This window comes from Petromyzon marinus, chromosome 54 (genome assembly GCF_048934315.1).
Source record: "Petromyzon marinus isolate PM22_M1 ecotype Great Lakes invasive population chromosome 54, UKy_Petmar_22M1.pri1.0, whole genome shotgun sequence".
NCBI lineage: Eukaryota > Metazoa > Chordata > Hyperoartia > Petromyzontiformes > Petromyzontidae > Petromyzon > Petromyzon marinus.
In genome coordinates this window covers 7,893,376-7,965,464 of record NC_133720.1, presented here as the reverse complement: position 1 = coordinate 7,965,464, position 72,089 = coordinate 7,893,376, and the positions used below count along the sequence as shown (strand labels likewise).

Sequence of the window (72,089 nt, the reverse complement as noted above, 5' to 3'; positions counted from 1 at the left end):
TATTCCCCCCACCGCCACGGCATAGCCTTGGCCAAGGCCGTAATTATATTATCATTCTGGGGGGGGGGGGGGGACATATCCCCCCCAAGATTCAAATATGCTCAAAATATATTGCTATAAAATAGGATTTCTGTTTATGCGATTGTGATTATGGTTGTACTTTATAAATCCCTAATCTCTGCCATTACATACAATGAAACAAGAAAATAAAAAAACACAGCAATGTAATAAATACAATAACACCTTTAGACATTATTGTAAAAATGAAAAGGTCCATCCAATGTGTAAGTGATTTTTTTTGTATTTTAGGCAGGAAATGGCAGGAAATGAGTTTTCAAATTAAGATTTTTTTTCTGGGGGGGGGGGGACCCCCAGACCCCCTGGAAGATTTGGTGCCCCCCACCCCAATGTTGACTCCATGGCTACGGCTTTGGCCTTGACGGAAACGTTTCGCGTGCCGGGGGTGGGTGGCCAGCACCACACCTTCGTCTCCGCGTTTAGAGACGCGCGTGTGGGGTTGGTGAGATTGCTTCGACTGCTGTAGATGTTCCAAAAGGGATGGGCCACTCTGTTGAGCTGCTATCGCTCGTGCTTTGCCACGTCGCTTCTGAACAATAAGCTAACACCTCGGTGCGGCTTTGCCTCGTAGGATGGGGATGGTTTCGTTTAGTATTGCGATTGTGTGATCTGTGCACCTCGCCTGTACTTTGCACTGCTGTTGTTTGTTGTTGTTGATGTTGTTCCGTTCTTACCCACCCCGACTTGGACATTTGTGAGAAAAAACAGAGCTTCATAGCTCCACGGATTCCTCCTGCAGTGGAAATAATTTACTGTGATTAATAATTGTGTCTACACATCGCACCAGGTACTCATTTGTGGCTGTGTCCACCTCAAGCACAAAGACAGAGATCCCACCCCACCCACCCCCCCACCCACCTACCCCCCCACCCACCCACCTTCCCTCCCACCCACCCACCTACCCCCCACCCACCCACCTACCCCCCCCACCCACCTACCCCCCCCACCCACCTACCCCCCCCACCCACCTACCACCCCCCCACCCACCTACCCCCCACCCACCCACCTACCACCTACCCTCCCCCACCCACCTACCGACCTACCCCCCACCCACCCACCTACCACCCCACCCACCCACCTACCCCCCACCTACCCCCCACCCACCCACCTACCCCCCCACCCACCCACCTACCCCCCACCCACCCACTTACCCCCCACTGGTCTCGAGAGAGCTTCGGTGGCGGGACGCCGCCCCCTGCTGGACATTGCCAGGGAGCCCGTGCCGGTGTCACGCGTGCCGGTGTCACGCGTGCCGGTGTCACGCGTGCCGGTGTCACGCGTGCCGGTGTCACGCGTGCCGGTGTCACGCGTGCCGGTGTCACGCGTGCCGGTGTCACGCGTGCCGGTGTCACGCGTGCCGGTGTCACGCGTGCCGGTGTCACGCGTGCCGGTGTCACGCGTGCCGGTGTCACGCGTGCCGGTGTCACGCGTGCCGGTGTCACGCGTGCCGGTGTCACGCGTGCCGGTGTCACGCGTGCCGGTGTCACGCGTGCCGGTGTCACGCGTGCCGGTGTCACGCGTGCCGGTGTCACGGTCAGTGGCGCTCCTCCACGACATCGTCAGCTCAGGGGGGGGGGGGGGGGGAAGCGGGGGGGGGGTTGCGGAAATGGGTTCAGCTAGGGGGGGGAGGGCTCCCCCCTATCCTCACCGCCCGCAAAATATTAAAACAATTTAGATTGAGGCAATGCGCGGGCCCGATGCGCCACGTTGTAACAACGCAGCTAAAGACAAAGCTCCCCCGTGTAGCCTGCAACAGACTGTAGGGGCAAGTGCTGTTAGCGAGCAGCACCTGATGAAGGCCGGCACGGTAGACGAGGGGGTGGGTGGCCAGCACCACGCCCGGCCGCCTTTGTCTCCCCCAGTGGCGATGTCTACCTGGACACGCACGCACGCACCGTCAACATAAAACCAAAGAGGTTAGGGGCCGTCCATAAATGACGTCACGCACCTGGGGTGGGGGTGGTGGGGAGGGTCAGACATTTGTGACGTCGTGTGACGTCGTGTGACGAGGGGGGTGGGGGGGTTGATAAATGTGACGTCACTTCAAGATGCACAACAATTAATAAATATAGACAACACGTTCTACTTCAGTAAATAGACTTTTTAATAAATGTTTTCTCCTACATCAGAGTGCAGCGCCACATTAAACACGCACTACAATGACAATAGTTTTAAGCGATTTGAAGAATGTTTTATTTTCTAAATGGAAATATGGTTTTGGTGGGGAGGGGGGGCAGAGCTTTGTGACGTCATATTTGAGAGGGGTCTGACTTTTTGTGATGTCGTGTGACGAGGGGGGGGGTCAAAAATCGTCCAAAATCGCGTGACGTCATTTATGGACGGCCCCTTATGAAAAGCAGAGGGGGGAGGGATAGAGAAAGATGGGGGGGAGGGGGGGCGCTGAGCCCAAACCCCCCGGGGGGGGGGGAGGGGGAGCTGTGACTCATATCGGCGGTGGGGTAATGGTCCTGACACAGAGTCGGGGGCCGTCCATAAATGACGCCACGCGATTTTGGACGATTTTTTACCCCCCCCTCCCCCATCGTCACACGACGTCACAAAAAGTCAGCCCCCCCCCTCAAGTATGACGTCACAAAGCTCTGCCGGCCCCCCCCCCCCCCCCGCTCTGGTCCAACACCAATGGAGACTAAAGGGCTCTAAGAAAAGCCGTCTCGGGTGTGGACCAATCAAATTCAAGGACAGTGCATATTATTATCAGAGTTGTCTTTTTTGTTTGCATTTTGACTGCTTGTGTTGTGGTTATTGCAAACATGATGCCTTGAATAAAGGTGTCAGTTTTTGTGCCAGTTAAAAGGGTAAAACCTATTCCTATATTCTTCAAATCGTTTTAAACTATTATCATTGTTGTGCGTATTTAGTGTAGCGCTGCACTCTGATGTTGTAGGAGAAAACATTTATTAAAAAGTCTACTTAATTAAGTAGAACGTGTTGTCTATATTTATTTAAAGTTGCGCATTTTGACGTGACGTCACATTTCTCACCCCCCCCCCCCTCGTCACACGACGTCACAATTGTCTGACCCCCCCCCCCCTCCCCAGGTGCGTGACGTCATTTATGGACGGGTACCACCACTCCAACGAGTTCGTCGATGATCATAATGATGATGGCGACGCTCTGTGGTCTTAAGAACACACACGTAAAGAGTGGTATATGATAGGCGACGTTTCGGGCAACGGTGCTTCTTCAACGGCGCGTGTCACCGAATCATTCCATTCTGATGAGACGATTGGACGAGGCATGATGAGCAGCTGGGAGTGAAGTGATCAAAGGTGGCCGCGAGACGGCGGAGGAGCTCCAATCACGCCGAGCGAGTCGCGGTCAGCGGCACCACCAGCGGCCACAACCAAAATCACGAGTCTCAGGTGGGACGCGTCTCATAATCAGGTGTGCGTGTGTGTGTGTACGTGTGTGTGTGTGCGTGTGTGTACGTGTGTGTGTACGTGTGTGTACGTGTGTGTGTGTGCGTGTGTGCGTACGTGTGTGTACGTGTGTGTGCGTGTGTGTGTACGTGTGTGTGTACGTGTGTGTGTGTATGTGTGTGTGTGTGCGTGTGTGTGTACGTGTGTGTGCGTGTGTGTGTGTGCGTGTGTGTGCGTGTACGTGTGTGTGTGTACGTGTGTGTGTGTGCGTGTGTGTGTGTGCGTGTGTGTGCGTGTGTGTACGTGTGTGTGTGTGTGCGTGTGTGTGCGTGTGTGTGTGTGCGCGTGTGTGTGTGCGCGTGTGTGCGTGCGTGTGTGTGCATGTGTGTGTGCGCGTGTGTGTGTGTGCGCGTGTGTGTGTGTGTGTAAACATCGCCTCAACAGTCTATTAAGGTCACGGGACATGTATGCTCGTATCAAAGTGTTGTGTCAGTGATTCGGAGACGAGGTCTGTGGGAGGCAACTTACTTTATTTAGAACATTCACGATCTCGTCCAAGCCACAACATTTACAATCTGAGTGCTCAGATTGTAAATGTTGTGGCGTGGCTCTCTAACACACCGGTGTGCTGGACTAGTACTATACACTATACACTACACACTACTACACTATACACTACACTACTATACACTACACTACTATACACTACACTATACACTACACTACTATAAACTACACTATATACTACACTACTATACACTACACTATACACTATACAATACACTACTCTCCACTACACTATACAATACACTACTCTCCACTACACTGCTATGCACTACACTATACACTACACTATACACTACACGCTAGTGCTATACTAGTGACGAATTAACCACGTTCTGCTTACGTGACAACCCTTACTAGTTGGCTGTGTCGGGTGGTGGCGGGTTTTAACGACACAACAAAAAAAATACCCCTCTATCATGGATGATATTGGTCACGAGAGTCGACCACGTGTTAAACTGTGCACACGTGTTTGAGGAACGCAGGGAGCGACAGAAGTTCGTCATACATATGTAGGGGTGCTATGGGGAATAAACACATGACACGGGAAGGTGTGGTTCACCCACACCTTGGTGGCTACAACAACGTCCGCTAAGGCTCCAGTGGGTATAAAGTGCGGGGAGCCAGGGAGCTCGGGGCAGAGTGTGGGGCCCGAGGCTGAAGCAACCAGTGAAGAAAGAAGGCCAGCTAGGTGAGACCCTGGAACTCCTGTGACCGCTGCCCTTTTCAGGGCCGGCACAGCAAGCCAGTGGTGCGGCCCCAGAGCCCCAGAGTCAGAGTCCTTCTAAGGGCCGGTCTGGTCGGCGGGGTGCCGAGATCTGTGCCTAACCAGGGCCGGATCTGATAGCCTCCCTTAGAGCCCTACCAGGAGGAACTGGGAGCCTAGAGCTTAGGCCAGAGAGCCTGGGGTGTGTTCCTGAGTTATACGGGTGGAGAGGCCGGAAATGGCGCGCGGCACCTCTCAGAGACGAAGCCATCGTTTCAACAACGCCTGCCGGTGTTGAAGGAGTTCGTTTCAGACGGCGGCGACTGGGGGGCCTTTCAACGCCGCTTTCTCGCTCATCAAGAGATGGCCGGCTGGACGGACAACGAGGCGTTGAGTGCGCTACCGGCCATGCTGGACGATGACGCCCTTGCTACGCTCATCACAGCTCCCAGATCAACGCGATCTACGCTACAGTCGGCGCTCCAGGTCCTCACCATAGTCTACGGGCCATCGTCGGACTGCCGCAAACTCTTCCACGAGCGGTGCAGGGGCCAGAAGGAGCCACCGCTGGCGTATCGCACGGCTCTCCTGGCCCTCGCAAAAGCGGCTTTCCCGCGGATGGACGGCGAAGGGGTGGACGCGATGGTGACGGAGAAGCTCCTGGCGTTGGCCCAGGAGCTACAGATCGTCATCGTCGCAGAGGACGACGCGGACATGTGCTCCTTGCGGGCAGCAAGACACATCCACGCGCACCTGATAGCGCAGCGTCGATCACCTCTCGTCCCCAAGGGCGCAGCTGCGGTGTGCGCTGGGACGCCGACCATCCCCCCCTCCGAGGAGGTCTTCGCGGCGGGTCGCCCGGTGGAGTGGAGATCCGGAGGGAGGCCGGCTCGGACCACACCGGATCACCAGGAGCACCCCAAGGCGCTCATCACGTGCTACAACTGTGGCCGCAAGGGCCACGTGGCTGCGGAATGCCGGGCGCCTCGTCAACGACAGCCGGGACGGTCGGACGGCGCTCCAGCCTACAGGCCTCCGCATCGCAACCCGGCAAGTCGCGGCACCCCACATGCTCGGCCTGTGCACACACCTGTCCCCACCTCGCGCGTTTCGGTGTACGGGCCTCGGGGTACGCCCATTGGTTTGTTGGGTGGCGGCGGGGTCGAGAGGGTGCTCGGGCCGGGGCAGTGGACGGAATTGGCCCACCGCATTGTTGCTGCGTCGGCAGGCTCGTCCGTGGTCGCGGGTCACATTGACGGGGTCGAGGTGCGTATCCTCGTCGATACGGGAGCTTCGGCGACCATTGTGTCAGACTTGATTTATAATATTCTTCCCGTTCAAAGCCGCCCCTTGCTCCCAGTCACCGTTCCGTGTTACGCAGCGAACGGGGGTTCGCTGGGTATCATAGGCCAAATTCGAGCACAAATTTGCATTGGCGATATCAAACTCTCCGGGCCGATATTAGTCTCGTCCTCGCTGGCGGTTCCGTGCTTGTTGGGGACGGACTTTTTGGGCAAAATGCCGATTAAAATTCTAATTGATCAGGGTTGCATCGAGCTTCCCTCGGGCCGACGGGTAACATTCCTGCCTTCCCCTGTCACCTCAAGGGCAGCGTGCGCGTCGATACAAGCGTTCGTCACTCGGACGGTGCGTGTACCTCCCGGGGCGCAAATGCTCGTGCCCCTTCGCTTGCGTCGGCCTTTCGTGCCCGGTGTTCTGGACCAGGGAATTCTGTTAGGGCCCTCGAGGGCTGGGGAAAACGGGCTGGATCTGGTGGCCGCTCAAACGCTCGTTAAGGGGAGCGATGACCCGTTTATCCTCGTCCTTAACGTTGGCGTACAGACGGCCGTCGTTCCTCAGGGAACTGTGCTCGCGCACGCGACACCGGTCCCCGTGGTAGACACGGTTATGGGTAATGTGGGGACCGATCCTCTGGCTCAACCGCATTCTGAGGGGGACGATAGTTGGATGGACACACTATGTTCGGGCACGAGTGATCTGTCCGACTCCCAGCGTGCCGGCCTACGCACCCTTCTGACGGAATTTTCCGATGTTTTTAGTAAACACAAATATGACATTGGGTGCACGAAATTGTTGCGTCACCACATTGACACGGGTGACAATGCCCCGGTACGCCAGAATCCTTTTCGGTTAAGTCCGGCCGAAAAAGATCATGTCAAATTGGCAGTGGATGACATGCTGGCTGCAGACATTATAGCCCCTTCCACCAGTCCATGGGGAGCACCCATAGTGCTTGTCAAAAAGCACGATGGGTCCTTGCGATTCTGTGTGGATTTTCGCCGCCTTAATAAGATCTCCGTGGCCGACGCGTATCCACTTCCCCGGATGGACGAATCTCTGGATGCTCTGGCTGGCGCACGTTTTTTTTCTACGTTGGACTTGTTATCCGGATTTTGGCAACTCCCATTGGATGATGAGTCCAAGCCAAAGACTGCGTTTCGCACACCACACGGCCTATTCCAATTTAACCGGTTACCTATGGGATTACACTCCGCTCCGGCGACATTTCAGCGCCTTATGGAACTGGTTTTGGCTGGCTTACAGTGGAACGTCTGTTTGATCTATCTGGATGACGTCATCGTGTTCAGCAAGACATTTGACGAACACCTTTTGCGCTTGCGCGCCGTGTTCCTCAAAATGCGTGCTGCGAATTTGAAATTTAAGCCGCAAAAGTGCCACCTGCTACGGGAATCCGTACGCTATTTGGGGCACATCGTCAGCCGCTCGGGCATATCCACCGATCCCGCAAAGACGCAGTGTGTCAACTCCTGGCCAACCCCCACCTCGGTGGCTGAGGTCAGGAGTTTCATTGGATTTGCGTCTTATTACCGGCGGTTCGTCGCGGATTTCGCGACCATTGCTAAGCCCTTACACGCTCTGACGGCGAAGGGAGTGAAATTTCACTGGGGCCAGGAGGAGGAGGTCGCTTTTTGTTCCCTTCGCGACGCTCTCGTGCGGGCCCCTCCATTGAGCTACCCCGATTTTTCGGAACCCTTCCTGCTCGATACAGACGCCAGCAATACGGGCATTGGGGGTGTGCTCTCACAGGTGATCTGTGGTGTGGAACGCGTCGTGGCTTATGGCAGTAGGGTTTTGTCTCCGGCGGAACAGAGATACTGCGTCACGCGTCGGGAACTCTTGGCTATTGTATTTTTTATGCAACAGTATCGCCCATACCTGTACGGTCGGCATTTCACTGTCCGTACGGACCATGCGGCATTACAATATGCCTTGCGGGTGACACAGCCTTCGGGGCAATTGTCCCGATGGCTCGAAATCCTTCAGGATTATGATTTCACGACCACATATCGGAAGGGTGCTCGGCACACTAATGCGGATGCGCTGTCTCGCCTGCCGCCCGCCTCAGATTGCGCTTGTCTCAGGGGATCGGGGCGTTGTAAGCCGCCAGAGGATAGCCCCCCCTTAGATATCCCGGTTCTCGCTGCTGCCACTGAGGACCCCTTGCCTGAGGGTCCTGTCGGGGAGGGAGGTGCGGACTCCTTGCTGGGGTTGTCCGTTGCTGAATGGGGGCGCCTCCAGATGGAGGACGCATCCCTCCTCGCGTTGCGTCGTCGCGCAGGGGGTTCCGTGCGGGGGGTCGCGGGGATTGATTCATACGGGCTGCTCCAGGGGCTCCTAATGCATTGGGATGGGAGGGCCTGCCGTCACAGGCTGGTGGTGCCATCCGCTTTGCGGGGTAAGGCCGTTTGGGCCGCACACGAGCGACTTTTGCACCTGGGGACCCACAAGACCCTTGCCGTGCTCCAGCTGGATTTCTTCTGGCCAGGTATGGCAAGGGATGTGGATGACCTCCTGGGTGCATGCACTCAGTGCGCCCAACGAAAACCACCAGCGAAAGGCGCCTGCCCACCGCTACAATCTATCACGGTCTCTCGGGTTAACGAACTCGTCGCACTCGATATATTGGGGCCCTTCCCTGCGACCCCTAGGGGTAACAAGTACCTGCTGGTTGGCGTGGAATATTTCACCCGATGGCCTATGGCATGGCCTCTTGCTAACCAGTCAGCAGCAGCCGTTGCCGAGGCCTTTGTCCAGGGCTATGTCCTCGACAAGGGTGCTCCCGAACGGCTGCTGACTGACCAAGGGAAGAACTTCTCTGGCGTCCTTCTGCACGAGGTGTGTGCGCTTCTTGGTACGAAAAAGATTCGCACATCCCCCTATCACCCACAAACCGATGGCATGGTGGAGCGGCTGCATAGGACGCTCACATCTATGTTGTGTCACCAGGTGTGTGACTCCCAGACCGATTGGGACCTTCACATTCCGGGGGTTTTGGCCGCCTATAGAATGGCTCCTCACGCGGCAACCGGCTTCTCGCCGTTCTTTTTGATGTACGGTCGCGACGTTGACCCACCAATTGCGAATCAGCTCCGCGTCTCGGAAACCAGCAGAAAATCGAAATTGGCCGACCACGTTAAATTTAATATCCTGAGGTTGACCGAGGCGCGGGAGGCAGCGGCCCAAAACTCTTCCTCTCGGCAGAAGGCCAACGAGAGGTTGCGATCGCGCCAATCACGCACACATGCGTGGAAGCCAGGCGATCAAGCCTGGCTGCACTGCCCTCAGGTGCCGTTGGCGACCTCGGCGAAATTGTTGCGGCCTTGGAGGGGCCCTGTGGTTATTGTGAAGGTTATGCGGCCGCAGTGCGTTCGTATCCAGTGGGGGAAACGCCGCTGGTACGTACACCCCTTGCGTCTGAAGCCGTTTGTGGCGCCGCGCGTCCCTCCACCACATTACACAGGCCGAGCATGTGATGTCTCCGCTGACTCCCGGACGGCGTCTTCGTCACCTGCCCTTGATGCTTCGCTAACTGTTCCACCTTCAGGCGCCTCAAGAATGACGGCTTCCAGCGCGCCTGCGCCACCCGGTGGGGACGGAGTTTGCCCTTCCGGGGTGACGGAAGACGGTGCACCTGCACAGCCGGTGCCCACTGCCGGGCCGACCGGACCCTCCCCCTACGATGGACCCGCAAATCGGACTCGCGCCAAAATGCGCCGCTTGTTGTAAAAATGGTTCTTGTTACTCTTGTTGTTCACTGTTAAGTTTTCTTGCTGCGTTGATGGGGGGGGCGGGTACAATGTATATGTGTATATAGTGTAATTTTGTATAGGTGGGTTGGGTTATTTATTGGGGTGTTCGTTCTTATGAGGCACGCACGGGTGGGGGTTTGTTGTGTTTATTGTTCGAGTATTGTTGCAGCCGGGACGGCTGCGGGTTACACGGGAGGGGGTGATGTAGGGGTGCTATGGGGAATAAACACATGACACGGGAAGGTGTGGTTCACCCACACCTTGGTGGCTACAACAACGTCCGCTAAGGCTCCAGTGGGTATAAAGTGCGGGGAGCCAGGGAGCTCGGGGCAGAGTGTGGGGCCCGAGGCTGAAGCAACCAGTGAAGAAAGAAGGCCAGCTAGGTGAGACCCTGGAACTCCTGTGACCGCTGCCCTTTTCAGGGCCGGCACAGCAAGCCAGTGGTGCGGCCCCAGAGCCCCAGAGTCAGAGTCCTTCTAAGGGCCGGTCTGGTCGGCGGGGTGCCGAGATCTGTGCCTAACCAGGGCCGGATCTGACAGCCTCCCTTAGAGCCCTACCAGGAGGAACTGGGAGCCTAGAGCTTAGGCCAGAGAGCCTGGGGTGTGTTCCTGAGTTATACGGGTGGAGGGGCCGCTACCCCTTCTAGTGTAACCCTTGTTAAGGTTTAAATAAATAGTGCTGCTTCTATTCTGCCGTCTCCGTGTCCTGGAACCCACTACACATACGCCGTGCTGTACCAGTAGACTGCTGAAGACATTAGTTTAGCACGAAGGCTTTAGCGTCCGATGTTAACCATAATAGAGTCTCTACATCCTTAGACCTCCTTTGCCACTACCAAAATGTAATAATAGGGGTTTTCCCCTTTTATCGATGCTCACCCCGAGCCCTCGTTACTTTGATAGCGGCATTGTCTTTGAGCTGTGTGACGCCTTTTGGCGTCATCTGGTCGAGCAGCAATTGGGTCGAGGCTCAAAAGAAAGCCGTCCCTTGGTGTGGACCAATCAGTTTCAAGGACAATGCATGATATATTATCATAGTATGTTTTTGTTTGCATTTTGACTGCAGTAACATGAATCCTTGTAAAAAAGGTTTCAGTTTTGTTGCCAGAAAAAAGGGGAAAACCCCTATTATTACATAATAGAGTATTTTCTTTTTTTTACGCAATTTAACCAACCCCGCCCCCTCTATTATGGATGATATTGGTCGCGAAAGCCTCCTGCTCGGTGTTAAACTGTAGAAAGTTCTCACTGCAGGCCCTGAGGACAATGCATACGTTAGTATCAAGGCATGCCTTTGTTGTTGTTGTTGCAGCATGTTTTACCACAATCACGTGCGGTTATGAACGCGGCAGACTCCACGCCGTGTATAATAGCTGTTGTCTACTTGGTGTTCGAACATTTTAACAATTTCGCTCGAAAGGGTAGAGCCGATACAACCATTTTTTTAAATCATCATTCTGCGTAATTGTTCAGCGCTTGTCATTGTTTTTCCCTCTCTTCCAAAGGCGCTTCATGAGACGCATTGTGTTGAGACAACAACACAGCCACACAACCACACACACGTGGTGGTGGTGTCTCAACACAACCACACACACGTGGTGGTGGTGGTGGTGGTGTCTCAACACAACCACACAACCACACACACGTGGTGGTGGTGGTCTCAAGACAACCACACACACGTGGTGGTGGTGGTGTTGTCTCAACACAACCACACACACGTGGTGGTGGTGGTGGTGTCTCAACACAACCACACACACGTGGTGGTGGTGGTAGTGTCTCAACACAACCACACACACGTGGTGGTGGTGTCTCAACACAACCACACGCACGTGGTGGTGGTGGTGTTGTCTCAACACAACCACACACACGTGGTGGTGGTGGTGATCTCAACACAACCACACACACGTGGTGGTGGTGTTATTCCAACACAACCACACACACGTGGTGGTGGTGGCGGTGGTGGTGTCTCAACACAACCACACACACGTGGTGGTGGTGGTGGTTGTGTTGAGACAAGAGCGGAGAAGTGCCACGTCCATCAACGCCACGATGCTGCAGAGTCTTCAAGATTGGAGCGGTAAGTACGGTACCGTGAACCCAGCAAGGTGTTTTACAGCTGGCTCTTTATTCGTGTCTCTCTGTCAGTTTATTTACGCCAATTTCACATTGTAAACAAATGTAGAACACGAAAACAAATCGACAAACACCCTCGAAGCATAACGTTATGGAGCAATGTGCCAAAAATAAGCTAAGCATCGTCTTCGAAACTGATTGGTCCACTCCAGAGACAGCTTGCTTGAGAACCTCGTCCAACACCAAAAGGCGTCCCCTGGTCTAACACTGTTTGAGACGAGGCAGTAAAGAAAGCTGTCTCTGGAGTGGACCAATCATTTTTAAAGACAATGCAATCATAGACCACCAGATCATGTTTTTTGTCCATAATAAAGGTTTTTGGGTTAGATCGCGTTATTTCTAAATGTGTCGTAACCCTCCACCACCCGACACGGCCAATCAGCAAAAAAAGTGTCACGTTGACAAAAGACAAATAGTTCACTACTTTAGCCCACCGGTGTGTTGAAGAGTGAATCCACAACATTTACAGTTTGAGTACGACGTTTCGCTGGTAATTGCATCCAGCATCATCGGGCAATTCGCCAGAATGGTGAATGTTCACCACAAGTATATGTGATTAATGCAGGCAGGATTACTTGAAAAAAGTAACATGAAAAAATACTTTTTTAAAAACACGCTTTAATGAAATGTACCGTACTAGTAATGGAAGAAGTCCACGAGTCCAGGAAGTGGCCCCGAAGCTTGCCCACGTGGGACGGGTGGTGATTTACAGCCCAACGTGAGTTGAGCGTGGGACAATAAGACCCAAGCCGAAACATAACATATAAAAAAATAATGTTTAAAAATATTTGTTATATTTTATTTTATGATAGAATATAGTATTGTCATCAATATGACATAAGCATACCAAGTTTGCAGTCGATACCACATTGGGAAGTGGGTAAAAATTGAGTTACAAGATTTGAGGATACGCCAACAACAACAACAACAGACAGAGTGAGTTAAATAAAAGCGTGTAATGATAATTTTAAAAAAAGCTTTAAGTTTGGTGTTTTAACAGCTTAACACAACTGTTGTATTGCCAGAAAGGGTAACACCTATTCTTATATGTTGATACTCGCAAGGGAGGTTCACATAAAAAAAAATATAAGGAACTTTAAATAAGCGATGAGTTTTTTTGTTTGTTTTGTTAATCCACCCCGAAGCCGCCGGATAATTACCGATGATCGACTGAATTTACAGAGGCCTCGCTCGAACGCCTAGCCAATGGTGAATTGTACACTCCACACCTGCAAGGGAAGGTAACCACCCTCTGTGTATGGAACTCCCACGATTTAAGGTGGTGATTGGCAATGCCCAAGGGGGTGACGAGTCCGCGGCTGACTACGTTAGGGTGCGAACAAGTTCAACACAGATAAAGACAAAGATCCCCCGTGTAGCCTTAACAGACTGTAGGGGCAAGTGCTGTTAGCGAGCAGCACCTACGAAGGCCGGCACGGCACACGAGGGGGGGGGGGGGGGTGGGTGGCCAACACCACGCCCGGCCGCCTTTGTCTCTCCCCTGGTGGCGATGGTTACACACCGCACCAGATACTCATTTGAGGCTGAGTCGACTTAGAGGAGGCCCAGGACCGGTTCAGATAATCGTCACCGGTGTTGGCCCGTGAGACGGAAATCGAAGCCGGGTCGCCGGGTTCGTAGCGCGGCGTGGCGCTAACCGCTGCACCACCGCTCCAGGTGCTAGCGAGTCACGTAGGGTGTGGAAGAAGTTCAACACGCACGCACACGCACGCGTACATTAATTGTACCCGCATATCAAAGCGCCTTGCGACTCATCCCAATCGGTTCCAACTCGGTTTTTCATGTGATCGATAATCAATTGTTGATTTTGGGCAATTATTGCTATCGACTTGTGAACGAATGTCAATTGTTGATATGGGGCAATGTTGCTATCGGTTTGTGATCGATATGGGTTTGTGATCGATAGTCAATTGTTGATTTGGGGCAATGTTGCTATCGGTTTGTGATCGATAATTAATTGTTGATATGGGGCAATGTTGCTATCGGTTTGTGATTGATAATCAATTGTGATTTGGGGCAATGTTGCTATCGGTTTGTGATTGATAATCAATTGTTGATTTGGGGCAATGTTGCTATCGGTTTGTGATCGATATCGGTTTGTGATCGATAGTCAATTGTTGATATGGGGCAATGTTGCTATCGGTTTGTGATTGATAATCAATTGTTGATATGGGGCAATGTTGCTATCGGTTTGTGATCGATATCGGTTTGTGATCGATAGTCAATTGTTGATATGGGGCAATGTTGCTATCGGTTTGTGATCGATATCGGTTTGTGATCGATAGTCAATTGTTGATATGGGGCAATGTTGCTATCGGTTTGTGATCGATAATCGATTGTTGATATGGGGCAATGTTGCTATCGGGTTGTGATCGATAGTCAATTGTTGATATGGGGCAATGTTGCTATCGGGTTGTGATTGATAATTGTTGATTTGGGGCAATGTCGTTTTTCGGTTTGTTGTTGATCATCAAATGTTGCTTTGGGGCAATGTTGTCTATCGGTTTGTTGCTGATAATCCAGTAAGGGCGCCACGGTGGCTACAAGATGTTAACTACCTCGCCTGGTATGCAGGAGGTCGTGGGTTCGATCCGGACACTGACGCCTGCTGCTGTATATATTTGGAGTTTGCGGTGTCTCTCTCTCATCATCATCACGGTGGCTATGAGATGTTAACTACCTCGCCTGGTATGCAGGAGGTCGTGGGTTCGATCCGGACACTGACGCCTGCTGCTGTATATATTTGGAGTTTGCGGTGTCTCTTTCCCCACGGTCGCGTGGATTTTTCACCGGCTCCTCCGGGTTTTCTCGCTCACGCATTTAGAATCAGCGTCACGCGTTTAGAGTTTTTGTCTGCTGTACATTTCCACGTGAGGACAAGCCACTTCGTTGCGCTATCATTTGTGATGGCCTGGTCGCTTCTGAAAAAGAGTTACACAGCTCAGTGGGGGCCTTACCTGGTTATTATATTTCACATTTATTTAACCAAGTTACAAAAAAAACCCTTGAGGTTAAAAACCTCTTTGGCGAGGGATGCCTGGCAAGAAATCAGCAAAAAGGAATCACCATTTATACACACAATACGAAACAGAACAATAAAAAAAAACATTAAAAACAATGTCAATGATGAGAACTCTGAAATCGGACAGTGATACCCTCACCTCCAGTTTTAAAACATCTTTTGTAATTCATTCCAAATTGTAATTCATTCCAAATTGTAACTCATTCCAAATTTTGATTTAAAGCTTTCGTGACTGCAGGGATTCATATTCTTGGTTCTTTCGGTAAAGTCACCACGTAGAAGGGAAACAATAAAATAATACAAATATAAAAAATAAAATTCTCACGACGTTTCGACTGCAACACAAGCAATCATCATCAGGTGTGAAGACCACAGCAAGAAATTTAGAAAAAAGTGACGGTTATTTTTTAACGTTAGCACCACGGAGAGCGATTTGACAGTTTATTCAGATGGACGAGTCCATCTATGTTCGGAAAAGAGGAGGGGGGAGACGAAAAATAATGGATGCGGTCTGAAAGCCACCGTAAGCGTGAACAATCAATTAAGACCCGAAATGGTTGATCAAATCCTTCCAATGATTGCTAAGCCAGAATCCATCTTCTCGGTTGAAATTGTCTCTGTGTTTGTATATGTGGATAGCCTCATGAACGAATCTCTCATGGTAGCCAGATGGCTTGCAAATAACCTTTGTCTTGGAGAAGTCAATGTCATGTGAGCCTACTGAATTATAACAGTGATCTGCTACGGCCGAGGTGTTGGTCCTACCGTGTTTTAGGTCTGCTTTGTGTTCACGAATGCGGTCCGAGACATGTCGTTTGGTTTCTCCAATGTAACTACTACAACAGAGGCAACTTAGTTTGTAGACGCCAGGGTACTGTATGTCCGAAATCACATCTTTTACAGACGGAACCATATCACGGATTTTTATGTAATGTGTTGAATCGGACCTGGATCTTGTGTTTATTCAAGATTTTGGAGATCTTTTTTGTGATCCCTGCAATGTAGGGTAAAGTGATGGTTTTGAAAGGCTCCTCAAGAGGGTCCTTCTTCATGATTGGAGTGATAGCTTTGCGGATTGTGTAGTCGGAGTAACCATTAGCCTTAAGAGCTTGGTGTACGTTCTTGAGTTCATTGGCTATGTGTTCCTGGTCGGACATGCATTGGGCTCTATGGTACAGAGTCTTGATGAGGGAATTCTTCTGTGATGGATGGTGGTGGGAATCCGGTTTCAGGTAAGCATCCATATGGGTAGCTTTCCTGTAGACAGAGTGGCTCATTGAACCATCAGGTCTCTTTTTTATTAGGACATCCAAAAAAGGTAATAAAAAACCCTCCACTTTTTTCAAATGTTTCTTGCCGTGGTTTTCACACCTGATGATGATGATGATGATTGCTTGTGTTGCAATCGAAACGTCGCAATAATTTTATTGTTTTATATATTTTTTATCGTTTCCCGTTCAACGTGGTGGTGACTTTACCGAAAGAACCAAGGATATCATTCCAAATTGTAATTCATCCTGGCATGCACGTGGACCTTCCTCTGCCTCGAGTGTCACCCCCCCCCCACCCCCCCCCCCCCCCCCACCGCGGGTATCGTTTAAAGCCCCGCGTGGGAAGCGAGCTGGCGGGTCGTCTTCCGCGCTCATCATCGATCGTTCACGCCGCGGTTTCTCGCTCGGCGTGGGCTGGAAGCCCGCACGCATCGGCGACGAGCGGCGAGATCGTGCCAGCGTTTGGGGCCACATCATCGCCGACGGAGGAGGAATAACAAGAAATGTATAGGTCGAAAAATAAAAGATCACGTGACGTTTCGATCGCAACACGCAAGCAATCGCCATCGGGTGGGACAGCCACAGCGAGAAAAAAACAAATTGCTGTGGTTGTCACACCCGATGATGATTGCTTGTGTGTTGCGATCGAAACGTCACGTGATCTTTTATTTTTCTACCCACGTGACTTTAACGAAAGAACCCACAGAGTATGGATTCCCGCAGTCACGAAAGCTTCAAATCAAGAAATGCATTACAACTGAAACTAAATTGGTATTTTTTTTGTTTATCTCACCAGGTAAGGCCCACTGAGCTCGTTTTGAGAAGCATGGGCGTCGATCGTTCTTCCACGATGTCTCAGCGCTTGGGTTAATTTGTTTAGAGCGGACTATGCCTGGATTTGCATGTTTTTATATATATAAATGGGAAAACGCCACCTTTTTTTTTTAAAGGCAACGTAAGGGGACACTCACGTCTGCGTCTCCGCATATGAGAACAAATAGTTTAAAAATCCATTGGCCGATTGCCTTTCCAGACCAATATTACTCTTTTTAGCCTTTCGGTAAAGTCACGTAGATAGGAAATTAATCGATCGTTGCGATCGCAACACAAGCGACCGCCTTCAGGTGATGGAAACGTCGTGACCTATGAATTCTCTACCCACGTGGACCAAAGAGTATGGATTAATGCAGTCACGAAAGCTTCAAATCATCATCAGACCAATATTATTCGGCAGAATTTGTTCGATCAAGAATACTCTAGATTGGCCACGACGTTATTGTTTTATTTTTTAATTATTAATATTATTAATATAGCTTTTACCAAGTAAGTCCCACTGATCTGTGTAGCTCTTTTTAAGAAGCGACCTGCCCAAAACTGACAGCTTAGCGAAGTGGCTTTATCGCCGTGTGGAATGTACAGCAGCCAAATACTTTGAACGCACTTTGATTCTAAATGTGGAGGGACAACCCGGAGGACCCGGATAAAAACAACGCGACCACGGGTGAGTGGGGGAGAGAGAAACATGCAAAACTTAAAATATACAGCAGCAGCAGGCGTCAGGGTTGGGATTGAACCCACGAACCTCCTGCGTACCAGGCGAGGTAGTTAACATCTCCTAGCCACCGTGATGATGATGAGAGAGAGACACGCAAACTCCAAATATACAGCAGCAGGCATCAGGGTCGGTATCAAACCCACGACCTCCTGTATACCAGGCGAGGTAGTTAACATCTCCTAGCCACCGTGATGATGATGAGAGAGAGACACGCAAACTCCAAATATACAGCAGCAGGCATCAGGGTCGGTATCAAACCCACGACCTCCTGTGTACCAGGCGAGGTAGTTAACATCTCCTAGGCACCGCGGCGCCTCCAGATGAGCAGGAGTGGGGAGGAGGCAGCCTTAAATAGCCCACGGGAGTCGGGCAGACACCACAGATGAAATTCCAGCCGTGATCAATTTTAAATGGTGCAGGGTCACCCTCGCTCCGCAGCTTTGGGGGCGGGGTTGGTGGGTCACGCTGAGATGGGAGTTGTCAAAGCGCGTGCCAGGGTAAGGCACCCGGCCCGCTGGGGTTCGCGCAAAGGCTGCAGGGCCCGTGCCAGTACAGCAAGTAGGTCAGTAGGTTTGTAGGTCAGTAGGTTTGTAGGTCAGTAGGTTTGTAGGTCAGTAGGTTTGTAGGTCAGTAGGTTTGCGAGGGCCGCCCGCCAGCCTGGGGCTAGATAGAGAGAGCGAGGTTGTTACCTGGGAGACACACGGGGATGCAGTGATGGGTGGTTGATGAGTGGTTGTGACAGTGATGGGTGGTTGATGAGTGGTTGTGGCAGTGATGGGTGGTTGATGAGTGGTTGTGGCAGTGATGGGTGGTTGTGGTGGATTGTGGCAGTGATGGGTGGTTGATTAGTGGTTGTGGCAGTGATGGGTGGTTGATGAGTGGTTGTGGCAGTGATGGGTGGTTGATGAGTGGTTGTGGCAGTGATGGGTGGTTGATGAGTGGTTGTGGCAGTGATGGGTGGTTGATGAGTGGTTGTGACAGTGATGGGTGGTTGATGAGTGGTTGTGGCAGTGATGGGTGGTTGATGAGTGGTTGTGGCAGTGATGGGTGGTTGATGAGTGGTTGTGGCAGTGATGGGTGGTTGATGAGTGGTTGTGGCAGTGATGGGTGGTTGATGAGTGGTTGTGGCAGTGATGGGTGGTTGTGGTGGATTGGGGCTAGCGAGTGTGACGGTGTGACGTCGGCGGTGATGGGTGCGCGGTTGGAGGGGAGTGATGGGTGTGAGGTGGGTGGGAGGAGATGGTGGGTGAGTAGTGAGATGCATGCCGTGGTGGGTGGATGGGGGGGAGGAGATGGTGGGTGGGAGTGAGATGTATGCCGTGGTGGGTGTGGGGAGAGGAGATGGTGGGTGGGAGTGAGATGTGTGCCGTGGTGAGTGAGTGGGGGGAGGGGGGGAGGAGATGGTGGGTGGGAGTGAGATGTATGCCGTGGTGGGTGGGTGGGGGGAGGGGGGGAGGAGATGGTGGGTGGGAGTGAGATGTGTGGTGGTGGGTGGGAGGAGGAAGGAGGAGAGAGGCGGTGGTGGGTGGGAGTGAGATGTGTGGTGGTGGGTGGGAGGAGGAGGAGGAGGAGGAGGAGAGAGGCGGTGGTGGGTGGGAGTGAGATGTGTGGTGGTGGGTGGGTGGGAGGAGGAGGAGGAAGGAGGGGTCTGTGTGTTGTCGCTGAGCTCCGCGTGGGGTCGCCATCGCTGCAACGTTCAGTGGCGCTCGCCCGCCCGCTCGCTCGCTCCCTCCATTATTCAAGATGCGCGCCCCCAAAATTTAATCCACACGGCGCGCCCTGGACACCTGCAAGGACAACGAAGCACACACACGCACGTTAACGCGCACGTTCACACGCACGTTCACGCGCACGTTCACACGCACGTTCACACGCACGTTCACGCGCACGTTCACACGCACGTTCACAACACGCGCGCGCGGCGTACAGCAGCACTGGCATTCCATTTTTTTTTAAATCCGTCATATACACACACACAGACGTGTTTGGGTTTAACGAAAATGGCCACCCTCCTGCGCAAAATCGGCTTCAGTCGCTTGCGTCCGCCCGTCGTGACACTCAGTCCGCAGGTGTCCAGGAAAGGCACGGTCAGCCTGGACGTGTTGAGGGCGAGCAGCAGCAGCAGCAGCAGCGGCGGTGGCGGTGGCGGGGCACAGCAGCAGCATCAGCAGCAGCATCTCGCGGGGGTTCTGAACGCTTCGGGTACCAAGGACAGCGCCTCGGACACCAAGAAACAGCAGCAGCAGCAGCAGCAAAATCACGATCAGCGACATCATCAGCAGCAGCAGCAGCATAATCAGCAGCAACAGCATCATCATCATCAGCATCATCATCATCAGCACCATCAGCACCATCATCATCAGCAGCAGCATCCGCCCGCGCCCGCGAGCTCCACGCAGTGCCGCCAGGTGCGCGCGCGCCGCCTCATGAAGGAGCTGTCCGAGCTGAGCCGCCTGGGCCACGAGGTCCTGAGCGTGGAGCTCGTGGGGGAGAGCCTCTTCGAGTGGAACGTCACGCTGCGGCAGATAGACCTCGAGTCGGCGCTCTGGCAGGACATGCGCGAGGCGGGCGCCGACGGCGTCCTCCTCAACCTGACCTTCCCCGAGAACTTCCCCTTCTCGCCGCCCTTCATGCGCGTGCTGAACCCGCGCATCGACAACGGGTTCGTTCTCGACGGAGGCGCCATCTGCATGGAGCTGCTCACCCCCAAGGGGTGGTCGAGCGCCTACACCGTGGAGGCGCTCGTGCGACAGTTCGCCGCCAGCCTCGTGAAGGGCCAGGTGAGGCGGGGGGGTGTGGGTGGGTGGAGGTCGGTGGTGGGTGGTGAGGTGGTTTCGGGTGGAGGTCGTGGGTGGTGGTGGGAGGTGGTGGTGGTGGTGGTGGGAGGTTGGTGGGTGGTTGTGGTGGGTGGTAGTGGTAGTGAGAAGTGGTGGTGGTGGGAGGTGGTGGTGGTGGTGGTGGTGGGAGGTGATGGTGGTAGTGAGAAGTGGTGGTGGTAGGAGGTGGTGGGAGGTTGTGGTGGGTGGTTGTGGGAGCTGGTGGTGGTGGGAGGTGGTGGTGGTGGTGGTGGGAGGTGGTGGTGGGTGGTGGTGGTGGTTCGGGTGGAGGTGGTGGGTGTTGGTGGGTGGTGGTGGTAGTGAGAAGTGGTGGTGGTGGGAGGTGGTGGGGGGTTGTGGTGGGTGGTGGTGGTAGTGAGAAGTGGTGGTAGGTGGTGGTCGTGGTGGGTGGTGGTCGTGGTTGTGGTTCGCGTGGAGGTGGTGCAATTCATCAGCCAGTCATCTCAGTCAGTCGACCGGTGGCACCTGCTGGGTCTGCCCCGTGACCTCCTGCCGACGGGCGTTCGACACTTCGCGTGGCCTCGTGGTGCACCTAGCCTGGCACAGGCGTCACTTAGTGGCGAATGGCGATTGTTGGTGGTGCACTGTGGGTGAGTGTCAGTGTAGCCTCTACGCTGGGAACCTGGCGACCCCAGTTCGATTCCCGCTCACGAACCACGAACACCACCAGTGACGATGATCTGAACCGGTCCCGGGCCTCTCCTAGGTCGACTCAGCTTTAATTGAGTACCTGGTGCGGTGTGCAGACATGACCACTGGGGAGACAAAGGCGGCCGGGCGTGGATGCTGGCCACCCACCCCCTCGTGTGCCACAGTGCCGGCATCCATAGGTGCTCGCTAACAGCACTTGCCCCAACAGTCTGTGACAGGCTATACAGGAGATATTTGTATTTTTATTTTGGTGGCGACGGTGGTGTGGATAAGAGGTGACACTTGAAGGCATCACAGATGTAGTTCTGTGTTATCTTCTTCTGCAGACCGTTCTCTAGCACGGGGAAGGGCAGCACTGCTCTGCGACCGTCCAAATGGACGCCGCGATCCATGACGCAGATCGCACATTTCGAATGATGAAAACCACCAAAACAACAAACGAAAAGGTTTACAGCTGTAAAGGTTTGGTGGTGGGATTTCACGAAGTGGCGGTGGCGCGGTGGTTAGCGCGCTGCGCTAAGATCCAGCGACCCGAGTTAGATTCCTGCCAGGGTCGGATCATCCTCGTAGCAAAGGTATCTACTACTACACATGTAGTGAGTAGCTACACATGTAGTAGTAGCTACACATGTAGTAGCTACATATGTAGTAGCTACACACATGTAGTAACTACTACACATGTAGTAGTTACACATGTAGTAGCTACACATGTAGTAGCTACACACATGTAGTAATTACTACACATGTAGTAGCTACACATGTAGTAGCTACACATGTAGTAGTAGCTACACATGTAGTAGTAGCTACATATGTAGTAGTAGCTACACATGTAGTAGCTACACATGTAGTAGTAGTAGCTACACATGTAGTAGTAGCTACACATGTAGTAGTTACACATGTAGTAGTAGCTACACGTGTAGTAGCTGCATATGTAGTAGTAGCTACACGTGTAGTAGTAGCTACACAAGTAGTAGTAGCTGCACAAGTAGTAGCTACACATGTAGTAGTTACATATGTAGTAGTAGCTACACATGTAGTAGCTACACATGTAGTAGTAGCTACACATGTAGTAGTAGCTACACATGTAGTAGCTACACATGTAGTAGCTACACACATGTAGTAGTAGCTACACATGTAGTAGTAGCTACACATGTAGTAGCTACATATGTAGTAGCTACATAAGTAGTAGCTACACATGTAGTAGCTACACATGTAGCAGTAGCTACATACATGTAGTAGTAGCTACACACATGTAGTAGTAGCTACACATGTAGTAGTTACACATGTAGTAGTAGCTACACATGTAGTAGTTACACATGTAGTAGTAGCTACACATGTAGTAGCTACACATGTGTAGTAGCTACACATGTGTAGTAGCTACATATGTAGTAGCTACACATGTAGTAGTTACACATGTAGTAGTTACACATATGTAGTAGTAGCTACACATGTAGTACTACATATGTAGTAGTAGCTACGGGCCCCGCACTTTCAAGGGCCCCGCGCTAAACGCTTTCAAGCGATCAATTCCGGTTCAGTGATTCCGCACTTGCTCCATCACTATGTTCGAGCCTTTTGCCCGTCCACGGACCTCGACGTGATATTCCTCGCATTAATTCGTGTGGCAAGTGGTAAGGGCGCGGTGACACGGAGCTATTTCATGTAAAGGTTTATAATCCCTCGTTCATCGTGACGTCCTTTTTACTTTGATGTCTCAACAACAGCAGTCACGGAGATCACGTGATGACGTGATGAGGGTTCTGCCTTTGTAGTGAGGGTTGTGAGTTGACGCTGAGGAGGGGGGAGGAGGCGCCTCGACCCCCCCCCCCATGTGGAGTGACGTCACCCGCTAATGAATATTAATGAGGGGGGTGCTGCATGTGTAGTGATATCACCAGCTAATTAATATAAATGGTGGGGGTGTCCACGTGGAGTGACGTCACCTGCTCATGATTATTAATGAGGGGGGGTGCTCCACGTGGAGTGACGTCACCTGTTCATGATTATTAATGAGGGGGGCTGGTCGACGTGGAGTGACGTCACTTGTTCATGATTATTAATGAGGGGGGCTGGTCGACGTGGAGTGACGTCACTTGTTCATGATTATTAGTGAGGGGGGCTGGTCGACGTGGAGTGACGTCACGCGCGAGACACACAGACATTCTTGGCTCATTATAGTCGTCAATACCGCCTTCAACTTTTATGAACGGCTGGGTGTTTAAGGTTAGAGGTTTGTCGTACTATCCGGCTGAATAGCGAATGAAAAAAACACGATTACTTTACAAAATTAAATTAAATTTTTTACGTGTTTTAATATTCATAACATGTGCTACAGGCCACGCACTAGCTTAGTCTGGCACTGATTCCCGCCGCTCACGGCCAACGCCGGTGACAATGACTTGAACCGGTCCTGAGCCTCCCGTAGGTCGACTCGGCCTCAAATGAGCAGCTGGTGCGGTGTCTAAACGTCGTCACTGGGGAGACAAAGGCGGCCGGGCGTGGTGCTGGCCAGCCACCCCCCCGTCGTGTGCCGTTCCGGCCTTCATGGGTAACTACTCGCGAACGGCACTTGCCCCTACAGTCTGTTAACACTATACGGGTGGTCATTATCTCTTTTGTTGGAGGTGATGAAAGAGATGTAGAGGACCTTCATGTATTAAAGATCTTTGTGGGTCATCGGATTCCTCCAGTGGAAATAAACAATCTGAAAACGAGTTAAGAGCCCACTGAACCCGAAGTGGCCACGTGGCTCACAGGTCAGAGACTCCGAAGCTGGCACCGCCGAGAACCTGGGTTCGACTCCAGGCTTCAGCCTGTATCCTCGAGTCGCCTGAGTTGATGGTTTTAGTCTGGTCATCAATGCACAGAGAGAGAGGGAGGGAGAGAGAGAGAAAATAAACATGCCCCCCGACACGTTCAATTGGGTTTCCGTGCTTAATTTGGATAAAATACAAGCTCTTGGGAATTAAAATACCGTATCGGGGTGATTGTCACATTTGCTTAATAAGCCATATCGTGCTGATGAGAACCAGGGCGCTGCGGTGGCTAGGAGATGTTAACTACCTCGCCTGGTGCACAGGAGGTCGTGGGTTCGATCCCGACACTGACGCCTGCTGCTGTATATTTGGAGTCTGTGTGTCTCTCTCATCATCATCACAGTGGCTATGAGATGTTAACTACCTCGCCTGGTACACAGGAGGTCGTGGGTTCGATCCCGACACGGATGCCTGCTGCTGTATATTTGGAGTTTGCGTGTCTCTCGCTCTCACATCATCATCACGGTGGCTATGAGATGTTAACTACCTCGCCTGGTATACAGGAGGTCGTGGGTTCGATCCCGACACTGACGCCTGCTGCTGCTGTATATTTGGGGTTTGCGGTGTCTCGCTCTCATCATCATCATCAGGGTGGCAATGAGATGTTAACTACCTCGCCTGGTATACAGGAGGTCGTGGGTTCGATCCCGACACTGATGCCTGCTGCTGCTGTATATTTGGGGTTTGCGTGTGTCTCGCTCTCTCATCATCATCAGGGTGGCTATGAGATGTTAACTACCTCGCCTGGTACACAGGAGGTCGTGGGTTCGATCCCGACACTGACGATGCCTGCTGCTGTATATTTGGGGTTTGCGGTGTCTCTCTCCACCGTGGTCGCGTGGATTGTTCTCCGGGTCCCTCCGGTGTTTCCACTCCACATTTAGAATCAGCATCGCAAGTTTCCAATATTGGGCTGCTGCTGCTGCTACACACTTCCACACGACGAGACTAAAACCGCTTCGTCGAGTCATCGTTTGTGATGGCCAGGTCGATTTCTGAAGAAGAGCCCACGTGTAGCTCGCTGGGTAACAATCAAAATGTAACGTCCAGAGGAAGGTTGATTGATCAAAATTCTGTCGCATAATATTTTGGCCTGGCGAGGCAATCAGGCCCAATGGACTTGTAAACTGTTCGTACCCTTTTGTGAATACGCATGTGAGTGCGCCTTATGTTGCCTTGAACAAAAAAAAATATTGCATTTATTCCTCTGCTGTACATTACAACGAGCAAACCCCGCAGTCCGTTATGAGCTAAGTCATCTTGTCGCAAGTGCGTGGAGCATCATGGACTGCTTCTAACGACGATTGCACGCGTGTATGTTGAATTTCTTTCGCACCGTACGTAGCAACAACCGTGCCAATCGGAGGTGCGGGGTAAAGACAACAAACTAAACACCCATGAGGCTGTTGTAGTTGTTTCAGGAGATATTGATGATGATAGAGATGGTGGTGGGTGTGGTTCGCATAGTGAGAGTGGTTGAGGAGATGACTATGAAGGATGATGGTGGCATTGATGTGTTTTTTTTTTTTACGAGTCCTCTCTGTCGTGACAATCGGGTCGCAGGGTTCATATCGTTAGTCACTGCGCCTCCACACAAAGACAAAGACAAAGATCCCCCACCCCGTGTAGCCTTAACAGACTGTAGGGGCAAGTGCTGTTAGCGAGCAGCACCTGTGAAGGCCGACACGGCAGCACCACGCCCGACCGCCTTTGTCTCCCCAGTGGCGATGTTTACACACCCCACCAGGTACTCATTTGAGGTTGAGTCGACCTAGGGGAGGCCCCAGGACCGGGGCCGTGAGCGGGAATCGAACCCGGGTCGCCAGGTTCATAGAGCAGCGCGCTAACCGCTACACCACCGCTCCCCACTACACACACACGCACTTACACACAAAAGCTATATTGCTAAATATGCGGATTGTAAATGTAAAAATTATTTACAATTTTCTTTGGGTCTTTCGGTAAAGCCACGTAGATTGAAAGGAATAATACAAATAATAATATCACGTTTCGATCGCAACACAAGCAGTCGTCTTCACCTGAAGACGTATTTCTGATAACTGTTGAAGTCCTATAATGTACATGTTTGTGTCTGTGTTAGATAAATTAATAAGGCACAATTTAAATTTGAATTTAAAGCTTTCGTGACTGCGAGGATTCATATTCTTGGTTCTTTCGGTAAAGTCACGTAGAAGGGAAACAATAAAATAATAAAAAATATATAAAACAATAAAATTCTCACGACGTTTCGACTGCAACACGAGCAATCATCATCAGGTGTGAAAACCACAACAATAATTTCTTCAAAGAAAATGTTCTTGTTGTTTCAAAGAAAATTTCATTGTTGTGGTTTTCACACCTGATGATGATTGCTTGTGTTGCAGTCGAAACGTCGTGAGAATTTTATTGTTTGATATATTTTATTATTTTATTGTTTCCCTTCTACGTGGTGACTTTACCGAAAGAACCAAGAATTTAAGGTACAATTTATTATCACTCACACGCACGTGTACATCAGCACACGCAACTCAACACTCCACACGTTCGTCAGAGATGACGCGCGCGGGCACGCGACATGCCACGTGGCAGCGCCGCCCGTGACGTCGCCGTGGCGAGTGACGTCACCGTGACGAGTGACGTCACCGTGACGCTCCGACCGTTGTCGTGGGAAACGGAAAATTCTCTCCGCGGTGCTGGGGGTCAGGATGAGGTGTGCGCGAGTGCGGTGTGACGAGGAGGATGATGAGGAGCACGGTGTGACGAGGAGGATGAGGAGCACGGTGTGACGAGGAGGATGATGAGGAGCACGGTGTGACGAGGATGATGATGAGGAGCACGGTGTGACGAGGAGGATGATGAGGAGCACGGTGTGACGAGGAGGATGATGAGGAGCACGGTGTGACGAGGAGGATGAGGAGCACGGTGTGATGAGGAGGATGATTAGGAGCACGGTGTGACGAGGATGATGAGGAGCACGGTGTGATGAGGAGGATGAGGAGCACGGTGTGACGAGGAGGATGAGGAGCACGGTGTGATGAGGAGGATGAGGAGCACGGTGTGACGAGGAGGATGAGGAGCACGGTGTGACGAGGATGATGATTAGGAGCACGGTGTGACGAGGATGATGAGGAGCACGGTGTGATGAGGAGGATGAGGAGCACGGTGTGACGAGGAGGATGATGATCACGGTGTGACGAGGATGATGATGAAGAGCACGGTGTGACGAGGAGGATGATGAGCACGGTGTGACGAGGAGGATGATGAGGAGCACGGTGTGACGAGGATGATGAGGAGCACGGTGTGACGAGGAGGATGAGGAGCACGGTGTGACGAGGAGGATGAGGAGCACGGTGTGACGAGGATGATGATGAGGAGCACGGTGTGACGAGGAGGATGATGAGGAGCACGGTGTGACGAGGAGGATGAAGAGCACGGTGTGACGAGGAGGATGATGAGCACGGTGTGACGAGGAGGATGATGAGGAGCACGGTGTGACGAGGATGATGAGGAGCACGGTGTGACGAGGAGGATGAGGAGCACGGTGTGACGAGGAGGATGAGGAGCACGGTGTGACGAGGATGATGATGAGGAGCACGGTGTGACGAGGAGGATGATGAGGAGCACGGTGTGACGAGGAGGATGATGAGGAGCACGGTGTGACGAGGAGGATGAGGAGCACGGTGTGATGAGGAGGATGATTAGGAGCACGGTGTGACGAGGATGATGAGGAGCACGGTGTGATGAGGAGGATGAGGAGCACGGTGTGACGAGGAGGATGAGGAGCACGGTGTGATGAGGAGGATGAGGAGCACGGTGTGACGAGGAGGATGAGGAGCACGGTGTGACGAGGATGATGATTAGGAGCACGGTGTGACGAGGATGATGAGGAGCACGGTGTGATGAGGAGGATGAGGAGCACGGTGTGACGAGGAGGATGATGATCACGGTGTGATGAGGATGATGATGAAGAGCACGGTGTGACGAGGAGGATGATGAGCACGGTGTGACGAGGAGGATGATGAGGAGCACGGTGTGACGAGGAGGATGATGAGGAGCACGGTGTGACGAGGATGATGAAGAGCACGGTGTGACGAGGAGGATGATGAGGAGCACGGTGTGACGAGGATGATGAGGAGCACGGTGTGACGAGGATGATGAAGAGCACGGTGTGACGAGGAGGATGATGAGGAGCACGGTGTGACGAGGATGATGATGATCACGGTGTGACGAGGAGGAGCACGATGTGACGAGGATGAGGAGTGGCGCGGTGTGACGAGGTAGGATTGATCTGTTCAATCGATCAACCACTCGTCGATATTTTACCCGCCGATAATCGCCCCTCAATGCGGTAGAGGCATCGCACAATCAGAATGGAATGAGAATATTCACGTCGACTGCAGAAGGAATCCGATGAGCTATAAAGCTCCTTTTATCTTTCAAGGGTTCCCAGTAGCGCGACTCACGGCGACAGAGCACAGTGAATTACAACCGCGCGCGACGCGAGGAGACATTAAGTGGTAAAGAAAATAACAAATGAGGAAAACTGTACGTCTGTGTGTGTGTGTGCTTTTGTGTGTTTTTTTTAAATAACACGAAAAAAATCTCCTTTAGATTTTACGGGAAGGCAAGTGTGTGGAGATGTAGAGTCTTGCAGAAGTGTTTTATTTTAATGCGTGTGGGAGTTGTTTTTTTGACTTCCTCCAGGTCCTAGGGTTGTTCCCACCACACCACATCTCGAGTGAACGTCACTCGTTTCGAGTGTTTGACTGCTGTAAATCTACACGTGATGACGACAAGCCACTTCGTCGGGGCTGTCGGCTGTGGCCAGGTCGCTTATGGGAAAAAAAAGAGCCGCGTATAGCTCAGTGGGCCTTAGCTCGTAAAATAAAATAAAAACTAAAAACGTATTGAGATCAGTAGTTTAGGTGTGCCGTGCGCGTGCGTGATTGTTCTTCCTTGTTTCGCCACCCACCCCCCCCACCAACCCACCCACCCACCCACCCCCCGCCTCACAGGGGCGAATCAGCCGCAAGAAAAAGGCGTTCACGAGAAAGGAGGCACAGGCGACGTTCCGTAGCCTCGTGAAGACCCACGAGAAGTATGGATGGGTCACTCCGCCATCCTCCGACGGATAGACGCCGCCTTGACCTCTTGACCTCGCTTCTCCTGCCCATCGTCGAGTTGGCTCTGGCTCTCCCCACACTACCACCCACCCACCACCCACCCACCCTCACTTGCTATCGGTCATTGACGAAGCCGCCGCGACACCCGTCGGCGTGGTGAGCGTTGTTGGGACCGTGAGAGAATAGAATTAGAAGTCGAGGAAGTGTCGACCCCCACACACCCCCCCCCCCCATCGACCACCCATCCCAAATCATAATCGGTCTCTGGATTTGAACGTCGGGATGTAATTTGCGAGCGCTCTTCGAGATATCGTTATTGTTGTTATTGTTGTTATTGTGACTACTACCGCTGAATTGTTATTTCACGACGTGCACCGGAGGACGAGCGCTGCGGTGACGGAGCAAATGAGTTCGCCCCCAAGCGCAGGAGGCCCACTGATGTTGGCCGGCAAACGGACCACGAGGCCAGGCGACCGTGTGCGGCGGCGGAGGCCTTCATCCGGCAGTGGATAGATCATGGCTTGTTGACGACGATGATGACGATGACGACGACGATGACTGCTTCGCGTGATGTTGGCGCTATCGCTTGCCGAGCGAGTTCATCGCTTGCCGGAGGAACGTACGCCCATCTCTGCGAGGCAGTATTCACAAGATTGCGTTGAACGTTACCGTAGCCTGCGGGAGTTTATGAGACGCTCCGGACGGTGAGGCGCGCGAACCCGGGCCACGAACTTGCACGCAAATCAGGACACGCACGGACCGAAACACATTGCCTGTAACAGACTGCTTGGGGCGAGTGCTGTTTAGCGGGCACGGCATACGAGGGAGTGGGTGGGTGGCCGAGCAGCACGCCCGGCCGCCTTTGTCTCCCCTCCTTGCCAATGTTTAACGCAGCGCACCAGGAACTCGATCTGAGGCTGAGTCGACCTAGGAGAGGCCCGGCACCGGCTCCAGATAATCGTCACCGGGTGTGTTGGTGGCCGTGAGCGGGAATCGCACCCCGGGTCGCCGGGTTCCTTAACCGCTGCACCACCGCTCCTCACAAGTGCCGCTAGCGTGCGCCCACACGCGCACACACACGCGCACACACCTCACACCTGCCTACCGGATTATAGGGCACGCTCAGAATGTTTGCTTTAATATACGAGGGCCGGCGGGCGCGCAGGGGAAGGGTGCTACGTGTAATCCAGAGCCTGCGGCCATTTCTCTCCAGCGTCATGCTCCAATGAACCCCTCGTGCGGTAGAGTATTTCGCGGTGGACGGGGTGGAATTCCGCCGTCAGACACGTGACGTTAACGAGATGACACCTGCTGAGCGACGTCGCGCGGTACAGACACGACAGTGCCATCACTGGACTCTACTTATGCGCTCCCTTCGCCGACCCGCACGCACCGGCGCGGTGAAGTATGGTCAAATGGGCCCCCCCCCCCGACAGGGGCAGCGTGGGGGCAGGCACGGCGGTTAGCGCGCTCCGCCGCCGATTTGGCAACCCGAGTTTTGATTCCTGGGCTCCAAGCTCACCTTACACCAACCCCCGTGCTGACCGGTGTGGTGAAGTATGGTCAAAGGGCCATCACAAACGACGCGGCGTGGGGAGGCCTTCATCCAGCAGTGGATTGATAATGCCAAAAAAAAATTGATCATCGTTATACTTATTATAATTGTTATTTGACTGGTCAGGTGTCTCAGCGGTAGTGCGAGCCTGAGATGGAGAGTTACGGGGGCTGACCCGGCCCATCAGCCCTCTAGGGTCGATAAAACGAGGTACCGGTTTGGTGGGCGTAAGAAGTAATTTCCCCGTGGAAATGTGGGATTCCCACCACTGGCTTGGGGCTGTAAAACAACAGGAGATGCGCACCACCTGCAAGTGTCCATTTGAGCAAAACAAACAGCATCGATAACCCTTTTAAACGTAATATTTCTTCACTTATATCGGGAATATAAAAAGAGTTAACTACCAAAAAAAACCCATTATCGATTTTAATTTCGTCATGCCATTTGTGTCCACGCACGAGAGCCCAGAATGGGCAAGGCGCTTGAAATATCAAACGTGGTGAACGTGTGGTCGTTCTAACTGTAAACTGGTTTCGCTTGCATTTGGGCTCATCAGTGATCGTGCCGTCCTTCGCAACATGACAACCACGTGGAGTTTCACCATTGTCGAGTATCGTCAGTGTGGCATGGTCCTGTCGGCTTGCGTGGCAATTGGGTACAGGATTCGGAATCACGAGAACTCGTTCGTGATCGTGTAGGCCCTGTTATTCTTCATGGCAATTGGATAAGAAGTCGTCATCATTGGGGATCATCGGTGACAGTGCAGACACACATGACGACTGTGTAATGGTTTCACAATCATTAGGGATCATCGGTGATAATTCAGACACACATGAAGACTGTGTAATGGTTTCACAATAATTGGGGATCATCGGTGATAATTCAGACACGTATGACGACTGTGTAATGGTTTCACAATCATTAGGGATTATCGGTGATAGGGCAGACACACATGAAGACTGTGTAATGGTTTCACAATCATTAGGGATCATCAGTGATAATTCAGCCACTTCTGACGACTGTGTAATGGTTTCACAATCATTAGGGATCATCGGTGATAATTCAGCTACACATGACGACTGTGTAATGGTTTCACAATCATTAGGGATCATCGGTGATAATGCAGCCACACATGACGACTGTGTAATGGTTTCTCAATCATTAGGGATCATCACTGATAATTCAGACACGTATGACGACTGTATAATGGTTTCACAATCATTAGGGATCATCAGTGATAGTGCAGACACGTATGACGACTGTGTAATGGTTTCACAATCATTAGGGATCATCGGTGATAGTGCAGCCACATATGACGACTGTGTAATGGTTTCACAATCATTGGGGATCATCGGTGATAATTCAGCCACACATGATGACTGTTTAATGGTTTCACAATCATTAGGGATCATCAGTGACAGTGTACCCTTGCTGCCACATGGTAACTTTGTAATGGTTTCACAATCATTAGGGATCATCGGTGACAGTGCAGACACACATGACGACTGCTTAATGGTTTCACAATCATTAGGGATCATCGGTGATAATTCAGACACATATGACGACTGTGTAATGGTTTCACAATCATTAGGGATCATCAGTGACAGTGTACCCTTGCTTCCACATGGTAACTTTGTAATGGGTTCACCATCATTAGGGATCATCAGTGACAGTGTAGCCCTGTCCTTCTGCATGACAATTGCGTACAGGAGTCGCTATCATTTAGGATCATCAGTGCAGTGTAGTCGTAACCGATGCCGTGATGGCACGCTCTTGTGTGTACCACATCTCGCTGTGAAATTTGAACGGAGTCCAATGGCTTGACCTGCACTTTTACTTCCAGATGATATTAGCACGTGACGTTAGTCAAACTCTATAATTCCCGTTGGGAGTTGCAACGCGTTAATACCAGGAGCATAGAACTCGTGAGTACATCTGCGAGTCAAACCATCGCCATCATGAGTCTGCGCCCACTGACATCCACTTTTAAACCTTTAACGCCACTCGATCACACTTCTTCTGCGTGAAAGCCACGCATGGCCAAGCTGTATGGCAATATCCTCCTGTAAATTTCAGTGACTTGGTCATTTTCATTCTGCAGAACCAATTATTGTTTTGTTGCCAGGTAAAGCCCCACTGAGCCATGCGCTCTTGTTGAGAGGGGACCTGGCCACGCATGACAAACTTATCAAGTGGGATTTTTTTTTTGTTTTACGGAAGTCAAATGATCGAAACGCACGTTGATTCTTAACGTGGAGGGGAATAAACCGGAGGACCCGGAGAAAAATCCACGCGACCACCGCGGGGAGAGAGACAGAGAGAGAGAGACACTCTTTGGTTCTATTCGGTAAAGTCACGTAGGTAAAAAAAGAAAGTAACAAAAAAATCACGACGTTTCGGCCACAACACAAGTAGCCTTCATCAGGTGAAGGGACCGGACTGTCCAGAGGACAGCGTTGGAGTGAAGACAGCCAAGCCCAGGTCGCGCCCTTTAAGCTGTGTGGGAGGAAACAAAAAGGACTTGCTGTCTTCACTCCAACGCTGTCCTCTGGACAGTCCAGTCCCTTCACCTGATGAAGGCCACTTGTGTTGTGGCCGAAACGTCGTGATTTGTTTTGTTATTTTATTTTCACCTACGCGACTTTACCGAATAGAACCAAAGAGTATGGATCCTTGCAGTCACGAAAGCTTCAAATCTAGAAGAGAGAGACACGTGAACTCCCAATGTGCAACAGGCATCGTCAGGGTCGGGATTCAATCCACTACCTACGCCGAACCAGCAGAGGGAGCGAGCGTCTCGCCAGCGCTGCGACCCTACAGCACACTGTTGGGTTAACGTTCGGCCATGGGTCCGAACGTTGAACCAACGTTGGCACGTTAACATATCGGTGACGAGATGTTTACTACCTCGCCTGGTATACAGAATGGTCGTGGGTTTTGATCCAACCACATGCCAACGTGTTGGCACGTTAACATATCGGTGACGAGATGTTTACTACCTCGCCTGGTATACAGGATGGTCGTGGGTTTTGATCCAACCACGTGCCAACGTTGAACCAACGTTGGCACGTTAACATATCGGTGGCGAGATGTTTACTACCTCGCCTGGTATACAGGATGGTCGTGGGTTTTTATCCAACCACGTGCCAACGTTGAAGCAACGTTGGCACGTTAACATATCGGTGACGAGACGTTTACTACCTCGCCTGGTATACAGGATGGTCGTGGGTTTTGATCCAACCACGTTCCAACGTTGAACCAACGTTGGCATGTTAACATATCGGTGACGAGACGTTTACTACCTCGCCTGGTATACAGGATGGTCGTGGGTTTTTATCCAACCACATGCCAACGTTGAGCCAACCACACAAATGCTTCACTTGCAGAGTAAAGTAATTGTATTTTTTTATTATTTGCTACACAGCCAGACAATACGACAAATCGCTAACCTTAAAACCCATTCGTTCATAAAAGTTGAAGGCAGTATAGTACTATAGTAATCGAGCAAGTGCAGCTGTGAAAGCGCGGGGCCCGTAGAATAAGCTACTCTTGCTCCCAGGATAATCCGGCACTGAACCGTGATGCCTGTATATTTGGAGTTTGCGGTGTGTCTCCCCCTCTCTCTCTCTCTCTCTCCCCGTGGCCACGTGTGGATTCTTCTCCGGAACCTCCGGATTTCCCCTCCACGTTTAGAATCACCATCATCACGCGTTGAGAGAGTTTGGCTGCCACGAATTCCCGCATGACAGGCCAGGTCGTTGATGCTGTCATCTGTGACCAGGTCGCTTCTGCAACAGAGCAATGTAGCTCAGTGAGCCTCACCTGTTAAAATCAAAAAATAAATCACAGTAAATCCTTGGATTGCGAGCATAATTCGTTCCGGAAACGTGTTTGTAACCCACAGCACTCGTACATCAAAGCACAACGTATATCAGTTGTGATCACGTGACGCTCGGCAGACAAAGCGTGTACACGTACTGCTCGTATTGCAAGACCCTCGCTCGTTTATCAAATTAATATTCATTTACAATTTCTGCTCGTCTTGCAAAACACTCGCAGACCAAGTTACTCGCAATCCAAGGTTTTTACTGTACTTTAAATAGTTTCTGGTAGTTTAAAAACCGGGGGGGTGTTGCCACAATTTTAAATACCCATACCGCTTTGCACGGCTGCGGTTGTCCAGTCAAGCGGACGTTGCGTGGATGCTGAAACTACCCCGCCACGAACTTTTAGCGGCGGCAGTCCGTCCCACCGTTCCAATTGCAAGCACCGTACATTGCCGGTTGAGCTTGAATAACCATCGCAACCCCGGGGTTTCTTCAGAGCAACTCCAGTTTGTTATTTGACTACACAAGTAGGCAAAAAAACATGGAACTGCCCTCACATGTTGCAGGTTCGCCGGGCGTAAGCAAAGCAGGAATTAAGTAATATTTAATTTTTAAAAAAAAAAAAACTTTTTTTTTAAAGCACGCTTTTATTAAATGTACCGTACTAGTAATGGAAGAAGTCCACGAATCCAGGAAGTGGGCCCGAAGCTTGCCCACAACGTAAGGGGACCGGTGGTGATTTACAGCCCAACGTGAGTTGAGCGTGGGACAATGAGACCCATAACATATAAAAAAAAAGAATGCTTTAAAAATATATACTTTTTTATGTTTTAATGATATAATATAGTAATTGTCATCGGTATGACGTAAGTATACCGAGTTTGCGGTCGATGCCACATTTGGAAGTGGGTAAAAATTGAGTTACAAGATTTGAGGCTACAATAGACGGAGTTAATCAAAAGCGTGTAGTAGTAATAATAATAATAAAACGATCAAGGGCCCCCAGAGACGCTGGGGGCCCTTGCTCGGGTGCAACGAACATCAAAACATGTCAGATTAGAATCCAAAGAAGCATGACAAATCTCGACTTAAGGCTTTCGTGACTGCAGGGATTCATATTCCTTGGGTCTTTCGGTAAAGTCACTACGTAGATGGGTACAAATGAAATAACAACAAAAAACCCACTACTGCGTTTCGATCGCAAGACAAGCGGTCGTCATCAGGAAGAGGGAAAAAAACCCGTCGTTTTTTTGTTATTTTCTTTGAGCCTATCTACGTGAATGTACCGAAAGACCCAAAGAATAAGCGTGACAAACTCAATTTTACGCGCGCAAACAAAAAGTTTGATTGATCCGCCATCTCAATACTGGCCTGCATCTCTCATCTCACCGCATCGTTATGTTCGTGGACGTGTCTCTTATCTCGCTACATTTTCAATCTCTTGCCCATAGCTCTTCTGTCACTTCACTCAAATGTTCTAAATTTGAATGGGTAGGGAATAACCTCCTACCTGTCGGCCCATGCGGTTTACCCAGTATTCTTGTACAGGGGCATTGAGTTTTCAGGTCCATTCGGCGTACAGCCGTTTGAATACGGGCAAAATTGTTTTTTGTGGTTTTTATGTAGGATGAACGTTGAGATGTATAAGGGGCACGGGGTGACCAATAAGATCTGAATTGGTCTGTAATAAGGTAGGGGCACTGATAAGGGGTTGACAGGTATGGAATAATGTTTACTTTGGATCTCGAAATAGGTCCAGCACCACCACTGGACCAATAACATCCCACTAGAAGTCCCTCTGGGATAAAGAGTTGAGGCTTATTTAAGCTCTGCTTGGTTATATATGCAGAAAGTTACAGTTATCCCTCGCATCATGCGGGTTCGGTTTGTGCGATTTTGCGCTGTATCTGCGGCTAACCTATATCTTGTCAAAGTCCGCTGTATTCTGCAGGGTTTTATTGCCTCTACATGCGACTATGCGGTCAGACGTGTGGCGAAAATGTGTGTGTAGCAGTGTGCTACACTGCTACTACCACACTACTACTACACTACTACTACCACTACACTACTACTCTACTACTACTACACTACTACTACACTACTGCTACACTACTACTACTACACTACTACTACACTGATACTGTGTGTGTACTGTGTGCGCTACTCGGTAAAGCAGCTGTCTCACACACATAGATACACACAGAGATACATAGAGAGATAGATAGAGAGAATCGCACATATGTATAGATACACGTAGCGATACATACATTACAGAGATACATACAGAGATAGGCGCAGAGATAGACATACTTAGAGATACATAGAGAGATACACACTACTACTACTACACTATTACTACACTACTACTACTACACTACTACTACACTACTACTACAATACTACTACACTACTACTATACTACTACTACTCTACTACACTACTACTACACTACTACTCTACTACTACTACACTGCTACTACTACACCTTCTACACTACTACTACACTACTACTACTCTACTACTACTACACTGATACTACTACTACACTACTACTACACTACTACTCTACTACTACACTACTACTACACTACTACTCTACTACTACACTACTACTACTACACTGCTACTACTACTACACTACTACTACACTACTACTCTACTACTACACTACTACTACACTACTACTACACTACTACTCTACTACTACACTACTACAACTCTACTACTACTACACTACTACTACACTACTACTACACTACCACTACTACACTACTACTACAATACTACTACACTACTACTACTACACTACTACTCTTCTACTACTACACTACTACTACACTACTACTCTACTACTACACTACTACTACACTACTACTAGTGAGTGATGTGTGTGGTGTGACTGTCGCTGTGTGCATAGTCCATGTTGGTTGTTTATTGTTGTTGTTGTTGTGGCGAGTTGGACGTTACATTTACGAACGCAAAAAGTGCGGTAATGCGTAGAGGTGCATTTAACATCAATCGCCGTTACCTCCTACAAAAAAAAGACGTACATTTAATTTCCCCCGGCATATTTTTCTTTGCGAATCATTTGCTGAATAAATTATCGCATGATGATGATGTGTTGTTGTTGTTGATGTTGTTGACGTTGTTGTCCTGGGTGGTCGGTAAATTGTGTTCAGTTAGAACTTTAAACGCGACTCCCTACTGCGGGTAAACTCAGGACGACGATGAGTCTCTCTGGGAGGTCAAGACGCGACCCCGAATCGCGTGCGTCGTGTGAATAACCACCCGTAGCAGCAACTCGCCACCCTCCCGGCTGTGTCGAGTGGTGGAAGGGTCACGACACAACATTTATAACGATGCGATCTAACAACCACCTCCCCCCCCCCCCCTTTATTATTAACTAGCTTTACACTACCCGGCTTCGCCCGGGACTTGGATTCACCACGCCCGGCCGCCTTTGTCTCCCCAGTGGCGATGTTCACACAGCACACCAGTTACACGTTTGAGGCTGAGTCGACCTAGGGGAGGCCCAGGACCGGTTCAAATAATCGTCACCGGTGGTGGCCGTGAGCGGGAATCGAACTCGGGTTGCCGGGTTCGTAGCGCAGCGTAGCGCTAACCACTACACTACAATGCGTTACGCTTCCACACAGACACACACATATACACACACACAGCGCGCTAACCGCTACACTACAATGCGTTACGCTTCCACGTGCGCGGGTCACGTGACCGATTTGACGTCACAGCTCACTTGCCGTGCAAAAAATACATATATTATTGAGCTCCCCCCTAAAAAAATATACAGAAGTCTATTTTAATCATGTTTGCATGGTGTACAGTCTGGAAAGTACCCACATGGCAAATTTCAAGTTTGTTGCATGTCCGGAAGTACGCTAAACATTTTGATCAGACACACACAATCACAACTTCGCCTTTTATATATATGGAGATAGATAATGGTCGCGAAAGCAATACGCGTTAAACGAACATCCTACAAGACAAACGACCACCCCCCCCCCCTTCCTCGTATAGCCTTTAAGAGACTGCTGGTGGCTAGTTGAGGTCAGCGAGCTGCACCGAATGACGGCCACACAACGTGGGGGGTGGGTGGTGGGGGTGAGCACTACGCCCGGCCGCCTTTGTCTTCCCAGCGGTGCCGATGTTCACACGCTGAGCCCAGGTACTCGCTTCGAGGCCGAGTCAACCTATGCGGGGTGGGCGGGGGCCCGGTTTGAGCAGGAATCGAACTCTAGCCGCCGGGTTCGTGGTGCGGTGAGCTAACCGGTGAGCTAACCACTGCGCTAACCACAGCGCCACCGCTCTCCATCTGTTCATGGGTGGGGGGGGGCGTCACCCTAACCGCGTGCGCTGCACAAAGGCCGTGGGGCGGATGTCGTGCACCTGATGCACACGATGTTAAAAGTGAAAATGAAAAGTTTGCGTGGTTGCGCGCCCGCGCGCGTGTGTCCATCCGGAACCACTCAGGGGGTGACCACAGCGGCTAGCGAGGACGCAACGTGCCCCAGCCATTCGCCCCAGACCCTCGCCCCAGCCACGCACTCCGCTCGGCTCCTCCCGACTCGGCCGCCTCAATGCGACATTGCAGGCGTGGCTCTGCGTCTCTGGTCAGCCGGTCGGGCCGGACGAAGAATACCGGATTATAAGACGCACCCCCCACCCCCCACCCGGAATCCGATGGAACGGCCGATATTTAACGCACGCAGAAACGATCAAGGAATAATAATATTGACGCGTTTAAGCAAACAGATAGTCCACCACTGGGCCAGCTAACTCATTTGAAGGCCAATGTAGACAAATTATTATCGAGGCTTCACCGCCCCTCAGACAACTCAGCTCCCAGTTGGGCAGCTGGAGTTGATGGACAGCTGTAGTTGATGGACAGCTGGAGTTGATAGACAGCTGGAGTTGATGGACAGCTGGAGTTGATGTGCAGCTGGAGATGATGGACAGCTGGAGTTGATGGACAGCTGGAGTTGATGTGCAGCTGGAGTTGATGGACAGCTGTAGTTGATGGAGAGCTGGGGTTGATGGACAGCTGGAGTTGATGGACAGCTGGAGTTGATGGACAGCTGGAGTTGATAGACAGCTGGAGTTGATGGACAGCTGGAGGTGATGGACAGCTGGAGTTGATAGACAGCTGGAGTTGATGGGCAGCTGGAGTTGATGGACAGCTGGAGTTGATGGACAGCTGGAGTTGATGGACAGCTGGAGTTGATGTGCAGCTGGAGATGATGGACAGCTGGAGTTGATGGACAGCTGGAGTTGATGTGCAGCTGGAGTTGATGGACAGCTGTAGTTGATGGAGAGCTGGGGTTGATGGACAGCTGGAGTTGATGGACAGCTGGAGTTGATGGACAGCTGGAGTTGATAGACAGCTGGAGTTGATGGACAGCTGGAGGTGATGGACAGCTGGAGTTGATAGACAGCTGGAGTTGATGGGCAGCTGGAGTTGATGGACAGCTGGAGTTGATGGACAGCTGGAGTTGATGGACAGCTGGAGTTGATTGACAGCTGGAGTTGATGGACAGCTGGAGTTGATAGACAGCTGGAGTTGATGGACAGCTGGAGTTGATAGACAGCTGTAGTTAATGGACAGCTGGAGTTGATAGACAGCTGGAGTTGATGGACAGCTGGAGTTGATGGACAGCTGTAGTTGATGGAAAGCTGGAGTTGATAGACAGCTGGAGTTGATCGACAGCTGGAGTTGATGGACAGCTGGAGTTGATGGGCAGCTGGAGTTGATGGACAGCTGGAGTTGATAGACAGCTGGAGTTGATGGACAGCTGGAGGTGATGGACAGCTGGAGTTGATTGACAGCTGGAGTTGATTTTTTGTTATTTTATTTTCACCTACGTGACTTTACCCAATAGAACCAAAGAGTATGGATCCTAGCAGTCACGAAAGCTTTAAATCTAGAGTTGTTGTAGTAGTTGTAGTAGTAGTTGTTGTAGTAACTGTTATTGTAGTAATTGTTGTTGTAGTAGTTGTAGTAGTAATTGTTATTGTAGTAGTAGTTGTAGTAATAATTGTTGTAGTAGTAATTGTTATTGTAGTAATTGTTGTAGTAATTGTTGTTGTAGTTATAATAGTTGTAGTAGTTGTTGTAGTAATAATTGTTGTAGTAATTGTTGTTGTAGTAATAATTGTTGTAGTAGTAGTAATTGTTGTTGTAGTAATAATTGTTGTAGTTGTTGTAGTAGTAGTTGTTGTAGTAGTTGTTGTAGTAGTAATTGCTGTAGTAGTAATTGTTATTGTAGTAGTAATTGTAGTAGTAGTTGTTGTAGTAATAGTTGTTGTAGTAATTGTTATTGTAGTAATTGTTTTTGTAGTAGTTGTAGTAGTAATTGTTATTGCAGTAGTAGTTGTAGTAATAATTGTTGTAGTAGTAATTGTTATTGTAGTAATTGTTGTAGTAATAATTGTTGTAGTTGTTGTAGTAGTAGTTGTTGTAGTTGTTGTAGTAGTAATTGCTGTAGTAGTAATTGTTATTGTAGTAGTAATTGTTGTAGTAGTAATTGTTATTGTAGTAATTGTAGTAGTAATTGTTGTTGTAGTTATAATAGTTGTAGTAGTTGTTGTAGTTGTTGCGACGTCACGACCCTACGTCATAGCCTCACGTAGACGCGGACAGGCGGCTGTGGCGGCGGCGACAAAGTCCAGAAGAGCCACCGGGCGATCTCGTGATTAAACAACAACAACAAAGTGAAATAAAGAACGAGAGTTTATTACTAGGCAACATCTCGTTGTGTTGACGAAGCAACCGCCGAGCGACATGTCCGACGTTAAAGAGCAGCAGGAGGAGGAGGAGGAGAAGGATCTGCGCAGCGTGTTGGTGACGAGCGTCCTCACTCTGGAGAAAATCGACCAGGGCCTTTACAGGTCACATTTATTTTTAAATTAAAACTTGTACCGTTTTTTTTTTAAATGTCAAAGTTAAACGGCGTTAGCGTTGCCATAATAATGTGCTTATTTGCGGCGTTGAGTGGGCCTGCCGTTGCAACGTCTCTCCGTCTGTCGTGCTGATCGGAGATGGTTTGTAATGCCACAAACATTGACGGTGATGATGATGATGACCATCACCATCATCATCACCAGCGGTCGTCACGGTCGATAAAACGAGTACCGTTTGCGCGTTCGCCCCCATGCGCGCGGAACGACCTGCCGGCGCCTGCCACGCTAACGTGGAATTGCCACCCGCCGAATAGTAGGGCGAGACGCAAAAGGGACGCAGTTTGATATTCGCTAACAAGATGTTAGTGTTTGTTAACGAGTTGTGGGGGGCGCGGTGGTTTTGGTGTTCGCGTTAAAGATGCAGAATTTTAACCGCGCGCTGCACGCGATGTTAATGTTTTGCGTTTTAGGTCAAATTAAAAAAGGGGGCGGATAACATTTTGTTGTTGGTGGTGGTGGTGATGATGTTGTTGTTGTGGTGTATGGGGAAGTTTAAATGTTCATGTTTTGTGTTTTTAATCGTACCGGATACAGTGCACTGTACTGTACTACAGTGACCCACGGAAGCCACACTGAGGCACAGTCACTGTATGCTGGGGACAGTGCGCATTGCACACAGACACACAGACACACTGACACACAGACACACTAACGCACTGACACACGTGTACACTGACACAGACACACGTACACACTGACACACGTGTACACTGACACACTGACACGTACACACTGACACGTACACACTGACACACAGACACGTGCACACGTACACACTGACACACTGACACACGTACACACTGACACGTACACACTGACACGTACACACTGACACACAGACACGTGCACACAGACACACGTGCACACTGACACGTGCACACAGACACACGTGCACACTGACACACGTGCACACTGACACACGTACACACTGACACACAGACACGTGCACACAGACACACTGACACACAGACACACTGACACTCAGACACACAGACACGTGCACACAGACACACTGACACACAGACACACTGACACACAGACACATGTACACACTGACACACTGACACACAGACACGTGCACACGTACACACTGACACACGTACACACTGACACACGTACACACTGATATAGACTTCACTAACACAAGTGCCACCACAGCCTAAATAGGTGCTCACAAACATCACTTGCCTCTACAGGGCTTAAAGTTAAAACTTGGTCTTCGTACATTTTGAACGTGGTCACGGGAAAAAAAAACAAATTCGGCAGCAGAGGGCGCCCTGAGCGACCAAAAGTGAAAATTAATTTTACCAAATGAATGCCTGAAACGAAGAGCTACATTGAGTAGGTCGTCCAGCGATGGATAGAACCACTTAGAGGATCGTTCTACTGCATCACAGTGAGAGATGGTGGCAGCTTGTCGACATGATGCTGGTGTATTTGTATACTGGGTAGCGGTAGTGTAGCGGGTAGCGCTACGCTGCACTACGAACCTGGCGAAGCGGGTTTTGTTTCCCGCTCACGGCCAACGCCGGTGACGATCATCTGAACCGGTCCTGGGCCTCCCTTAGTTCGAACTCGGCCTCAAATGAGTGCCTGGTGCGGTGTGCAAAAACATCGCCACTAGGGAGACAAAGGCGGCCGGGCGTGGTGCGAGCAACCCACCGCCTCGTGTCCTCCGCCAGCCTTCAGAGGCTCGCTAGATTTGAAAACTCATTTTTTTAGCACCGCTTTTGGTGTTTAGTTTGTCGTCCTTCCCCCGCGCCCCCGATCTGCACGGTTGGCCACACGTACCGTGCGAAAGCAGTTCAAACGTGCGTACGTGCGGCAGCACTAGCCTCAGCGGCCTGTTAAAGCTACACCCGGGGGGGACATCTCTTTTTTTCCGATTGAAAGCTTTCGTGACTGCAAGGATTCATCTTCTTTGGTTCTTTCGGTAAAGTCACCACCACGTAGAATGAGAATAAAATCATAAATTGATTATTTTATCATTGCGTTATTTCATTTGATCAATTTATCATTTTATTCTCATTCTAACGTGGTGACTTTACCGAAAGCACCAAAGAAGGCGTCTCTTTTTTGTCTGTGTGCACGCGTAGGGGGTCGCATCCCTGGGTGCCACGGTCAAACACGCTGTTTGGCGGGCAGATCGTGGGACAGGCGCTGGTGGCGGCCGGGCTCACGGTGGGCAAGGGCCTCCACGCGCACTCACTCCACTGCTACTTCGTGCGTCCAGGTGCGTGGCCGGGGGCCTGACGCGGCGAGTCCCGGCGAGTCGCGTCTCCGACGCCGCCGCGCTGCGCGAGCGCCGAAACAGGCTCCTTCAAATCAGCGCTGCCCGGCTCAGTCCGCCGACTCCTATAGACGTCCCGTCAGCTCACCGGCGCCGTGGCGGGCGAGCCCTTTTGCTCTGACAAGACGAGTCGACCGTCGACGTCGACATTGGTTCGAGAATTTCGCTTGTGTTGAACCGATGCCGCTGAAATTATCCACTTCGGATCTGCCGTCTGGCTGATGGGGATGTGCAAAAAATATTAACTTTTTTGTTTTTTTTTTAAGTGGGGGATACAAACATGTGAAGGAGGTATGTTTCCCTGTTGATTTATTTCTTTACGATACAGCGGCAGCGGCCAACACACCTGGCATAGTGATCCACTTTCTGGTGGTTCTCAACAGGCTCCGCGATCCAGCAGAAAGCTTCCGACGAACAATTTCCCGGACGGATATGGCCCCGTAACATACCCTAGACATACGCAGGAACCGGCGCTATCTATAGGTAGAGGTTAAGTATGTTTTAAATATATAAATTCTTCGTTGGGGGTTTTTACTTATCATCAGCTGTAACGAAATGTTTCGGGTGCTTATGTTTGCATTTGTTCTAATTTACCCTGAGATCCACAACATATCTTTTGCGATCCACCTGTGGATCGTTATCCACGTACTGACCACCACCACCTTGCGGACGTCGGTGAAAAATAACTTTATAGCGCATCGGATTCCAGTAAACATGAATCTTAATTCTGATAATAGGAAGCTGTGGGTCTCATTTCTTAACCTCTTGATGACCTAACCAATATACTCCTTTGCCTGCCTTTCCTCTCTCTCTTCTTACCCTTCCCTCCGCTTCTCCTTCTTGCCTTAGATCGTAAGTAGTGGCTCCTCCAGGTTCACTTGTTCATACGGACGCGGCGATCCTGCGTGTCCTCCTCCTGTCTTTCTATGTCTGCGTAGTCTTGCCACCTATCCTCAGAACAAGTCTTGAGACGAAGTGGTGCCTTCTGGCCTTCCTAAATTGTGTTGCCTTTGTGATGAGTCTTAAGCATGATCGCCATTCTCTTTCATCGTGTCCTTTAACTGCGTAGAAGTGAAACACGAAAACACTCCTTAAAAAAGTAAACTTTTCAGACATCCGAATGTTGCGGAATCCTTCCCAAAAAGGTCTTGAGACTCGGTGACGCTTTCCCGCGTAAATAAATGCCGTTGTTGTTATTATTATTATTATTAATGAGTCTCCTCCATCACGTTGTATAAGCACTTCAAGTCAAACACCAAAACACAATCCTTAAAAAATGAATTGGCCAAATCTTCCCAATTTAGCCAGGTCCAATCCTGAAAAGGTCTTAAAACTCAGCGAGACCTTTTCTCATTAAATCATCATCATTGTCAGCCGTGATCAATTCACTGTCGGATGAAGATCCTTCACCATTTTTTTATCATAGTGTAACATCAACAATGAGCCTGCACACGTGTGAAGACCTATACAGCACTATCCTACACAGTCATTCATACCGTTCATCCAGCAGTGGATAGGTAATGGTTGATCGTGACGATGATGAATTGAAGCGTCGTTACGTGCTCATTAACTGAAGTGGCTATTGGTCATGAGGATTGCTCTTCAAATCACTGGTGAGTTGCAATAACAATTGGCGCACGTTAAACGCTTGTTTGCCACGTGACAATTTAATTTGTTTGACTGTGTCGGATGGTGGAGGGGGGGCTGGGGGGGCGGGGGGAGGTGGCGGCCGGGGTTCCTACCCAAAAACTAGTTACGAAAACTTAGGTATTCTTAGCTCTTTCGGTAAAGTCACGTTGAAGGGAAACAATAAAATAATAAAATATATATAAAACAATAAAAAATTATCACGACGTTTCGACCATAACACAAACGGTCGTCATCAGGTGTGTCGGTTTACATAAATTTATTTATTTTTTAACGGTGTATTTATTTATTTATAAAAAAAAACGTCAGCGCCACGCGCAGCGATTTGGCAGTTTATTTAGAAGGACGAGTCCATCTATGTTCTGTCGTCATCGTCAATGGCATTGGCACGGTGTCGTCGCAGGAGACCCGCGGGTGCCGGTTCTCTACCAGGTGGACCTCGTGCGCGACGGCCGCAGTTTCTCGGTGCGCTCGGTGCGAGCCGTGCAGCACGGCCTCGCCATCTTCGTGTGCCAGGCCTCCTTCCAGCTGGACCAGCCGAGCCCCATGGAGCACCAGTGCTGCATGCCCGAGGCGCCGCTCCCCGAGAGTCTGCTCACGTGGGCAGAGCTCATCGACAAGGCCATGCGGTGATGCCAGTGTAGTGCCGAGTTACCGGAGGGGCGCGTGTGCTGTCGCGTGTTGCTGACCATGAAACATTCGGGCTGCCTGCCCTCGCCTACCCGTCTGTCCAGAGTTTATCCAGTTTCTTTTTTTTATTTGTAAAGGTAACGATGGCACGGTGATGTTTTCTGAGTGCGTGGGTGTGTGTGTTGGTGTGGGTGCCGGCTTGAAGCCTTACGGTAACAATGCCACGGTGAGGCTTTATGAGTGTGTGTGCGCGCGTGTGTGTGTGTGTGCACGTGTGTGCTGAGGATAAACTTTGGGTAGTAGCGGGCGGTCCAGCAAAATCCGTTCTGTTTATTCGTACCCATCGTCGCTCTTGAGCTGATGGGATGGAGAAGTATGACGACGACGATGATGATGGCGATGAAGGGCTTCTACGTATGATGGACGTCACCACTTGGTGGCTTTTATTGCCGTTACTGAGCACGCGCCGGCCTGAAACGTTCAGGCTGCCCTGCCTACGATCCATCCCGTCCTGCCGTCGAGCGAAGAGCTTGCGATGCAGCGAGGCCAAACGTTGTTTGTGACGAGCGTTCGACGCCTTTTACTGGTCCGCGATCCGCTTCCACATTGATCGTGCTGCGTGTTTTGTGTTTGTGTTTTTTTCCCCCCTCTTTCCCCCCAGGGACCCGTTGCTGTCCGAGCGACACCGACTAGGCCTCAGCAAGATCCTGGCGAAAGACGTTCCCATCGAGATTCGTCCCGTGCTTCCCATCGACTACGTTCCCGGCACCCCCCTCGAGCCCAGGCAGCTCTTCTGGGTCCGGGCGAAGGGGCACATAGGTCGGTGGTGGGGGTCAACGGCCTCTTCAGTTCCGGCCCTTGCTTCATCGCTTTGTTTCCGTGTGAGGCCGCTAGCGACAAAGACAACGCATATTCTTAGCTCTTTCGGTAAAGTCACGTTGAAGGGAAACAATAAAATAATAAAAAATATATAAAACAATAAAAATTCTCACGACGTTTCGACCACAACACAAACGGTCGTCATCAGGTGTGTTATGGTCGAAACGTCGTGAGAATTTTTATTGTTTTATATATATTTTATTGTTTCCCTTCAACGTGACTTTACCGAATTACTGCAGTCACGAAAGCTTTAAATAAAAAAAAAAGACAACGCAGTTATAGGAGATCAAAACCCCGTCCTTGAATGGGTTGCGTGGTGCAGTGTAACGATGACTACTATACGACTAAAACTAACTTGACATTTTTTTATTTTATTTTACCAGGTAAGGCCCACTGAGCTGTGTAGCAGTTTTTTTAGAAGCGACCTGGCCACAGATGATAGCCCAACAAAGTGGCTTGTCATGTAGGAAATTTATAGCATCCAAGTGCTCCAAGTGAATCTTTCTAAATGTGGAGGGAAAAACGATAAACTATTTTTATTTTACCATTTAAGGCCCAGTGAGCTGTATAACTCTTTTTCAGAAGGAACCTGACCACAAATGATAGCTCAACGAAGTGGCTTATCACGTGGAAATTCATAGCAGCCAAATACACTAAATGCATGTTGATTCTAAACGTGGAAGGAAACGCCGGAGGACCCGGAGAAAAATCCACGCAACCGCACGGAGAGAGACACGCAAAATCCAGATATACAGCAGCAGGCATCGTCAGGGTCGGGATCGAACCCACGACCTCCTGTACACCAGGCGAGGTAGTTAACATCTCCTAGCCACCTTCATGATGATGATGATGAGAGAGAGAGAGAGAGAAACTCCAAATATACAGCAGCAGAAGCCCAGGCGTCAGGGTCGGGATCGAACCCACGACCTCCTGTATACCAGGCGAGGTAGTTAACATCTCTTAGCCACCGTGATGATGATGATGAGAGAGAGAGGGTCGGGATCGAACGCCACGACCTCCTGCGTACCAGGCGAGGCAGTTAACATCTCTTAGCCACCGTGATGATGATGATGAGAGAGAGAGAGAGGGTCGGGATCGAACGCCACGACCTCCTGCGTACCAGGCGAGGCAGTTAACATCTCTTAGCCACCGTGATGATGATGAGAGCGAGAGAGAGGGTCGGGATCGAACGCCACGACCTCCTGCGTACCAGGCGAGGCAGTTAACATCTCTTAGCCACCGTGATGATGATGATGATGAGAGAGAGAGAGAGGGTCGGGATCGAACGCCACGACCTCCTGTATACCAGGCGAGGCAGTTAACATCTCTTAGCCACCGTGATGATGATGATGATGATGAGAGAGAGAGGGTCGGGATCGAACGCCACAACCTCCTGCGTGCCAGGCGAGGCAGTTAACATCTCTTAGCCACCGTGATGATGATGATGATGAGAGAGAGAGAGGGTCGGGATCGAACGCCACGACCTCCTGCGTACCAGGCGAGGCAGTTAACATCTCTTAGCCACCGTGATGATGATGATGATGAGAGAGAGAGAGGGTCGGGATCGAACTCCACGACCTCCTGCGTGCCAGGCACCACCACGCCTCGTGCGCCGTGCTGGCCTCGACAGGTGCCCGCTCATGGAGCCTGTGAGAGAATCCTCGTCTCTGCGCGTTGCTCGCCGCGGTCGTACGGCCGCACTTGCCGCACGTCAAGTTTTTGTTGCGTGCGTGCGTTTAATCCTGCCAGGCGAGGGCGATATGAACATGCACCGCTGCGTGGCCGCGTACATCTCGGACTACTCGTTTGTACGCACGGCGTGGCATCCGCACGTGCGCATGCCCATGAGGTCCATGGCGTCGCTCGACCACTCCCTGTGGTTCCACGCGCCGTTCCGCGCCGACGAGTGGATGCTGTACGAGTGCGAGAGCCCCTGGGCAGGTGAGTGGCTTGATTCGCCGTTTCGCCATTCACCGTCGTCATCATCGCCACCGTCGTCGAGATCGTTGGTGTTGTTGTTGTTGTTGTTGCCCCGTTGTCAGCACGAGTGAAGATGGTGTCACATGAACTCCCAACGCGTTCTCGTAAACTATTGTTTTTTTTTACCGTTTTTATTTGACCAGGTGAGGATCAGTGAGCTGTACAGCTCTTTTTCAGAAGCGGCTTAGCACGTGGAAATTTATAACAGCCAAATAACTCTTAAACGCCCGTTTCTAAATGTATGAGGGAAAAAATCCACACGACCACGGGGAGAACATGCAAACTCCAAATATACAGCAGCAGGGGTCAGGGTCGGGCTCAAACCCTCCTGCGTACCAGGCGAGGTAGTTAACATCCCGCCATAGCGGCACCCCTTCTCATCCCCATGTCTGCCATCTCTCCACGTGTTCCTTTTCCTCCCAGTGCCTCCCCTCTTCTCCCCATTTCTCCCTTCACTATCCGGAGTCCCTATCCTCCTCCCCGTGTCTCCCTTATTCCCACGTCTCCCTTCTCTCTGTGTTCATCTTCTCCTTCCCTTGTCTCCCTCTACGTCCCAATCTGTCTCTTCACCTCCCCGTGTCTCCTGTTACCTCCCCAGGGCAGTAAATCATTCCGATATTATAACAAACAATACACGTAACCGTTTGTGATCGTCGACATGTATTTGTTCGTTTCTCGAATCCACTTGTCCTGGCCAGCCTCGCGGCGGCAGCATGTTGAATAAGGCTGGTCCAGACCTCCCTTATCACTGACGACGGACTCTAGCTCTTCCTGGCGAATTCCCAGGCGTTCCCAGGCCAGCCGAGCGACATAGTCCCGCCAGCGTCTCCTGGGCCGACCCCGGGGTCTTTTTCCAGTGGGACGTGCCCGGGAAGAGTTCCAGGGGGATCCTTACCAGATGCCCGAACCACCTCAACTGGCTCCCCTCGATCCGAAGGAGCGGCGACTCGACGCTGAGGCTCTCCCGGATTGCCGAGCTCCTCGCCCGATCACGGGCAGCGAGCCCGGCAGCCCTGCGGAGAAACCTCGTTTCGGCCCCTTGCACCCGCGATCTCATCCTATCGGTCATCATCCAAGCTCATGACCATAGGCGAGGGTGGCAATGTAGATGGACCTGTAAATCGCGAGAGCTTTTGTTCAAGAACTCGGCTCTCGCTTCACTATCATGGAACGGCACGGCGCCCAATAATCCCCGCGGATGACGCGCCGATCTGCCGGCCGATCTCCCGCTCCCACTTGCCATCGCTCGCGAAGGAGACCCCGTGGCACTTAAACTCCTCCGCTACGGGCAGCTGTTCCCCCCCCTTCAGCTGAAGAGCACATGCCACCGTCTCCTGGGAGTGAACCGTGACCTCAAATTTGGAGGTGCTGATCCTCATCCCAGCCCCTTCGCACTCGGCATCAAACCGTTCAAGTGCGCGCTGGAGGTGACAGATTGACGAAGCAAAGAGGACATCTGCAAAAAGCAGCGATGCCAGCTTCATGCCCCCCATACTGGATACTCCCCACACCTTGCCTGCGCCCTGATATCCTGTCCGTGAAAATCACAAACAGGAGTGGAGACAAGACGCACCCTTGGCGGAGTCCAACACCCACAGTGAGCGACTTTCATTTGACACCCAAGAATACGGACATCGCTCTCACTCCGGGAATAAGAGGGACCGGACAGCACACGCAGGTGGCACCGCTACAGCATACTCCCGCAGCACCTCCCACAAGACATGCCGGGGAACACGGTCCAAGTCTACAAAAGTCAGCGGTCCACTGCGAAAGCATACTCCCATGACACCCCCTGAAATATCTGTGAGAGGGAAGAAGAGCTGGTCCATTCCACGACCCTGACGGAATCCGCATTGCTCCTGCTGAATCTGAGGCTGCGGCCACCAGCCGCAGCCTCAGATTCAGCACTCTGGCATCGGCTTTACCTGGGACGCTGAGGAGTGCGATCCCTCTGCAGTTGGAGCACGCCCTCTGGTCCCCTTCCTTTCTTAAAAATGGGCACCACGACCCCAGCTTGTCAATCCAGGGGTACGTTGCTCGCCTTCCACGGAAGATTGAAGAGGCGTGTTAACCACGACACCCCTACACCCGTCCGCCCCGACAGTTTTGCCGCTACGAAGGCCCGCGACCGCCGCAGCGACTTAAGCAGCCGCGATGGATCCGACCCCCCCCCCCCGCACCCCTCCCACCTGTTTCCAGGGCTGCCTCCTGAGAGGAGTGAATGTCCACCGGGTTGAGAAGCTCCTCAGAGTGTTCCTGCCACCTCTCGACTACCTCCTTCGTTGAGTTCAATGTTACGCCGCCGCCCTTACCGAGACACAGCCTGGGCCACGTCCCGTCGATCCCGCCTAAGGCATCGGATGGTTTGCCAGAACATCTTTGAGGCTAAATTTCGATTTAAAGCTTTCGTGACTGCAAGGATTCATCTTCTTTGGTTCTTTCGGTAAAGTCACCACGTAGAATGAGAATAAAATAATAAATTGATAAAATAAAATAACACAATAATATTCTCACGACGTTTCGGCCACAACACAACCGGCCTTCATCAGGTAAAGGGACGAGACTGTCACCTGATGAAGGCCGCTTGTGTTGTGGCTGAAACGTCGTGAGAATATTATTGTGTTATTTTATTTTATCAATTTATTATTTTATTCTCATTCTACGTGGTGACTTTACCGAAAGAACCAAAGAAGATCTTTGAGGCTGCCCAGTAGTCCCTCTCCACGGCCTCTCCAAACTCCTCCCATGCCCCGGGGGGCTTTCGCTTCAGCGACTGCTACCGCTGCCGCCCTCTTGGCAAGCCAGTACCTCTCAATTTGACTCGTGACACCTTTTTGTGAGCATAGCCCGCAAAGCCTCCTCCTTCAACTTGACAGCTTCTCTCACCACTGGTGTTCACCAGCAGGTCCTAGGGTTGCCGCCTTGAGAACCAACAACTGTCTGCAGGCCACAGCTTTTCACAGCTGCATCGACAGTCGAGGTCCTGAGCATCGTTCGCTCGGACTCGATGTCCACGACCTCCCCTGGAGTGCGTTTGTTTTCAGTTAGACGCGGAAGGCCCACACGAATAGTGCGGGTTTTATGGGAACATCCGGCAGAAGACCCAGAGACTTCTACCAGACGTTCCCATGAAACCCGCAGTATTTGTCTAGGCCTTCCGCGTCTATCTGGTTGGTGCCCTAAGCATCGGATCCAACTCACCACCAGGTGGTGATCGGTTGACCCCTCTCTTCACCCGAGTGTCCAGAACACTTACGGCCTTAGGTCCGATGATACGACTAAAAAGTCAATCATTGACCTTAGGCCCAAAGTGCTCAGGTAACAAGTACACTCATGAGCATCCTTGTGTTCGAACACGGCGTTTGTTATTGACGTTCCGTGACTAGCGCAGAATTCCAATAACATCTCACTGTTCGGGTTCAGATCAGGGTGTGGGTGGGGGGGGGGGGGGGCATTCCTCCCAATCACGCCTCTCCAGGTATCTCCATCGTTTCCCACGTGAGCATTGAAGTCGTCCAGGAAGACTGTGGGGTCGGTAGGCAGCGCTCTGTCGAGTAACTGCACCCGCCATGTCCACGAAGGCCGAATACTCCTGAACTGCTGTTCGGTGCATAGGCACAAACAACAGTGAAGAGTTTTCCTTTCTGAAGCCCGAAGTCTCATTGGGGGGACCCTCTCGTCTACTGGGACAAACTCCAACTTTACAGCGCCCAGCGGCGGGGGGGGGGGGGGGGTGGGGGGGGGGGGGGGCTTGTGAGTATCTCCACACCCACCCGGGGCCTCTCGCCAGGCCTTACCCCCGGAATAGGCCTGGGTAAAATGTGACGTCAGATAGCAACGAAAGTTCGACGCACGGAGAGAGACACGCACAATCCAGATATACAGGCGTCAGGGATCGGTGATGGTGACGATGGTTTGCTCGTGTCGTCAGCGTGCAAGCGAGCGGGAGGGCGAGGGGTTAGGACGAGCGAGCTCAAGCGGTCGGAGCGCGCCGAGGGGATTGGGGGGGCGGGGGGGGGGGGCGGGCGACGTGAACGAGCCGCGGTTGGCAAAATATTTGGCAAACAGCGCACACGGCAAGTCGCCCGGCTTCTTTCTTTCGCCGCTCAATTAAAACCAAATTTTGGGGGCGGCACGCACGACCCCCCCTCCTCCCCCCCCCCCACGCTAATTAGGGTTTTTTTGTCCGTAATTAATTCACGGTCCGCCAAGCGCATTAATTGCCGTCCGCAAGGGCGAGTTGGCGGGGGGGGGGGGGGGGGAACTCGGAGGAAGAGAACACACTTCGGTCTCCCTGGCACCGTTGAATTTTTTTCAGACGCCCTCCCTTTTTTTTTTCAGTGGCCACGCAGCTCTCCTTGACCCTTGACTCCGGCCACTGTGCGCGCGGTCGTCCCGGTCCGAATTCCCACCCGTTGCCTTCGGGATCGTTGCCGCCATTTTCGCCGTTTTTAAGTGTCATCGTAATTAGGACTTGACGTCGTCGTCGTCGTCATAAACATCGTCTTTGGTTCTGTTGGGTAAAGTCACGTAGGTAAAAAATAAAATAACAAAAAATCACGACGTTTCAGCCACAGCACAAGCGGCCTTCATCAGGTGAAGGGATCCTCGAGACAGTCTGATCCCTTCACCTGATGAAGGCCGCTCTTGTGTTGTGGCCGAAACGTCGTGATTTTTGTTATTTTATTTTTTTGCCTACGTGACTTTACCCAATAGAACCAAAGAGTATGGATCCTTGCAGTCACGAAAGCTTCGAATCTAGAATAAACATCGTCGCCAATAACGCCACGCAAAGCCATACGCTCACAAAGACAAAGATCCCTCGTTTGAATATTTTTTTTTAATGGACTATTGGGGCAAGTGTTGTCAGCGAGCACCTATTAAGGCCGCCGTGTCGCACAAGTGGGTGTTTGTGGCCTGAATCCTGCCCAGCCGCCTTTATCTCCCAGTGCTTGCGTTTACACCCTGCACCAGCAACTTGTTTGAGGCCGAGTCGCTGTCCAGGAAGCCCCTGGACCCGTTCCGATATCACTCGCCACGGACCGCGGCCAGGGTACAAACTCAGGTGATCCGGTTCGTGGCGCAGTGCGCGAGCCACTGACATCCACGCACGGTGGAGGCTACGACCCCCCGATATAGCCGCGCAGACTTTTTTAGGCAAGTGCTGTCAGCGAGCACCGACGCACAGTGAATGCACGCACACGCACACTCCAACAAATATTACAAACGCCACGCATAATGCACTGTACACACGTGTCGCACGCACCACAAACACACACTACATACACGAACTACACACACGCGCGCACATACACTACACGCGCACTGCATGCATTCACAATCGTTACACGCATAAAAGACAAAGATTTCCCCGCATAGCCTGAACAAACTGTTGAGGCAAGTGCTGTTAGCGAGCACCGCCTATGAAGGCCGGCACAGCACACGAGGGGGTGGGTGTCCCGCACCACGCCCGGCCGCCTTTGTCTCCCTAGTGGCGATCTTTACACACCTCACCGGGTACTCATTTGAGGCCGAGTCGACCTAGGGGGGAGGCCCAGGACCGGTTCAGATAATCGTCACCGGTGTTGGCCATGAGCGGGAATCGAACCCGGGTCGCCAGGTTCATAGCGCAGCGTAGCGCTAACCGCTACACCACCGCTCCCCCCTCCCCCACATACACACGCATGCACACAACGTGCAGGCGAGGGCCATGAATTGAGCACATAGCTGCGCGGTTGTGTAAACACGGCACTTGGCAGGGTTTGGGTTTGTGGGACCCTAGTGATGTCATCTCGCTCTCCAAGACCCGGCCGCCTCTCAGAGGCCCCGGCCGCCTCGCAGAGAGAGGTAGGCCCGGTGGGGAGCGGCAGTGTGGCGGTTAGCGCTACGCCGCGCTCCGAACCCGGCGACCCGAGTTCAAATACCGCTCACGGCCAACACCGGTGACGATTATCTGAACCGGTCCTGGGCCTCCCCTAGGTGGACTCGGCTTCAAATGAGTACCCGGTGAGGTGTGTAAACGTCGCCACTGAGGGAGATAGAGGTGGTGGCTACCCACCTCCTCGTGTGCCGTGCCGGCCTTCGTAGGTGCTGGCTAACAGCACTTGCCCCAACAGTCTGTTCAGGCTATACGGGGGGATCTTTGTCTTCTTATTTGGTGTGTGTGTCTTTGATATGTATGTGTGTGTGTGGTGGTTGTGCGATTGTCTTTGTGGCGTGTGGATGCAGTGTGTGTAGTGTTTGTGTGACTGTAGTGTGTGTGGCGTGTGGATGCACTGTGTGTAGTGTTTGTGTGACTGTAGTGTGTGTGGCGTGTGGATGCAGTGTGTGTAGTGTTTGTGCGACTGTAGTGTGTGTGGCGTGTATGTAGTAGAGGAAGACTCACCGAGATGGCACTTATAATAAACTAGTTGGGTATAAGTCATGCCTCCGTGTGGATCATGTAACGCTTTCCACAATGCGTTTTGTCTTCAGAAGCATTCATTAGCAGCACGGATTCTGACGGGTAGCTGTCGGGGGGGGTCAAAAGTCGTTCGCATATATATATTTTGTAACTAATTGTTTTTCGATTTAAAGCTTTCGTGACTGCAGTGATTCATATTCTTGATTCTTTTGGTAAAGTCACGTTGAAGGGAAACAATAAAATAATAAAATATATGTAAATATTTACATATATATGTAAATATTTTGTTATTTTATTGTTTCCCTTCAACGTGACTTTACCGAAAGAACCAACAATATGATTGTTTTTTCGTCTGGTTTGAGCACCGTAAGTTTTTTGGGGCCGACCCTTTTTATCAGCGTGGCCAGTTTGTTAATGGGCCGGGTCGCGACGCACACCTGACACGTAGCGTTCGCGTCGTCAGGAGCGTTATAGCGCGGGCGCGGGCGCGGGCGCATCAATGGCAATAAAAGGCATTGCAGGCAAAACAAAAACAAAAAAAACGTGAATTCCCATCGCGCGGCATTCCTCGGTTAATGCGACACAGCCGCATGCCGGCGTTGTTCGGGATGGCGCTCCCCACAAAAACCGCTTCTCGTGGCTCCCCGAGGAGTTATTGAAGTCCGTGCCAAGTTGTGGGTACCACCACCACCACCACCCCCTCCCTTAGCCTCCAGGGCAGACTATATACGTACGTACACGTGCGCAGCTACACGTGTTCGTGTGCGCGTGTCGTTTTTTTACTACACACGCCTCTGACTAAATCACGTGGAATGCGCCCGATCTCATCGCAGCGCGGAAAAGCTAAGCGGGGTTGAGCCTCGGTAATGCTTGGATGGGCGACCGCCATGCGTAAGTAATAAAATAAAATAAAGCCCAGAGCGCTGTAGGGTTTCTGCGGGGCTACGTCCTGGGCGGCATTGAGGGGCCAGACCAGCAAACATGTGATGTTGTACTGCACTCTATAAGAGCCAGGGATTCACGACGATGGGGAGGGAATTCCAGAGTGTGGAAGTATGGGCAAACAACCGTTAGCCCCACGCCCCCCCCCACTACCTGCTGATCAACACGTGTTCCTGAAGGCGGGTAGGTGGGGGGGGGGCCGTGGACGTGGGAGCGTAGCGGTACGGTACAACAGCGGATCTGGCTGCACCGCCCCCTGCTGCCCACAGCGGTGGCCGCCTCGGGCGTCCGCGAGCGTCCGTTGGAGGAAAAAAAAAATGTTGTTAGCGAAACAAAGCGAGGTCTGTTTTTTTTTTTTGCTGCCAATAAGCGCTTGGCTCAAAGTCTGGAGCCCATGTGAGAGTGGTGGAGCCTTGATTTTGTGTTTGTGGACCAGGATAAAAGCTGCCTGGGCTCCTAATTGCTGCTCATTAAGCAAATTGTGGCATTTCTTCGGACAAAAGTTCGCTCCCAGCCACTAAACGCCCGCTTATTTTCCCTTCCGACGGCTGCCGTGTCAAATGCCTCCCCTGTCCTGCCCTCAGTGGTGGTCCCGCTGGCATTCAAGCTCCCAACACTGCCAGAAGTATTTTCTACGTATCGTTTTCGTACTTCCTCAAATGTTCATTCGCCTTCATCGCACCGGTGACGTCCGTCGCCGGGATGTAACGCGGGCGCACCGCACTTGCGGCGCTGAGCTGGCCGGTTCGACCCCCACCTCCAGGCTCGGCAGTTGACCCAGTGGGGGCAGGGCGCCAAGGTGGCGAGATGTTGATTACCTCGCCCGGTGTGCAGCGAAGGTCGTGGGTTCTAGCCCGACGCCTGCATATTTTGAGTGTGCATGTTCTCCCCGTGGTCGCGTGGATTTTTTCCCGGGGTCTTTTCCCTCCGCGGTTAGACTCATGCATTTGGAGTGCTTGAGCATTCATGGCGGGAGCCCCGGGGTCCAGAATCAACTCAAGTCGAAATCGTAATTAATTTACCGTTTTTTTGGCGACTCCGTCCCAACTCCGCGCACACAAACGAATGCCGCGACCCACCAGAAATCATTCCTCTCGTTCTTCACCAAGCACCCGTCGTTGCCAAAATTGCCGTAGTCACAAACAAAACTTTGAAACTTTGATTGGCACATCGCGTAGAGCTCGTCGAGAGGAATAGATCGCCTGTGTCGTTCGCCTTCAACGGACGTAAAATGACGTCGCAACGCAGTTCATGCGAGAGCCGGGGGGGCTTGTGGGACCCCGGAGTACCGCCATAAGGTGAATTTGGCTGCTATACATTTCCACGTGATGAGCCACTTCGTTGGGCTATCATTCGTGGGCAGATCGCTTCTGAAAAAGAGCTGTATATAGCTCGGTGCGTCCTACGTGGTCAAATAAAAATCAGTTTATAGTTTAAAGTTGAGTTTATTTCTTGTCTAGAGACAAAGACGGGAAGGAAGGGGTGATTTAATTTTTTTTGCGTGCCAGTACGTCGTGCATGCACAACGTGCGTTTGAACACGCACTGCTGGATCAAGGCCTCCCCGCCACGGACGGTGGGGGCTGTTTTTTTGCCATACTTCCCAACGCTGGTCAGTTGCGGGTTTCGGTGAAACCGGGGGGTAGACAACCATGCGGAACCGGTTGAGATACGTATCACTCGCCGTGAATCAAGGTGCATTCATTCAATGTCAATTTAACCTGAACTCCTCTCCCCGCCGCCACGTACGGTCTGGGCACTCGCACGTCTTCGATGACGTCTGGCTGCCCGCGTGGAAGAGTAGGACAGATACCTTTTTTTCGAGGGGGCACTCCCCAACAGCTCGCTTGCGCGTGCAAGCGCAAGCGCAAGCGACGGCGGTCATTGACGTCCACGCGGTTAATTTTGTACGCTCGCGCCGACCTCCCGTTGAACGGACGACTTCGTTTGTGCTGCGGATTTTTGGTTTCAGAGTCGCCGCCGGCGCTGACGCGCGGCCAATTGTGTTCGGGCTCGGGCCGGTGTCGATCGCCGCGGCCGCGGCCGCGGAGGAGGGATCGCGCGTCGCGGTAGTCGGAGCGGAGGTCGGCGCGGGCGCGGACTTTCGCGTCCTTAGGCAGTGACGTCCGTAATGCCGGAGGGGTCGGTGGTGGTGGTGGTGGTGTGGGGGGGGTGTGGAGGAGGGGGGGGGGAGGGGGTAAAGAGGCGCGTCTGTTTGGCGGGGGTCAGGCTTTGCGGTGGGCCGAGGAAACCGCTTTTGGAAGAGGAGAGAGATGAGGGTCCCGGCCGTGACGACGATTCGCGTCCGCGGGCACTTGCTGCCCACGCTACCGTCAGCGCCGGAGAGCCGGAAGCTGCTGACTTCTTCGGCGGCGGCGGCGGCGGCGGCTCGACAAAAGGAAGTTGTTTTGGGGTATCGAACTCGGGGGGTGGAGGGGCGGGGGCGGGGGGGGGGGGGAAGCGCGTCTCGAGACGGACGCCGAGAATTTTGCGGTAGAAATTCTGGCGGGGGAGACGGAGAGTGTTGGTGGTGGGGGGGGGGGTGGGGGGGGGGGTGGGGGGGGGAGGTGCAGATGTGCCATCAGGCGGCGGCGGCTACGCTCGGTTCTTCCCGTGCGTAGGGTGGAGGACGGCCGACCACCGGGGCAGGCGTTGGAATGGCCTTCACGAACGCGGTGATGACCACGGGGAAGACCTGAGGCCAGATGGTGAGATGTTGTGCGGGCAGCCTGTGGGTCTCTGTGTGAGTGTGTTGGGTCTCTGAGTGTATTGGTCTCTGTGTGAGTGTGTGGGTCTCCTGTGGGAAGCCTATGGCCCTCTATGCAAGCCTATGAGTCTCTGTTTGAGTGTATGGCTCTCTGTGTGAGTGTGTGGGTCTCCTGTGGGAAGCCTATGGCCCTCTGTGCAAGCCTATGGCTCTCTAAGTGTATGGCTCTCTGTGTGAGTGTGTGGGTCTCCTGCGGGAAGGCTATGGCTCTCTGTTTGAGTGTATGGCTCTGTGAGTGTATGGCTCTCTGTGTGAGTGTGTGGGTCTCCTGTCGGAAGGCTATGGCTCTCTGTGTGAGTGTGTGGGTCTCCTGTGGGAAGGCTATGGCTCTCTGTGTGAGGGCAGATGGTAGAGGTCGCTCCGTGTCTCTACTGTGCAGGATCTGTCAGAGGGCGGAACGCGTCAGCAATGATGTGTGGTGGCATTAGCGGCTCTGACCATAATGACATCTTGATATAAATGGGAACACTTTGTGTTCCGGCCGTGAGACTCTATAATGTCCGTTATAAAAGGCAGAAGTGCTGCTTCATGACAGCGATGCGGGGGTGATGTGGGGGTGATGTGGGGGTGGTGAGAAGATGTTAACTACCTCGCCTGGTGGGTTTGATCCTGACTCTGACACCTGCTGTATATTTGGAGTTTCCATGTTCTCATCGTGGTCACGAGGCTCAGCTTCATAACCGGTTCAGATAAATCCGTCACTGGTGTTGGTGGCCGTGAGCAGGAAAGGAACTCGGGTCGCCGGGTTTGTAGCGCATCGAGCTAAACGCCACTCTGCTGCTCACCCCACACGCGCACGCTGTGAGACATTGGCACTGTGTGTCGTCGTTAACCTGGATAAACCCGGATGGATCGTAGGCAGATCAGTCTGAATGTTTTAAAATCCAGCATACAAGCATATGTGTAAACAACAACAACAACCGCCATTCGCCACTAAGTGGCGGTGACGCCACCACGTCGCTTGTGTCAGGCTATGTGCACGTTAAGGCCACGTGAAGTGTCGAACGCCCGCCGGCAGGAGGTCACGGGGCAGACCCGGCAGGTGCTACGGGTCGACTGACTGAGATGACCGGCCGATGCACCGCCTGTGCCCCCTACTGTGCCAACACACACACGTGTACACACACACACACACGTGTACACACACACGTGTACACACACACGTGTACACACACACACACGTGTACACACACACGTGTACACACAACAACAACAACCGCCATTCGCCACTAAGTGGCGGTGACGTCACCACGACGCTTGTGCCAGGCTATGTGCACCCTGAGGCCACGTGAAGTGTCGAACGCCCGCTGGCAGGAGGTCACGGGGCAGACCCAGGTGCCACGGGTCGACTGACTGAGATGACTGGCTGATGCACCACCTGTGCCCCTACTGTGCCAACCTGCTGTGCTTTAGCCACCCGGCGCTCCGCTCGCTGTTGTGAGCGTCGCTCCTCCGCCCTCCGTTGTTGTTGGAGGGCGACTGCCTCCAACTGCCCAGTAGCATCCTTCACGGAGCCTCCTCCACAGAGGCCGATCTTGACACCGCTGGTACCAGTCATCGGCAAGTCCACTCAGCTCCACGTCCTCCTGTACCACATCACTCCATCTCTTCTCTAGCCCGTGCCGCGCCCGCTTAGCCCCCTCAATCCGGCCAAACAAAAGCTGTTTCGGCATGCGGTGGCTGGGCATGCGGGCTACATGACCCAGCCATCGCAGCCTTGCCTGCCGGAGGAGCTCACCGATGGGACCCTGCCCCAGATCTTTCAAGGATTTGTGAGCTCCTCACACAATCCAGTCTGGTTAAACCCAGGATGGATCGTAGGCAGGTCAGCCTAAATGTTTCTAACCGGCGAAGATGTTCCATTAGGGGGTCCACGTTTCGCAAGCGTAGAGAAGGGAGGGAATGACCGTGGCCGAGAAGACCTGAAGCTTAGTGCGGAGCGACAGACCAGGTAGCTTCCACACAGCGTTACGCAACCGATGAAAAGATATTGCCGCTCGACTGATTCGGAGTGAGACCTCTGCTGTTAAACTGGAGCCAGTCATAAGCACACTGCCCAGGGTATGGGAAACTCTCCACTCTCTCCACAACTGCCCCACGTGTACACACACACACGTGTACACACACACACGTGTACACACACACACACACACGTGTACACACACACGTGTACACACACACACGTGTACACACACACACGTGTACACACACACGTGTACACACACACGTGTACACACACACACGTGTACACACACACACGTGTACACACACACGCGCACACGTGTACGCAGCGTGTCCAGCCCCCCCCCTCCCCCCGCCGGAGCTCGCTTTCCCGATGGCTGCGAGCCGCCGGATACTTTTGGGCCGCCAATTTGGCTGACGGCGACGTGACGCCGGCGGCGGTCGGTGGGCCCGCCCCTTTGGTGCGCCCGCAGGGAGCAGCCGAGGCCTGGTGCTGGGCCGCTTGTGGAGGAGGGACGGGACGCTGGCAGTGTCCTGCGCACAGGAGGGCGTCTTCCGCCTGCGCCAGAAGACGCCAGGAGCCGTGCCAGCCAGCAAGCTGTGAAGGCCCCGAGGCCGACCCCTGGCGGCCGCGGCTCGCCACGGCGGAGTTGGAACGCCGCCCGGCCCCTGCCGGCTCGTTCCATCGCGCTCGCTCGCCCGCCCGCCCGCTCGCTCATCCCCCACATCCACCGCACACTCACCGCTCAGTCGCTCGCCCGTTCGGTCATCCACCACATCCACCCACACACTCACTCAACACTCAGTCGCTCGCCCGTTCGGTCAACCACCACATCCACCGCACATTCACCACTCACTCGATCGCCCGTTCGCTCACCCACCACATCCATCACACACTTACTCACCACTCAGTCACTCGCCCGCTCGGTCATCACCACATCCATCACACACTTACTCACCACTCACTCGCTCGCCCGTTCGGTCATCCACCACATCCACCACACACTCACTCACCACTCGGTCGCCCGTTCGGTCATCCACCACATCCACCGCACACTCACTCACCACTCGGTCGCCCGTTCGCTCATCCACCACATCCACCACACACTTACCACTCACTCGCTCGCCTACCACATCCACCACACACTCACTCACCACTCACTCGCTCGGTCATTCGCTCATCCACCACATCCACTGCACACTCACCACACAAAGACCAAGTTCACCTGTATAGCCTTAGCAGATTGTTGGGGCAAGTGCTGTTAGCGAGCACCTGTCACGGGACACGAGGGGGTGGCTGTCCAACACCACGCCCGGCCGCCTTTATCTCCCTACTGGCGATGTTTACACACCGCACGAGGTGCTCATTTGAGGCTAAATCGACCTACGGAAGGCCCATAACCGGTTCAGATAATATTAATATAATCGTCACTCATGTTGGCCAAGAGCGGGAGTCGCACCTGGATGACCGGGTTCGAAGCGCAGCACGCTAACCGCTACACTGCCGCTCCCCGCTCACCGCACACCCACTGGAGCATCCTACTCGTCCACTCACCCGACACACTTCACCCACTTACGCGCTCGCCTCACCCCACCCAACCACCGACTCATCTCACCCACCCAGAGATCAAGACCAAAGAGACGCTGACATTGGAGTCACCACTCCGCGTAGCTGTTCGCTAAACCTGCGTGCGCTAATTAGGAGGGTAACATCGCACCCCCTCCACCTACCTAGCCCCCCCCCCCCCCGTTCCGCTGCAATTCGATGCGATGGACGATCACAATTCAGCCCCTCGATCCGATTTGAGAATCACTTTTTTTTGTTTGCCCAATGTGATTCGTGTGGGATCCTCCAGTGCGGAATCCTCCGTACAGTACAAACGGATAATAATCGCTTCGCACACGGCCGACTAATCGACGCGCAAACACCGCGGAGTCGGACAGCGGCGCGAGCGAGAAAAATTGCTTGGGGGGGTGGGGGGGTGGAGTGGGGGAGTGGGGGGTGGGAGGGTGGGGTGGAGTGGGGGAGTGGGGGAGTGGGGGAGTGGGGGAGTGCGGGAGTGGGGAGTGCGGGAGTGGGGGAGTGCGGGAGTGGGGAGTGCGGGAGTGGGGGAGTGCGGGGAGTGGGGGAGTGCGGGAGTGGGGGAGTGCGGGAGTGGGGGAGTGGGGGAGTGGGGGGGGTGGGAGGTGGGGAGTGGGGAGTGGGGGAGTGCGGGAGTGGGAGGGAGTGCGGGGAGTGGGGGAGTGGGGAGTGGGGGAGTGGGGGAGTGCGGGAGTGGGGGAGTGGGGGAGGCGGGAGTGGGGGAGTGCGGGAGTGGGGGAGTGGGGGAGTGGGGGGAGTGGGGAGTGGGGGAGTGGGGGAGTGCGGGAGTGGGGGGAGTGCGGGGTGGGGGAGTGCGGGAGTGGGGGAGTGGGGGGGAGTGGGGGAGTGGGGGGGTGGGGGAGTGGGGGAGTGGGGCAGTGGGGGAGTGGGGCAGTGGGGGAGTGCGGGGTGGGGAGTGGGGGAGCTGATGCAGGAGTTGCGGGAGTGGCTCGCAGTGGCAGACCGCTTGAGTGGAGCGCGGGATCGGCTCGCAGGGCCATTCCGACGTCAACCCGGGGCATCCTGAACACGGATCGGCGGCCGCCACGCTCGCCGTTCACAAAAACAACCCGGCCTAGCGGAACAGAAACCACGTGGAGTGAAATGATGCGTGCTGGCCACAGCTGGATGGGGTTTGGCAGTCGACACAGTGGTGGGGGGTGGGTGGAGGTAGCTTGGGGGGGGCGGGGGGGGTTGGCAGGGTGCCGGTGGGTAATTCGATTCGTACGCTTCGCGTTCATGGGTTCACATTCAGCCCCTGCGGCCGCTGGAGGTGCACACCGCTCAGCCCCGCGACACGGGCAGTAGCAAGCGACAAACGGATTCTCAAAACGGATCGTCGCCATTCGCCGAATCGTCGCTTAACACACAGAGACCCATAGACTCACCACACAGAGACCCATAGAGCCACCACACAGAGACCCATAGACTCACCACACAGAGACCCATAGAGCCACCACACAGAGACCCATAGACTCACCACACAGAGACCCATAGAGCCACCACACAGAGACCCATAGACTCACCACACAGAGACCCATAGACTCACCACACAGAGACCCATAGACTCACCACACAGAGACCCATAGACTCACCACACAGAGACCCATAGAGCCACCACACAGAGACCCATAGTCTCACCACACAGAGACCCATAGAGCCACCACACAGAGACCCATAGAGCCACCAACACAGAGACCCATAGACTCACCACACAGAGACCCATAGAGCCACCACACAGAGACCCATAGAGCCACCACACAGAGACCCATAGACTCACCACACAGAGACCCATAGAGCCACCACACAGAGACCCATAGAGCCACCACACAGAGACCCATAGACTCACCACACAGAGACCCATAGACTCACCACACAGAGACCCATAGACTCACCACACAGAGACCCATAGAGCCACCACACAGAGACCCATAGACTCACCACACAGAGACCCATAGAGCCACCACACAGAGACCCATAGAGCCACCACACAGAGACCCATAGACTCATCACACAGAGACCCATAGACTCACAGAAATGCAGACTCACCATAGAGACCCATAAACTCACCGTACAGAGACCCATAGACTCACCACAGAGACCCAGACCCCACCACACAGAGACCCACAGACTCACCACAGAGACCCAGACCCCACCACACAGAGACCCATAGACTCATCACAGAGACGCAGACTCCACCACACAGACACCCATAGACTCACCACACAGAGACCCATAGACCCCACCACACAGACACTCATAGACTCACCACAGAGACCCAATGACCCCACCACACAGACACTCATAGACTCACTACAGAGACGCAGACTCCACCACACAGAGATCCATAGACTCACCACACAGACACCCATAGACTCACCACAGAGACGCAGACCCCACCAACACGGAGACCCATAGACTCACCACAGAGACGCAGACCCCACCACAAAGAGACCCATAGACTCACCACACAGAGACCCATAGACTCATCACAGAGACGCAGACTCCACCACACAGACACCCATAGACTCACCACGCAGAGACCCACAGACTCACCACACAGAGACCCACAGACTCACCACGCAGAGACCCACAGACTCACCACACAGAGACCCACAGACTCACCACACAGAGACCCACAGACTCACCACACAGAGACCCATAGACTCACCACACAGAGACCCACAGACTCACCACACAGAAACCCACAGACTCACCACACAGAGACCCACAGACTCACCACACAGACGCAGACTCCACCACACAGACACCCATAGACTCACCACACAGGGACCCATAGACTCACCACACAGAGACCCATAGACTCACCACAGAGACGCAGACCCCACCACACAGAGACCCATAGACTCACCACAGAGACGCAGACTCCACCACAAAGAGACCCATAGACTCACCACAGAGACGCAGACCCCACCACACAGAGACCCATAGACTCACCACAGAGACCCATAGACTCACCACACAGAGACCCACAGACTCGCCACACAGAGACCCACAGACTCACCACACAGAGACCCACAGACTCACCACACAGAAACCCACAGACTCACCACACAGAGACCCACAGACTCACCACACAGAGACCCACAGACTCACCACACAGAGACCCACAGACTCACCACACAGAGACCCATAGACTCGCCACACAGAGACCCACAGACTCGCCACACAGAGACCACAGACTCGCCACACAGAGACCCACGGACTCGCTACAGAGACGCAGACTCCACCACACAGAGATCCATAGACTCACCACACAGACACCCATAGACTCCCCACACAGGGACCCATAGACTCACCACACAGAGACCCATAGACTCACCACAGAGACGCAGACCCCCACCCACACGGAGACCCATAGACTCACCACAGAGACGCAGACCCCACCACAAAGAGACCCATAGACTCACCACGCAGAGACCCACAGACTCACCACACAGAGACCCACAGACTCACCACACAGAGGACCTTCCACCACGCAGACCCACAGGACTCACCACACAGAGACCCATAGACCTCACCACACAGAGACCCACAGACTCACCATACAGACACCCATAGACTCACCACACAGACACCCATAGACTCACCACACAGGGACCCATAGACTCACCACACAGAGACCCATAGACTCACCACAGAGACGCAGACCCCACCACACAGAGACCCATAGACTCACCACAGAGACGCAGACTCCACCCACAAAGAGACCCACAGACTCACCACACAGAGACCCACAGACTCGCCACACAGAGACCCACAGGACTGACCACACAGGAGACCCACAGACTCACCACACAGAGACCCACAGACTCACCACACAGAGACCCACAGACTCGCCACACAGAGACCCACAGACTCGCCACACAGAGACCCACAGACTCACCACACAGAGACCCACAGACTCACCACACAGAGACCCACAGACTCACCACACAGAGACCCACAGACTCACCACACAGAGACCCACAGACTCGCCACACAGAGACCCACAGACTCACCACACAGAGACCCACAGACTCACCACACAGAGACCCACAGACTCGCCACACAGACACCCATAGACTCCCCACACAGAGATCCATAGACTCACCACACAGACACCCATAGACTCCCCACACAGGGACCCATAGACTCACCACACAGAGACCCATAGACTCACCACAGAGACGCAGACCCCACCACACGGAGACCCATAGACTCACCACAGAGACGCCAGACCCCACCACAAAGAGACCCATAGACTCACCACGCAGAGACCCACAGACTCACCACACAGAGACCCACAGACTCACCACACAGAGACCCACAGACTCACCACACAGAGACCCACAGACTCACCACGCAGACCCACAGACTCACCACACAGAGACCCATAGACTCACCACACAGAGACCCACAGACTCACCATACAGACACCCATAGACTCACCACACAGACACCCATAGACTCACCACACAGGGACCCATAGACTCACCACACAGAGACCCATAGACTCACCACAGAGACGCAGACCCCACCACACAGAGACCCATAGACTCACCACAGAGACGCAGACTCCACCACAAAGAGACCCATAGACTCACCACAGAGACGCCAGACCCCACCACACAGAGACCCATAGACTCACCACAGAGACGCAGACCCCACCACAAAGAGACCCATAGACTCACCACACAGAGACCCACAGACTCACCACACAGAGACCCACAGACTCGCCACACAGAGACCCACAGACTGACCACACAGAGACCCACAGACTCACCACACAGAGACCCACATACTCACCACACAGAGACCCACAGACTCGCCACACAGAGACCCACAGACTCGCCACACAGAGACCCACAGACTCACCACACAGAGACCCACAGACTCACCACACAGAGACCCACAGACTCACCACACAGAGACCCACAGACTCACCACACAGAGACCCACAGACTCGCCACACAGAGACCCACAGACTCACCACACAGAGACCCACAGACTCACCACACAGAGACCCACAGACTCGCCACACAGAGACCCACAGACTCGCCACACAGAGACCCACAGACTCGCCACACAGATACCCACGGACTCGCTACAGAGACGCAGACTCCACCACACAGAGATCCATAGACTCACCACACAGACACCCATAGACTCCCCACACAGGGACCCATAGACTCACCACACAGAGACCCATAGACTCACCACAGAGACGCAGACCCCACCACACGGAGACCCATAGACTCACCACAGAGACGCAGACCCCACCACAAAGAGACCCATAGACTCACCACGCAGAGACCCACAGACTCACCACACAGAGACCCACAGACTCACCACACAGAGACCCACAGACTCACCACACAGAGACCCACAGACTCACCACGCAGACCCACAGACTCACCACACAGAGACCCACAGACTCACCACACAGACCCATAGACTCACACACAGAGACCCACAGACTCACCATACAGACACCCATAGACTCACCACACAGACACCCATAGACTCACCACCACACAGGGACCCATAGACTTACCACACAGAGACCCATAGACTCACCACAGAGACGCAGACCCCACCACACAGAGACCCATAGACTCACCACAGAGACGCAGACTCCACCACAAAGAGACCGATAGACTCACCACAGAGACGCAGACCCCACCACACAGAGACCCATAGACTCACCACAGAGACGCAGACCCACCACAAAGAGACCCATAGACTCACCACACAGAGACCCACAGACTCGCCACACAGAGACCCACAGACTCGCCACACAGAGACCCACAGACTCACCACACAGAGACCCACAGACTGACCACACAGAGACCCACAGACTCACCACACAGAGACCCACAGACTCACCACACAGAGACCCACAGACTCGCCACACAGAGACCCACAGACTCGCCACACAGAGACCCACAGACTCACCACACAGAGACCCACAGACTCACCACACAGAGACCCACAGACTCACCACACAGAGACCCACAGACTCGCCACACAGAGACCCACAGACTCATCACACAGAGAGACCCATCATTCGCGTCGACTCCCCGTGTGGAGCGCCGGTGTTCCGCGGGCTTCTCAAAGGTAGCCCTGTGATGTCCGCTTCCGCGGGCCGGTTGTGCGGTTGACACTGAAGGGTCGTTGCTGCGCTCTGCGAGGGATCCCATTGGCTGCTTCGTCTCGGAGCGTCACGCTGACGGCCACGATTTATGGTGGCCACGTGGTGTGGGAGGGGGAGCAGGAAAAGGAGAATTGTTTTAAAGTGAAGAAAAAATTGATAGTGAGACGTGCATGAAGTATACAACTACTGCCTGACGATTAAAACAAAGCGCATACGTGTTTTCCAAACTTTGGGTTAAATCACGTAAATATATAAATGTGTCGTTAAAACCCGCCACCATCGACACAGCCAACTAGTAAGGGTTGTCACGTTAACAGAACGTACCAGTAATTACAAGTAGCCTGATGAAGCTGGTTGTAATTACTGACGAAACGTCGTACTCGGATTGTAAATGTTGTGGCTTGTCTCTCCAACGCACCGGTGATGCTGTACTAGTACACTACACTATACACTACACTATACACTACACAATACACTACACTACTATACACTACACTACTATACACTACACAATACACTACACACTAGTGCTGTACTAGTACACTACACTATGCACTACTATACACTACACTATACACTACTACACTATACACTACACAATACACTGCACTATACACTACACACTACTACACTATTCACTACACAATACAATACACTATACACTACACAATACACCACTATACACTACACTACACACTATACACTACACACTAGTGCTGTACAAGTGACGAATTGGCCACGTTCTGTTTACGTGACAACCCTTACTAGTTGGCCGTGTCGGGTGGTGGCGGGTTTAACGACACATTTACACGCTCTAATCCAAAAAAAAACCCGTATTACGGATACTATTGGTCGCGAAAACCTCGTGTTAATTTTTAAAATAATTTTTATAAAATTGTAACGCTGATGATGACGATCTAATAAAAAAAAACAATCGCAAAGAGGTTTTCGTTTTTTAAAGCGACTCGACTATCACACCCAGCGCTGGGTGAACAAGATGCTGCTTACTTGAGTCGAGTGCCCGACGTTGTGGTGTTGTGAATGTCGATCTCCAGGGACGGCACCTCCCCAACAGCGGAAGCATCGCTCCTCACCGTGGGAGTCGCAAGTGGAAAACGTCCTCCCGGGTCACATCGAATATATATATCTCTGTCGTCATGAGCCGTGGTCTATGCACTACTGGATGAAGGCCTGTTTACTTCATCCATCATGAGTCGTGGTCTATGCACTGCTGTATGACTCCACAGAGCCCAGTGTATAGTGTAGTGTATAGTAGTGTAGTATATTGTAGTGTATAGTGTAATGTATAGTAGTGTAGTGTATAGTAGTGTAGTGCCTCCATAGAGCCCAATATGTTCGCTTACCGAACATTCGCCCTGTTAACGACGGGCTGTTGTGCTTACAGTAAACATGAATCAATGCATTGATTAACCATGTTTAATTTTAATGCGTTTGTAATGTTCGTGTCTTCATGCGCGAATATCCATTGTTGTTATTTGGGGGGGTGACGAAGGGAGTAACTCTCGATGCTGTCGCTGACGAATGAAGCCTTTAACGCGTCTCCTATCCTCGCTGAACGACCAAATCGTTCCCACGGCCCGCTGTCGTGGAACCAATCGCCGTGGTGAAGAGGAGAGAGAAGAAGAGGAGGGACAAGAAGAGGAGAGACAAGAAGAGGAGGGACAAGAAGAGGAGGGACAAGAAGAGGAGGGAGAAGAAGAGGAGGGACAAGAAGAGGAGGGACAAGAAGAGGAGAGACATGAAGAGGAGGACAAGAAGAGGAGGGAGAAGAAGAGGAGAGACGAGAAGAGGAGGGACAAGAAGAGGAGAGACAATAAGAGGAGAGACATGAAGAGGAGGGACAAGAAGAGGAGAGACAAGAAGAGGAGGGACAAGAAGAGGAGGGACAAGAAGAGGAGGGAGAAGAAGAGGAGAGACAAGACGAGGAGGGACAAGAAGAGGAGAGACATGAAGAGGAGAGACAAGAAGAGGAGGGACAAGAAGAGGAGAGACAAGAAGAGGAGGGACAAGAAGAGGAGAGACAAGAAGAGGAGAGACAAGAAGAGGAGGGACAAGAAGAGGAGAGACAAGAGGAGAGACAAGAAGAAGAGGAGGGACAAGAAGAGGAGAGACAAGAAGAGGAGGGACAAGAAGAGGAGAGACAAGAAGAGGAGAGACAAGAAGAGGAGAGACAAGAAGAGGAGAGACAAGAAGAGGAGGGACAAGAAGAGGAGAGACAAGAGGAGAGACAAGAAGAAGAGGAGGGACAAGAAGAGGAGAGACAAGAAGAGGAGGGACAAGAAGAGGGAGGGACGAGAAGAGGAGAGACAAGAAGAGGAGAGACAAGAAGAGGAGGGACAAGAAGAGGAGAGACAAGAGGAGAGACAAGAAGAGAGGAGAGACAAGAAGAGGAGGGACAAGAAGAGGAGGGAGAAGAAGAGGAGGGACAAGAAGAGGAGGGACAAGAAGAGGAGAGACAAGAGGAGAGACAAGAAGAGGAGGGACAAGAAGAGAGAGACAAGAAGAGGAGAGACAAGAAGAGGAGGGAGAAGAAGAGGAGGGACAAGAAGAGGAGAGACAAGACGAGGAGGGGACAAGAAGAGGAGAGACAAGAAGAGGAGGGACAAGAAGAGGAGAGACAAGAAGAGGAGGGACAAGAAGAGGAGGGACAAGAAGAGGAGGGACAAGAAGAGGAGGGACAAGAGGAGAGACAAGAAGAAGAGGAGGGACAAGAAGAGGAGAGACAAGAGGAGGGACAAGAAGAGGAGAGACAAGAAGAGGAGAGACAAGAAGAGGAGGGACGAGGAGGGACAAGAAGAGGAGGGACAAGAAGAGGAGGGACAAGAAGAGGAGGGATAAGAAGAGGAGAGACGAGAAGAGGAGAGACGAGAAGAGGAGGGACGAGAAGAGGAGGGACAAGAAGAGGAGGGACAAGAAGAGGAGGGACAAGAAGAGGAGGGACAAGAAGAGGAGGGACAAGAAGAGGAGGGACAAGAAGAGGAGGGACAAGAAGAGGAGGGACAAGAAGAGGAGGGACGAGAAGAGGAGGGACGAGAAGAGGAGGGACAAGAAGAGGAGGGACAAGAAGAGGAGGGACAAGAAGAGGAGGGACAAGAAGAGGAGGGACAAGAAGAGGAGGGACAAGAAGAGGAGAGACGAGAAGAGGAGAGACGAGAAGAGGAGGGACAAGAAGAGGAGAGACAAGAGGAGAGACAAGAAGAAGAGGAGGGACAAGAAGAGGAGAGACAAGAAGAGGAGGGACA

The 72,089-nt window shown here is 52.4% G+C and overlaps 2 protein-coding genes across 3 annotated transcripts; both read left to right on the top strand.

Annotated features, from left to right (window-relative positions):
- Positions 1 to 19,421: 19,421 nt before the first annotated feature.
- On the top strand, positions 19,422 to 37,724 carry LOC116954246 (ubiquitin-conjugating enzyme E2Q-like protein 1). The gene is made up of 2 exons (XM_032974822.2): positions 19,422 to 20,581; positions 29,121 to 37,724. Exons 1-2 carry the CDS (start codon positions 19,802 to 19,804, stop codon positions 29,238 to 29,240), a joined length of 900 nt encoding a protein of 299 aa, XP_032830713.2. The 5' UTR covers positions 19,422 to 19,801; the 3' UTR covers positions 29,241 to 37,724.
- Positions 37,725 to 41,046: 3,322 nt separating this feature from the next.
- ACOT8 (acyl-CoA thioesterase 8) lies at positions 41,047 to 62,363 on the top strand. Of its 2 annotated transcripts, XM_032974798.2 has the most exons (7): positions 41,047 to 41,516; positions 43,685 to 43,821; positions 45,929 to 46,154; positions 46,817 to 46,974; positions 48,784 to 48,975; positions 58,980 to 59,066; positions 61,561 to 62,363. In XM_032974798.2, the coding sequence occupies exons 1-7, from the start codon at positions 41,410 to 41,412 to the stop codon at positions 61,689 to 61,691; spliced, it is 1,038 nt and encodes a 345-aa protein (XP_032830689.1). In that variant the 5' UTR covers positions 41,047 to 41,409; the 3' UTR covers positions 61,692 to 62,363. The 2 variants fall into 2 exon arrangements, with proteins under 2 accessions (XP_032830689.1, XP_032830690.1); XM_032974799.2 differs by lacking the exon at positions 58,980 to 59,066 and having other exon boundaries at positions 41,054 to 41,516.
- Positions 62,364 to 72,089: the final 9,726 nt, after the last annotated feature.

Bases quoted from the DNA above. Each gene is read 5' to 3' on its own strand.
- LOC116954246 (XM_032974822.2), top strand. From the start codon at position 19,802: ATGGCCACCCTCCTGCGCAAAATCGGCTTCAGTCGCTTGCGTCCGCCC. The intron at 20,582-29,120 runs GTGAGGCGGGGG...CCCGCCTCACAG, and splicing joins CCAGCCTCGTGAAGGGCCAG to GGGCGAATCAGCCGCAAGAA.
- ACOT8 (XM_032974798.2), top strand. From the start codon at position 41,410: ATGTCCGACGTTAAAGAGCAGCAGGAGGAGGAGGAGGAGAAGGATCTG. The intron at 46,975-48,783 runs GTCGGTGGTGGG...TAATCCTGCCAG, and splicing joins CCGGGCGAAGGGGCACATAG to GCGAGGGCGATATGAACATG. The intron at 48,976-58,979 runs GTGAGTGGCTTG...TCCCGTGCGTAG, and splicing joins GTGCGAGAGCCCCTGGGCAG to GGTGGAGGACGGCCGACCAC.